Source organism: Nomascus leucogenys, chromosome 7b, assembly GCF_006542625.1.
Source record: "Nomascus leucogenys isolate Asia chromosome 7b, Asia_NLE_v1, whole genome shotgun sequence".
NCBI lineage: Eukaryota > Metazoa > Chordata > Mammalia > Primates > Hylobatidae > Nomascus > Nomascus leucogenys.
Window position 1 is genome coordinate 41,128,305 of NC_044387.1, and position 72,089 is coordinate 41,200,393.

General features: G+C 34.3%; 1 long non-coding RNA gene across 1 annotated transcript; it reads left to right on the plus strand.

Annotated features, from left to right (window-relative positions):
• Window positions 1-15,183: 15,183 nt before the first annotated feature.
• Window positions 15,184-49,915, plus strand: LOC115835894. The gene is made up of 4 exons (XR_004030856.1): window positions 15,184-15,230; window positions 16,952-16,986; window positions 18,720-18,751; window positions 49,624-49,915. It is a non-coding gene; the product is annotated as an uncharacterized LOC115835894 (long non-coding RNA).
• Window positions 49,916-72,089: the final 22,174 nt, after the last annotated feature.

Below are 72,089 nucleotides of genomic sequence, written 5' to 3' on the forward strand. Positions count from 1 at the left end.
CAGAAATGACTCAGAGAAACAGCTTCCCTGAGCCAAGAACTTCCCCCTGACCAGAAGAAAATGTCTCCTGGTCTCTATCATGGATACCAAACAAAACGAAGTCTGTATCTTTTTAAAAGTATAAAAAGAGGAATTTTATCCTTTACTCCAGAAATGTTATTAGATGTCAATTACAATTCTTCTTGAGGTTTTGCTAATAATTTTAACAAAGCCTTTAAATTTTTTTTTTAACAGGAAAACAAACTAATGAACAGTGAAGAAGTTTAGTCTTACTGAGAGTTAGGAATTTAGTTAAATTTTTAAAGGAACTAGAAGCTACAATAAATCTGAGAGTAGGCTGGGCGCGGTGGCTCATGCCTGTAATCCCAGCACTTTGGGAGGCCGAGGCGGGTGGATCACAAGGTCGGGAGATCAAGACCATCCTGGCTAACACGGTGAAACCCCATCTCTGCTAAAAATACAAAAATTGGCCAGGTGTGGTGGCGCGTGTCTGTAGTCCCAGCTACTCAGGCAGCTGAGGCAAGAGAATCACTTGAACACAGATGGAGGTTACAGTGAGCTGAGATCATGCCACTGCACTCCAGCCTGGGTGATGCAGCAAGACTCTGTCTCAAAAAAAAAAAAAAAAAAAAAAAAAAAATCTGAGAGTAAGTGGAAAGCATCCATGGACAGGACTATTTCAATTCATGTGCTGGGTGGGCAATTTCCCCTTAATGATGAAAGGAAGTAAGTTCATTTTATCTGTGGAAGACTTTAGAGGATATAGACAGAGCACAACCAAAGATAACTGATCATAGGGCACGATTGTCTCTAGCTGGGATCAATGGCCAGCTGGCACAGCAAATTGTCCTCTGATATCCAAGGTTGTCTACTACATATTGCAGAATTTCGCTGGTCCTGAATATATTATTATTTGTAAGAATTTGCATATAGAACAACGGACAATTAAATTATAAATTTTTTGCACATATATTTCAGAAAAGAAAAAAGACAAGGAATGGAGCATTTCCTGAGAATGTTTGCCCAGGAAAGCTAAGTTTGCATTAAAATATAGATAGGCAAATAGAAACAAAGTATTTTTGGTAAGTAGATTCCATGACAGGCAGAAGAATGCAATGACTATATTTTAGCAGAAAAATGTTATAGAAAAAAATAAGTTTAAAAATATCTGACACATCAAGGAAAGAACTCAGTGTGTTATTGGATGAACAGGAATAGTGAGGAACCTGCCTAAGTACCAGTGAAATTCCAGCATCTGCAGCAGATGATTTGATATGGCAGAACATTGAGTGATTCCAGCAAGAGGCAATAACGCCCTTTTATCAACTCAGGGGCAGTAAAAATGGAGAGAAAAGTTGAATTTAAGTGGAAGTTTGAGGAAATCATTAAATGTGGCTGATTCAGAAGTGTGGACAGCCTTGGATGTCAGAAAGAATATTTAAGATGATAAAGAGAGACAGCAAAGATGTGGGCCACGAAGAAAATGTTCGCCCACAGAACAACTGCACGATTCTCTGCTGGGCTGACTAATAATATGGTGGCAATATTAACAAAGAAAGAAAACTTTAGAAAGGAGACACTGATATCATGTATCCATTGATTCATCAAACACTTTCAGATATTCTTCTTTACCTTGTGCAGTTGGCCAAGCATCAAGAGTACAGTGATGGAAACAATATAATCTCCACTGTTCAGGTGCTCGGGATCTCTGAGAGATTATCTGTCCTTGTAAACAATTGCAAATACAATATTATAAGCACAAAGCTGTGAGTAAGCCAAAGTTGGTGAAGTATAAATCAGAGAAATTGTCACTGAAAAGAATCTATTCGAGATGGGATTTAAAAATTAATAAGAGGCTGGGCGCAGTGGCTCACGCCTGTAATCCAAGAACTTTGGTGGGCTGAGGCAGATGGATCATAAGGTCAGGAGATCAAGACCATCCTGGCTAACACGGTGAAACCCCATCTCTACTAAAGAATACAAAAAATTAGCCGGGCGTGGTGGTGGGCGCCTGTAGTCCCAGCTACTCGGAGAGGCTGAGGCAGGAGAATGGCGTGAACCCGGGAGGCGGAGTTTGCAGTGAGCCGAGATTGTGCCACTGCACTCCAGCCTGGGCGACAGAGCGAGACTCCGTCTCAAAAAAAAAAAAAAAAAAAAAAATAGGAGCTCACCATGCCAGAAATTCCAAAAAAAAAAAAAAAACAAAAAAACATTTGAAAGGCAACATAGCAGCGTTTGCAGCCATGAGGAAGCCAAAATTAGGGAGTATTCTGAGTCATGATGAAAAATTTGGTGACATTAGATCCAAGGATCCCAGTACCAAGGAACTACTGGAGAGGAGGAAGATGAGGAAAGATGCTGAAGATAATGTGAACTTCAGATTTCCTTCCATAGGCAATGAGGGGCCAGTGAAGGCTGTAGAGCTGGGGAATAACGGGATTATATTTACGTTCTAGAAAGGTTAATTCTGTGGTAGGATCTGAGAGTGAAGGGGTGAGAAGGCTGCCTAGAATCTCGCTCTCTTTCGATGAGAGACTGAGATGATGAGGACCTCCTCAGGCTGGCTGAGGACATGGAGAAACAGAAACAGATTTTGGAGCTGTTTAAGAGGTTAAATCACCAGAAAGAAGTGATGTGATAGAGGGAGAAAGTGAGAGGGAATGGAAGCTATCAAGGAAGACTGGAAGGTTTCTGGTTTGTGTGACATGAAATGGATGTGTCGTTTGGGAAGATATGAAAGACTGGAAGAGAAGCAGGTCTCAGGTGGAAGAGGGGCAGACAAATTCATGTTGGTGTATGTTAAAAATGAGTTGCAAACAGCACTCTACTTTGAGCTCTATAGGACATTTCCAGAGACATGGCTGCTCTGCATCTTCAACTTGATGAAGGAAAGGCAATTAGTCTATACTTTTCTCTGCATCCAAAGATGCAGCATGGGAATATGATTCCTTTAGTTTTTACCAGGGTCAGTAGTGCAATTTAATTGCTTTAGGGCCCTTCATCTTTTTTATTTACATAAGGAATATTTGGATTCCTGAACTAGTCGTGTACTTTTTTGTACCACTGATTGTTCTTTCGGTGGTGTTGTTAGAATTGAGCTAGTTATTTACAGTTCTCTGTTGAAAGAGCCCACAGGGAGGAGAGGTGAGCTGAGTATTTGAAATTCAGGATCTGGTTAATGTTGTCAGCTCAGTGGATTTGAGAATATTCACAGATAAGCAACTCAGAAGGATCATACTTGTATTGTAGGCCCTCAGGTATTCAGGAAATAGATCTTCTCTTGTGATTCAATAGCCATAATCCAAATTAAACATCTGGCTTTTCCAATGTGTATTTTTGAATATATGTGTCATTTCTTCATAGACATATCAAGTCATTACTATGTGGTAAGATTTTATCCAGAAGATTCTCTTCCTAAAACCTTTATATATGACCCTTTTAAAGCATAAAATTGTTTTAGGTGTGAACTTTTATTATGCAACACAAGGATACAGTCTTTAATTTTCTACCTTGAAGATATTGATTTAAATTTACATTACGACGTAATTGATTGAAAAGGTGGAGGGACAAAGTCCTTAGGCCATGGATACCTGAGGGGACAATGAATCAGGCGAGATAACTGGAGTAAGAATAAGACTATAATCTCCCAAATATAAACTTTGTTTCTGTCTCAGTATTTCTATTATCTCTCAGTCTAAGTCTCCAGACTTTGTGTGTGTGTGTGTGTTTGTGCATAGAGTTTAGGAAATATAAAAATGCAGCAAGGTTAATGGGAAAAGGTCAAGAACAGGAGTTTGAAAATCCTGTTTCTGAAACTATAAACCCCTAAAACTGTCACAACCTGAATGTCCACTCTTTGATGATTCTCTTACTGGACAGGATAGTGAACGGGTACATCAGAGGGAAACTGAAAGTGATGATTATGGGGATGATGATAAGTATCAGTTGGATAGATGTATAAAATATAAGTCTGTAGGTATACTTTGTAATATCCATACATGTCTTTTGAGAAATCTAAAAGTAGAAAGAACAGGGTGGCTCTTTTGGTATTAGATTTTTAAAAATAGATATTTAATTGGATTTTAAAATTAAGTATAAACATTGCAGACCCAAATACCTTACAAATAATCTTTGGACCAAAAAGAAAGAAAAAGCAAGAAAGGAGGGAGGGAGGAAGGGAGGGAGGGAGGGAAGGTAGGAAGGGAGGAAGGAAGGAAGGAAGGAAGGAGAAAAGCATAATAATTTATTATTTTATAAATAATGAATTACTAAATAATTTATAAATATAATATAAATATTTTATAAAATAATAAAAATGAAAAACTCTGCAATCTAAAAAATAATAAAAAATAAAAAGCTTGCAATAAAAAAATAAAAATTAAAAAGCCTGCAATCAGCCTACTCATTAGAGTATAGCAAATAGTAATTGAATTAAAATTACTGATTTGTATTAAGAATCTGTTTAGTGAGGCTATCTACCTATATTTATTTCTGTCTTGTCTCCACTAACCTGTTGTTACTGAAATAAGTGTGAAATAAGCAAATACATGCACATTTACTACAGCAAACAGGCTGCCCACAATCTAATTAGACAAAACTCTGCCCATCTGCTCTGCATTATCATGGGGCCTGCTCAAATGGATGCTGTTTCATTACTAAAAGGCAGAGAGATGCAAATTGAATTGAGCTGGACTTCCTCTCAGACAGAGACCAGGGCATGAAGTCAAACCCTTGCTGTGATCTAACAAAGCACCACTGGGAAAAAGTGGGATGAGAGGGGATTTCTTTTTCTAAAGCCACATGTCTGGTACTTACTAGAGGCCATAAGGGAGTGTTCATCCTATTGTTTGGTACAAGGCTACATGAGTCACCACAATATAAACCTTGTTCACTATGCAAATTGTTGATTTTGGTACTTAGTCCCTTGTCACAGATGCCCTTTTATTAGCTATATGTCACGGCATGTTGAATCGGATTCAACATGAGTGAGACTATAACTAGCAGGACAGACATGAGAGTTTGTTTCATAGAGTTTGCAATTTGCATTTAGTACTAAGGTATATACAGAGATTAATTAAAATATATTGATGAAACTGTTGTTCAAAGTAGGGTCCATGATATGCAACAATGTTCAAGAACCCAGTTTTGGTGACATTCCTGACCAGTTTTAGACTGGTTTTGACAAATCTCTATTAATAGGGATAATTAATTGCTGATATTTCCAAAAGATTTTAAAAACTCTTTGGCTTTAATAATTTGTAAATTTAGAATGAGAAAAAAGCTAATATAGTATATTAAAAGTTCTGCATTTTGATCTTGGAAATAGGCTTTGAAATGACATTTTTCTCCATATGATGAATTTGTGCCATTTTCTTCAGTAAAAGCTATTTTCCTGCACAAATGGATGCATTTTATCCTGGATTCCATTCATGCTTATTTTTTAAAATGTTTATCTCTTTGTAGAAATGCACTCTAATAAGGATCCAGTCTTCCAAGCTTCAATAGGAGCAAAAAAATTAGATTTTATGTTAAATTTAAAGGTTTTTCCTGTAAGTATTTTTCCTGATAAAAGGTTACACTGTATCAAAAGAGAACTACATACAATTGGTAAAATCTTAAAAACTGGAGACATATGGTGACAGACTCAATGTTTCTTTTTGTACTTTCAGTGACAGGTGAGCCTGAAGTAGGGGGAGCAAAAGTTCCATGTCCCAAGTCTTCCCTGTTGTACCCTATTCTCCACTCAAAGAGTTCATTCCCAGGTTGCCTCCAGATACTCAGACTTTCTCAGCCAATAAAGCCCATCCCTAGGCTCCTAGGGAAGAATCAGATGAACAGTTCTATCTTGCAGGAATAATTTTTGAGATTCAAAGTGTTCTGTTACACTTCTCTTCCATTTGGCACAGATTGGAGTCGTCATTTCCAAATGGGGAAGAAATACCCTTTAGTGTTGAAACAGCAGACATTTGTGTCTCATGAAACTGTCCCAAACTCATAGTAGACATCAATGAGTAATCATAAAAGCCCTGTTAACCTAGTACTCAGTGTACCTGCTGCTATCATTACCCTGTGATACAATGAAGACTCTTTGCTTTCCTTGCTCTGGCATCTGGAATGCCTACCATGAATCTCAAATGCAAGTGGCTATTTGACCTCCACAGGAGTAAATCCATTGTACTGGCCTAGAAGTTATGAAAAGGAACATAGGCAGATGTTGTGGTAACTTTGCTATTTAATTGGATTGAATAAAACACATACCAAATAGTATTCAAATCCAACAATCCCTTTTGCTTACACAGCTTCCTTGGACTCAACTCCACCTTTTGTGAATCTCTATATTGTGGTATCTGTGACCTGAATACCTGTAGTTCCTATTGCTTTTTGAGTATCCCATTTGGCTGTTACTTCCATTTATTAAAAAATGATCAGCCGGGCGCGGTGGCTCACGCCTGTAATCCCAGCACTTTGGGAGGCCGAGGCAGGCGGATCGCGAGGTCAGGAGATTGAGATCATCCTGGCTAACACGGTGAAACCCCGTCTCTACAAAAAATACAAAAAATTAGCCAGGCGTGGTGGCGGGCACCTGTAGTCCCAGCTGCTCGGGAGAATGGCATGAACCCCGGAGGCGGAGCTTGCAGTGAGCCGAGATCGCACCACTGCACTCCAGCCTGGGCGACAGAGCCAGACTCCGCCCCCCCAAAAAAAATGATCAGCCTGGACTGTATGACTAATTTTCCCTTCAGTTGTTAATCTCACTGTTCTTTGTTGTCACAGATGCGCAACACCTTCTTCACTTGTTCTATCTAACACTCAGTTTTTTGTTTTTTTTTTGTTGGTCATTGATCATTGTCATTTGCTGTTTTTTTCTTTCTTTCTTTTTCTCTTCTTTTCTTATTTTTAGAGACAAGGTCTCACTGTGTCACCCAAGCTGGAGTGCAGTAGCACGATCATGGCTCACTGCAGCCTTGACCTCCTGGGCTCAAGTGATCCTTCTACCTCAGCTTCCCAAGTAGCAGGGATTACAGGTGTGTGTCACCATGCCCAGCTAATTTCTGTATCGACCTCCAGGACTCAAGTGATCAGCCCATCTTGGCCTCCCAAAGTGCTGGGATTATAGGCATAAGCGACCGCAACCTGGCTACGTTTTTCCCTTTTTGTTGAGCAAGTAAATCTGTATTCCATTACTTTGCTTATACATAGCTCTACCTACTCATCTGACTAGACTTGTCTGTATAATGACAAATATATATGTTTTTTAAAGTTTCTCCACTAACTTTGTTTCCAGAACAAAGTTCACTGTCTGAGTCTTTCTTGCTGTGTGTATCTACTGTTGATCACTAGTCACTCTAACAACTTATGAAGCATTTAACTTTTGGCATGAAAAAAAGCTGTGCTTTCAGTAAATTTTACACATGAAGTTATGTTTGTATAGGTTTAGATGTCAAATAAGTTTGGGGATGGACATTTCAGGAGAAACTGCAACCTTGCCACTGCCCCTGATATTGTAGGATTTAAGTTGCAGCCTCTGCTTCTGGGATCAGCTCTGGGCAGTGATAAATTTTTAGACAGTACAGCAAACAATTTAACCTGATCCAACTCTTAACTAACTGTTAAATTTTTACACCAAAATACTTATGGAGAGAAAAATAATTAATAAAAAGTGATAAATCGGCTGGGCGAGGTGGCTCACGCTTGTAATCCCAGCACTTTGGGAGACCGAGGCGGGCGGATCACGAGGTCAAGAGATCGAGACCACGGTGAAACCCCATCTCTACTAAAAATACAAAAAATTAGCCGGGCGTGGTGGCGGGTGCCTGTAGTCCCAGCTACTCGGAGAGGCTGAGGCAGGAGAATGGCGTGAACCCGGGAGGTGGAGCTTGCAGTGAGCCAAGATTGCGCCACTGCACTCCAGCCTGGGTGACAGAGCGAGACTCCATCTCAAAAAAAAAAAAAAAAAAAAAAAGTGATAAATCAGTTTGAATTCTTGAAACTTTTAGATTACATTATTTTGATTTTGTTTCTAGCATATATTCAACTAATTTGTAGATAATACCTTTAATTCATTTTAATTATAAAGTAGCACATGAAGACTTTTGAATATATTGTTAACAGACATATTGCTTCTAATCTAGGGAATATTTGAACGAGAATTGGGATAGGAGGAGAGATAGAAAAAATTCCTTCAGAGGTAGATGCCTGAGAGGAAGACACACATATTTGGTGCATAACATATTTTATCTTTTGTGAAAGAATCTATGTAAGACAAGGAACTAAAACTCAAGTGTGTCGGGGGGCCAGGCCTGTGATATAAAGGAGTGAAATCAGCTGGTTGTTGGCAAGAAGTAGAGACTGGAAAACTGGAAAACATGTGGCCTGCTATTCAGATCCACCTATTTGTGGTCATCTTATGGTATTTCAAAAGAAGCCAGAAACCCAGATTAGCATGTGAAATCATTCATTATTCAAATTTCATTATTCAAATGTTTGAAAACCTTATAGGCCCCTCCTCCCCACCAAATATCTGTAGTCTCCATTGTAGCCTGTGGGCTGCCAGTTTATAATCTCAAATATAAGCTTTATCAAACTTATTTCATATATATTTGAACTATAATTCTCTGTTTCCAGTGAGGACTAGTCCATGTTAGTTTAGGTCCCATTGAGGCTAGTATTTAATAAGGACTCAAAATACATTTGTTGAACATACACTGAGAATTGCCTATTACAGTATAATCACACCTTCCTCTTTATACTCTTATAGTACGTTGGGCTAATGTAGCTGATTACTAAAATGGGGTTTTAGACATACCCATTCTATAAACCCTAGTGAAACTAGTATATTTTTGATTATTAAAAATAAGTAGAAATTAAATTTGCTATTGCAGCATATTGGTGGTTAGAAATTCTTAATTTAATGCCATTGATAATTTTTATTTTTAGCAATGTAAATGGTGATTAAATGTTCTAAGATCAGCAATTTTTACTTTATGTTTTCCTTCTTATACAAATAAATCAGTTTATGCATTTATTTTCCACCAAAGTTTGTTACTTGGTTTTGCAGAGTTGAGTCACACAGAGGAATGCATAGTGTAGCACATGAGCAATATTATGAAATCTGTTTTAGGGCCTGCAGTGCCCCCCAAGGCCATAGATTCTTGTGTTCGATCATTTCCTTGAATTGTTTTCAATTTGTTTGAATGAAGTGTTCAAATTTGTACTTATTATCAATAACTTATTTAGATATTTGAGTGTGATGTGTTATAAAATTATTTTTTGGTTGCTGTTTATTTTTTGGTTTGAAGGGAGAGAGTTTGTGTAATCATTATCTGTGTTAAATTTGCTGTGAAAGAATAAATCAGAGGGAATTATTTAATTATCAGGTTTTTAATTTGTATTTTTAATGCATGATTTTAATGTCTGTATGAATCTCCTTTGTTCTCTTTTCATAGGTCTGCCCATGAAGTGGGCTGGCATCATTCTCCAGGGATTTATCAGGTACCACAAACACCTGTGTATCACCTGTAAAAACATTTATTGGTGCAAGCAAAACCTTCCAGCAATCTCAAACAGATCTTTAAGGGCTGTTTTTCTTTTTTTTTTTTTTTTTTTTCAACTTTAAGGGTTTTAAGTACCTGTTCCTGATGTGGAATATCTTGTTGCATCTTCTCTGAAGCTAGATAGAGGCTGAATCTGGACTCCAGGAACTCATTGACTGTTTAGGGAGTTCACTGTCATAGAGGCAGCACTTGAGAAATAGTTACTTCTTCCCACGTGAGCTATGCTGCTTTGGCAGTGTATGGATTATGTATGAAGGGTGCTACTCCAACTGAACTATTGAATTCTATTATCATCTTTGCTATAAAGCCATATTTTATGGTGGAGGCAGTCAATAGCCATAACCACCACTTGATACTACTTCTTCTGTAGGCTGTTCTATCAGCCAATGGTATTACTTTATATTTATACATATCATGAGATTTTGTGCAGTGTGTGCAAGCTGTGATAAGACAGCTTTAGTGATGCATTAACCAAAGGTAAGACATTTCAGTGCAACAAGGATTGATACCCATGGCCAAAGTTTGCGTGACTATGAGGAATGTGTTGCCTATAGGAGGTTTCGTGCTTCAGGTTGGAATTGGAGTCAGTGGATGAGAGTAGAAGAAAATGAGAATAAGACATGGAGGAGAAGTTATCAATCTACCAATGTTAAAGTCTAAAAGCCTGATAACTTAAAAGTCTTAGTCTGATATCAGAAAGGTTTATATCTATGTGTTTCTGTAAAACTTGAACAGAAGTTTGGGGGTAGATATTTATTAGGGAACCATTTTTACATTGGATCAAATCACGTAAGATAGGTAACAGTAATTTCTTCTGCTTCAATGACTGTGATAACAAGACATATTAGCCAGAAAAAAAATGGAATGTATTAAAAAATAGAGTTGAGTGATTTTTATGAAAAAACGTATCTTGGATTAAGGAGTATGTCTACGAAGGTGGTGGGGCTCAGAACATGATACCCCAAAGTATGTTGTCTTGGCATGCTGAGTACTTTGAACTAAAGGAGAATTAGAAGGCCTCAGAAGCAAGTTCTCTTGACCTTCTCCTGCCTTCTTGTCTCCTGTCTCTCTTTTCCATCAGAAGAGAGTCATGGAAACCAGAATTCCTCTTTCCTTAGGGGGATCATAGAAACTAGAAGTCTTTTTCCCCAAAGCAATCCATAAAACCTAGAAAGGTCACTTCCTCCCTTCTTTCTTCTCCCTTGAAGATCCTTGTTCCAGAGGGACCCTGCTCCATACCATATGTGGCGGGGGAAGGAATGCTACACAGAGAGGCCAAGAAGAACATGAATAGCCAGGCTTTGCCTGGTTCCCCCCTCAGTCTATTACCATTCGATTATTTCCTATTGTCCAATCACATTTCTACATGACTACCCATTTGTCATTGAAGCTAAACATAACAAAGGGCAGTTTTTCTTTGGGTCTTTGGGTCTTTCTTTTCTGAAGGCTCCCATGTCATGTAAAACTTTGAATAGATACATTTGTTACACTCTTCTCTTATTAATCTTTTGTCATAGGAGTATCAGTTGTGACCCATATGATAGGTGATGAAAAGTATCACACCCTTCCACTTCTAAAAACGTAACTGCTATTTCTGCGCTTAAGAGTTTGTTTAGGCTAATTTAAGGCCAGAAGAATTTCTTAGATATGGTGAACTAAATGAAACATAAATATGAGATACATATATTTTCATCATTTCTATGAAAATATATAGTGCTAACTTTTTTCATTGAAATTGTTCAATACCCTAGTTACATTTACTTATGATTATCACTGTGTAAGAATCATAAGTAAAAAAGATTACTTAACTAATATAAAATTTATGAAAAAGGACTTTATTCTTAGTTTAAAGAAAATAATTTTTTTTTTCATTTTTATGTCCAAGAGCTTTTAAGAGTGTTCACGAAGTAGGGATTGTAATGCCTACGTGACTGGCTGGCTGTGAATAAGATATGTGATGATATGTGAAAACTACCACCAAAATGTCTAGAAAATTTAGGTGATCAATAGATACTTATTTCTCCACCTCATCTCCACTCTAGCCCCTTTCCTTCCACCTTACTTTTCTAATCTGCCTGTTATTTGGACCATTTGAGGTCATTATTTTACAAGACATATTACTTGGTGAGTTTCAAATATCCTTATTTTCTACCTTTAATTGCTTAAAGTGTTTCATCTTAAGCAAGCTATATATTTGACTATTTTACATAAATAAATATTGTTTTTTAAGTCCTGTATTCCAAATGCCCCTGGGTCATTTGAACTATACCACATCACGCATAGTTCTCCAAATAGGACATAAACTTTGACAATGTGCTTCTGATCATTCTGCTTATATTTCCTGGTATGTCATTAATTGCTCTATTGCTTTGGTATTCAAAGTATTTGAAAATATCTTCTTTTTGACATTTATAGTACATTCAAATAACTTTTATTCCCTGATAAATAATGACCATTTTCAGAACGGGGATCATGTTACTTTCAACTTTTTATCTCGGGTGCATAACACAGAACCTGGTCTTTATTAGGAATGCAATAGCGGATTGTTGAGTAAATGAGTAAATTAGACCACCAACTATTAACCAAATATAGAAATCAATGAGCGCTGTGAAGCCATGCACCAACAAAGTAGGTTTAAACCTTTGATTAATGTCCTGATGAATGAAGGATAGGATTTAGATACTCAACAGACAGCAAGAGTGTACCCAGGATGGCGTGGTACTAACCCCAACTCCTCTCTTTTACCCCTTCTGATCAGGAAACATACCACAATGCAGGTGAGTAAGAGTTACAATCTTTCGAAATAACCATGAAAATGTATTTTAAAAATAAGAAAATCATTTCTAAATTTTTTGTAATTCCTACAGAGGTATGCTTCTAAAAGGAAATGATTATGAAGGAAATTGTCTCTATAATGGTTAAATGCACTACTGTTTTTTACATAAGGAAATATTTTTGTTTAAGCACAAGACAGAGTGGCATTATGTTTCCTGGAATTTACTAGGCCTTTGACTTTGCTAGTAATGTTATCTTTCATTCTTGGAAATTCACAATGAATGTTCAAGTATCTGAAAAGTCTTGCAGTTGAGATACAGCTTGGTAGGGATCTGAAAAGCATATGTATTAGTTACATACCAATTATAATCATTTTTTACCTAAGAAAGTCCTGAAGTTTAACTTGTGTACACTTTCAGTTAAACCTTTGATTTTCTAATATTGATCTAGAAAATGATTTACTAGAAGATTCTCAATTATAGAGGAGTCCAGCTTTCACCCAGAGGAGGAGAATATAGAAGCTGTCTCCATATTAGGAAAGCATTTTATTAGTTTGAGATAATTTTAGTGCCCAGGTATATACTTCCATAGTATATTTTGTCTATACATGTGTTACATTTATTTACTGTCCTAACAGAGGAGAGTTGAGCAGAATATATGACTTAATAGTACTTATCATCTATTTTGTAGCACTAAGTTTAATTCCTTTTTATAGTGTTAGGATTGATTAAGTTATATTAAGCTATCAAACAAGTCCCAAATCTCAGTGGCCTAAAACAATAAAGATCTATTTTTGGACCATGCCTCATATCTGTTCTGGTAAACTAGGGATTTTCTTCCATTTTGACTTCACCAAATGATTGAGGCTGATGAAGAAGCCACAGTATGGAAACTATCGTTTTGACAATTCCGTGTTTCTGCTTGGAAGTGACGTAGATCACTCCCACACAAGTTTCTTTGCTAAAGTAAGTCACACACACATATGACATCAAGGGAATAGGGAAACACACATTTCTCTTTTACTCAGAAGTTAAGAAGAACCTAATATTACCTAACAGTAGTAATGCTACCATATTAGTCCATATTTATGAGACTATATGCCAAATTAGAAAATAATTACTTAAAATAAAATAATAAATTTATTTAAAAACAAAACAAACAAAAAAAACATGAGAAGACCAAAGATTGCACCTAGCCTATGCTGTGGTTGTTTGGAAGAATGGCATTAAAATCCCAGAATGACAGCAGTAACCATTATATTACACATCACTTAGAAGATTTTTTTTTTTTTTTTTTTTTTTTTTTTTTTTTTTTTTTTTTTTTTTTTTGAGACGGAGTCTCGCTCTGTCGCCCAGGCTGGAGTGCAGTGGCACAATCTCGGCTCACTGCAAGCTCCGCCTCCCGGGTTCACGCCATTCTCCTGCCTCAGCCTCTCCGAGTAGCTGGGACTACAGGCGCCCGCCACCACGCCCGGCTAATTTTTTTGTATTTTTAGTAGAGACGGGGTTTCACCGTGGTCTCGATCTCCTGACCTCGTGATCCACCCGCCTCGGCCTCCCAAAGTGCTGGGATTACAAGCGTGAGCCACCGCGCCCGGCCTCACTTAGAAGATTTTACAACAAAAAATCTAGTATCACAGCATAGCAAATATTCCTATAAACTTTCTCTCCACAGATAAGGCATTCTGATTGTTTTGCATTTCCCCATAAAATCTATTTTTCAAACTTCGCACTGAGAAACACTTGTTATTTTGCAAAAGCCTTTACAAAACCTTCAACTTACAATTCCTTAATTGATGGGATAGATATAGCGGAGAGTCACATGTAGTCCACAGAATCATTTAAATTTTCTGCCTTAAACATATTGCAAGGGTGATAACATTTTACAGGTTCTCATTAACTGTCTTGATAGTCTTATAAATTGATGTTTGGCAAAGAGCAGTTTCTAATATACACGAATAATTTGAGAAAGATGGTGGAGATGGTATACTTACATGGCTGTACATATATAACTCACGAAAAGGAAAGATAAGGCCCAAAGAATGCCTGATTTAGTTTGGTGATGCAAGGTAAGTCCACTAAGATTTGGTGTACTGAGAGCGTGGAAAGTGTTCTAATATACAAAGAGGTTTGTTCTTTTGTTGAAGTTTTGAACTTTTAGAGACAGAATCCTTGCTGTTAATTTAGGTAAGACGCACATCCCAAATCTGCACTAGGACCTTGGTTAGCTGCATATTCTGGGGGAAGATTGCCACCTGCTGGAATACCAGCACCATTCCCTCAGTTTTTATGGTCGATGTAAATATGGCTCCTTTAAAATAACATACCTTCCCGCATTTATTTCAACACAAACTCCTAGATATGAAATTAGTGTATTTTTCCTCCGAAGTAAACTCCATATGACCTGCTCCAACCGTCAGCTGCTACTCCTCCCTGTTTCAGGTATCAATCCTACAGTTCTTTGGGGGTATGATAGACGAAGTTCTGGTTTTCTTAATTGTCAGGTAGGCGTCAGTTGATATCCTGCCGCAATCAAACCTAGCTATTACGTAATAGATAACCATTCTAAAAGAAAAAAAAAGTAGCATGATATTTAAAACATTTGAACGCTTGGAGCAGTTCTACTGTCTAAAAAGTGTTCACCTTTGAAATATATTTTTGACCACATATTACAAGTTTGTGAACAAGAAAAATAATACTACAATTTAAAATGTATTCATATAAGCAGCAAAAGTGTTGGTGGTTCGTCTAGGCAAATGGCATAGAGCCAAAATTATACTTTTCCATTCCGTTGTCACGGTGCGGACTTTTGTAACATAGCAAGGGATTTCAATGCCATCTTTTGAGTATTGAACGAATGGTGGATTTGAGACCACTTACAACTCCATCATCAATTTTAAAGGTAAAATTGTTATAAACGTTATTGGGTTGATAAAACTTAATGGTTTGAGCAGATGAGCATAAGGAAAGATGAGGAGAGGATTTAAAGACACAGAACAGCAAGCATGAGGAAGAGTGCCAACTGGAGGAGTAGGTCCATAATAAGAGAGGTGCCTGATAAGAGAAAATGGGATAGGAGTGAGGGATTAAGGATAGCTATTAGAAATGAAGGTGAAAAGCTGAGATAGTGTCTATGGAGGAGGCAATGTGACATAGAATGAAAAAAAGAGCAGAATCAAAACTTTGGAATTGCACAGACCAGGGTCATCAGCAGGTCTGCTTCAACTGCTACAAGCTGGGAATAACAATTTCCCCAAAGTTTTTACTTCTATTAAGTTAGACAGAATCTATGACACACTGAAGCTCTTGAAACATAGAGTAAACATTTCTCATTTCAATAAAGAGTTTAAAAGAAAAATACAAAATTAATAAAGATGAAAAGAAAGGTCAATACAAAAGAACTTCGGAAAGAAGAGCTGAGATGAAAAGAATTAAAATAGCAATAGCGATAAGAAAAATCAGATCTTGATGAGAAAATTGGTGGGGTAATAACAACAGTAATTGTTCAACATGATGCCCATATTATCAAAAGAAAGTAAAATATGCAGGCAGACAACATTTGCATTGGCCAAACCACACCAAATAAACAATTTAGCTATTCGCATGACTTTCTATCCACGTGAAAGAAATTTCCATTTATCAGCTGTAAATTTTTAACTCACCTCTCGAGCTACACTTTCACTTTTCAACAACTTTCTGGACGTTTCGGTTTAAATACCTCATCAAAATCTTCGACTCCAAATGTCAGTAATGAAATTTTGTTATCTTCATTATTAAATTTGACCCTCTCTCCCTGATTCTTTTACTTGATAATTAGCATCACCATTCTCCCAGGACAGTGGCCACTTAATTTAGTACTTCTTCTTTTCCTCTTTCTCTCCCTTCACCTTTCCCATGTGGAAAACCACCTACCATATTTATGGTAGTGATAATGATGAAAACTAGAATGTATATATTATTTTAGAATTTATCCAACATTATTTAAACTTTTTCTAAAGATTGTTCTGCTGAATCCATTTCTCTGTATCTGTTTGAATTTTTTTCCTTAAATTCTTAACATGTCAAGACCTTCCATGATCTTACACAACTTGGTTTTTAGATTAATTTTCTTTATGTCTTCCCAATATCCTGTTCCAGCCTGTTTTTTCTCCAAGATAACTGGTTATGTCTTTCTCCCTGTGTATCGAAAGCCCATTCATATTTCAAGACCCTGATTTGATGCTATTTTCTCTATGATCATTTCCCAGTAGCAGGCCAGCCACCCAGGAGTTGCCAGATGCCAGTTTCTTCACCACTCAGAACATTACTAGAATTAACTGGAGTTGTTTCTGACCAAACGGATACATACACACACACCTATATATTCTCAATTACTCATAGTGATTTAAATTTAATGTTATTAAGAAATTCATTACATTGCTACTTTGAGGCCAAATAATACATAGTGTAACTCTGCTTATTTGAAATTAGTGATCTATTTTATAATCAAAATGTTAAGTCTTCCCAAGTTAGTTATCTGTTTAGAGCAGGAATTAAAAAAAAAAAAAAAGAAAAGAAATAAAGAGGTAATAGGGACCACATAGAATTGGTTAACTGTTTTTTTTCTTTTTAAATTTCTTTCAGAACAGTGACACTTCATTGGCCAGTGGAAGAAATTAGTAAGTGAATTTATTTCTGTACATAATATTTATGAATAGAAAAAACACTTTCTGCCCGTATCCACTAAGTAAATACTGAACAAATAATTAATATGTTTTGAAAGACCTTGACTGTATTAGGCTTTCTAATGTTTAGAGTCCTCTGAGTTTATGTTTCTTATATTTACTGTTTTTTTTTTTTTTTTTTTTAAGAGTTTAGCATAGGTTTGCCTTTTTCCCTAAGTCCCAGGAGGGCAGATTTTCTGTCTTAGACAACACTGTGGTAGAACAAAAACATGAACAATTGAGACATGGAAGTCAAGAACAATACTCTCCATGTTAGTTTCTGGGCACAGAGCCTAGTAAAAATTGGCATTTTGTCTTACGGTTATCATTGGTGATACAGATGAAATGAGTTATGAAGACTTAACAATTAACCTGAATTTTAGGTTATTACAATATCACTACTAACATAAAATACTCAGGACTTCATGCACACACACACACAAACACACAGAAAATCATATTTAAAGGTAGAAACAAACTCAGTCTGTTTACTCAGTAAAGACTATTGTGTTCATAAATGCAAGTGTTTAAAAACGAATATACCCTCAATGCAGCTGTATGAGTTTTTTAGTATTTTTTTCTGAATTTTAGATTTATAAAAACCATGTCTCAGCTGCTACCTTTCAACAATTTTACTCTGAGGCAATAAATAATTCAATGTGCTAATTTGACAGATGACTCTCCAGGAGCCTCCTACCATTACTAGCATCATTAGGCCATAATATGCATGACGAGGACGGGCCATTCAGCAAATGTCCTTCACTTGTTTACCCCTAAAGAGCTGTACTCTGCACAATTAACTAATGAAGCATTATGGGCCTTTTTTTTTTCTTCCCTGCTATTTCAATATATCAATGCAGAGAGTCGAGGGAAAATACAGTCTGTTTCCTTTGGCTAGATCAGTATTTATGGGATGGTTAAGACTGCACGGTAGCTCCCAGATGAATAAGGTGAAAATAATAAGTTGGTCAAAATGGATCACTGCCATCATTATTATTATTTCCTTTTCCTTCCATGATTTGTGAAAAAAATGTTAAAGGAATTTGGTGTTGAAATGCAAGAACAAGACAAAAGATACCCAAAACAGTGCTCAAATTTTCTGCATAATATTTGCTGATTATGAAGAATTTGTACACTGTCTTCATCAAGTTAGGTAATTTTATGTTCACCTAAAATCTTGACCACATGTTAATTTTCTCAGATTTCTATTCAAGTTTAAAATTAAATTCCAGTTAAAAAATATTGAAATAAGAGTGTTAATATGGGCTTTGGTGCATATGAATCTCCTCTTACCATCCAATACAACAAAGCATGTACCTACAAAGGTTCAAATGAAGTCACTAAGTCCATGTCTAAACAGTTTCATCCTGCAAAATTGGGTTAAACAAAGAAACATCATCTGACTAGACTGCTGTTACTGTTTCAATGAATTATTTGATTGCCAAGACATTTTGTTGCTCAGAAAAAGTGGCTTAAGGTAGAAGTGAGTTTAGGGACCTGTTTGTTGCATTTAGAGTGTATTATAGGTTCTTAGTTTAAAAATTATCACATCCTTTACCATTCCTAGTATTGTTTTGTGCTTTAGAGTGAAAAAAATAAACTCTGCTCGAATCATGTCAATTGACATAATAGTTGATAGGTCCTAGGAAAAGGACAGTTACGTTTTTCTCTTTCCAACCTTCATCCAGACCCACAATGATGTTGATGCTATTTCTAAGAGGTAAGAGTCACAACTATTCTTCTTAGATGTAAAACAATTTTATCCAGTTGAAAATATAGTTTCAATGATAATTATAATGCTTCTTTTTCCCCAAAGAAACTAATATTACATAATAACAATCATTGTGAGATTAATAATAATAAAATAGCTATAATTTATTAAGTGCCAGTTTAGTCTGGGCCCTTTGTTACATGCATGAGAAACATGAAAAAATGGTGCGAAGGGCTTGCTGGTTCTTTTACAAACTTTGAGGTTAGAAAAATTTTCACATTAAAAGAGGAAGAGAACCATTATATTTTAAGAGTTCTGTAGACAAATTCTGGTAGATTATCAACATCCTGTCACCTTTATGGGAACGCTCAAAATCACTACTACTATATACTTCCTCATACTATGCCACTTAAAAAATCAATCTATTCATTTCTTCTTTCAGTAAAATCAATTTTAAACATGCTAACCCAGCAATAAGCAAATTTAGTGGAAAAATAATTTAAACCCTTTTTAAATATAAATGTGCCCAGTGGTCTTACTATAACCTGGTAAATTACAGAATCAGTGAAAATCTGATATTTCTGATATTTTGTATTTAAAAAATTGAGTGCCGTTAAAGTTTTTTAAATATTTGTTTTTCAATCCACATATAAAAGTAGAATAAAATTACTAGAGCATGTAAAATGTATTTTTTCAAAATGTACTTACAAATGGAAAAGACTACTTGAATGCCAAGGAAAGCAGTAGTTTCTTTGCTTTTATATTGGAGAGAAGGCCATGCATCATCTCTGTGGAACATCCTATCCATAAAAATCTGAGGAACATTTGTAAAAAGTGGGAACACTTCCAAAAAACTATGCTGGAGGAATTTCACAAGACTGAATACATTTAATGCAAAATTTCTTTAGAAAACATAAAAATCACCTTTTTATACCCGTTCTTTTCTTTTCCTTACTTTCCATGCCCATCGTTTCCATATGAAACCTTCCATATGGTTTGCTTAAATTCTTCAAATGTAATGAAAATTATTATCATAAAGGTCCAATACATACTTCAAATTACTATTGCTATTTGAACTATGTATTGGACCTTTTAATCTGGTATTTGTAACTCAGACATTTTATTAAGCAGAAAAGAGACCAAAATGTGGAATACGTTGTAGAATAATTAAATGCTTTGTAAATACAGAATAGGCAAACTTCATTTTAAATATTCAATCATTTTATCCAAAAGAGCTATCTAGCAAAAATAATATGGGTCAGAATATTATATAATTAATACAATTACATCAACAATTTTAGGATTTTGGCATTTAAAATGTGCCAAGTATCACTAACAAGCACTGAAAATTGCTTACAAATACTGCATATTCAAGTTTATTTAAAAATACAGTTTCCATAACACAAAAGCTATAAATCAGTACTCAATGAGATTCAAAAATTATAAGTACTAAAATAAATGTATATAATTTCCATATACATTTATCTATAATCAACAGCATTTAACCAAAATTATCTCAAATTTTATATTACTTCTAATGAAATGTGTTCTTGCTTTGTGTAAGAAAAAATTAATATCTACGTGTTGTATTTTTCTAGAGCTTTGCTCATTCTTATGTAGTAATTTCTTTTTTTAGTGTGATTTTGCTAAAAATTCAATAATGTACCATTAAAAAAATAATACTTGTACTAAATACATCCAAGAGAGGCACTCTCCCATACATATGCCACTTAACTGCAGGCTCACAGTTCATCGGAGACATTTCTGTTTATTTTGATATCTTTTGTTAAGGAAATCCACAGTAACAATGATGACCAGACAAAGAGAGGGGAAAAAAAAAGCCATTCATCCATTCATGGGTAATTGAATTCCCTCATATTTCATAAACAGACTGCCTATCTGTAGGGTTGTGTTTTATTTCAATAACTTTCTTTAAAATGCTTTTCCTTATAAGATGGGGAATTACAATAATGTTTAAGAACTCAAGGTCAAAACAGTTTTTAAGTTAGTTTATTTGATGGATGCATTGCTCTGAGAGGAGGCACCCCCTCCCTTTCCTCTCCCCTCTCTCCTACAAATTGCCTTCAGACTGGATGTTTATTGCCCAATGTAAAGAACAAAACAGGGAAGTAATTAAACCTAGAATTGCCTGCTGGTGCTTGTGACATTCAGGCCATGGGCCCGAGCCTAAGAGTCCACCCAAATCTGCAAAGAAGGAGCCTTGGTTCTGAAACAAAGCCAAGCAGCAAGACATCATTACTGTTAATTACCTGATAAACAGAAAGGACTTGGTGTCGTGGCAAAACACCAAACTCAGTGTGGCAGCTGATGCTGTAAAAGACAGTTGGCCTTACTTTGTCCTGTTGAGCATTGTGCTGTGAGATGATCCACCTCCATAAAGAGCTCAAGTAATTATCCTCCAACAACTGTGTTTATACGCTCTGTACTCACTATTGTGCTCTACTAACAACAAACAACCTGTCCTCTGGAAACAGGTGGCATCTGCTAAACATCAAATAGAAAAGAAAAAGACATGCTCTCAAATGGTAATTTATTAATTGATAAGCCAGAGGACAAAGTACATGAAAGCAGGTGAAAAATATGGAAGTACATTGTTTAGGTCCCTTATTAAATAAATATGAATTAAATAAAATATGAGATCTATTTCTCAAAATAATCACTGGCTTTTGTGACCTACCTTGAAATATAATAGCACAAAAGAAATATTTTAATAAGAATGTTATTTATTTGTGACCTACCTTGAAATATAATAGCACAAAAGAAATTTTAATAAGAATGTTATTTATATATTGATATTTATATTTCATATATGATATGTATATATGTATATATGTATTTTCATTTTGTTTTTATCTTTTTTATTCTGATTTTCATTGATTATGCATGAAAATCAACCAAAAAAATAGTTAAATGGAGTGGAGTGGCAGACACGATTATGTCAAGCTCAGATGAGATTGTGTCATAGAATCCTATGTCCGTACAATTGCAGGACATGGAGTTAATCAAGTGGATTTGGGTGTCTTTGGGAGAGCGACATAGCATTAATGGCATCATCAGATAGATCTGGTTAGCTTCTTGTCACCTGGGACATGGCCTTAGGTGAATTAGACTTATAGAATCAATTTCTTCATATGTAAAATAAAGTTAATCATACGTTTCTCTCAGCGTTGGTGTGAGGAGTCACAGATGTAATGTATATGTTCATTTAACAAAGTGGCCAATGCATACTAGGCTTTCAGTAAATAGTGGTTTTGGTAGCCAATTGGAATAAATTACTCATGTTTGAGGCAACCGGCTATTTAAGACAACTAAGAAACACAGAGTGGGCTGAATCATAGCTGATTTGGTAAGTATGGGAAGGTAAGCAAGTCATACTCTCCACCAGTAGATACCCTATCAGCTAAGGCAGGGACACTCAAAAGCTCTGAGGCCCAGAATCTTCAGTGCTTCAGGCATTCCTCACACGCTTTACAGGATAATGGGATGGTTAAAAGTAGTGAATTTAGATTTCAGAATGACCTACATTCAAGTCCATGCTTTGTGGGTTGCTATTTCTGTGTGCCTTGAAAGATGACTTAAATTTCTTAACTCATATTCTTCACCTAAAAAGTGAGATGTACAGGTCTAACCTCTTTAGAACATGAACTACCTAAATTTGAATCACAGTTTCACGATTTACCTAGTTACTTATCATATCTCTGATTTAGTATCCTCATCTTATACTGGGAACAAATTTTATTACTACTTTATAGGATTGTTAGGAAAACTGAGTCACTCACTAGCCCTTAAATTGATGCTTGGAACATAAGAAATCTGTACTATAATGTGCTTTTATTACCAGCTATTTAGGAATTTTTGAGCTCCATTTGAGACCTTACCTACTTGTGATAGTAAATATTATTAGTAGTAATCCCCACCTGTGCATGGATGCCACCACGTGGCATGCTGTCAATCCTCCATGTGCTTTTCTGAGAGGCTTTGCAGTTTACCTTCACATTTACTTACAAGGCAAGGTCACCAGTATGCCCACGACTATTACCACATGACACTCTCCATGTACTTTCCCTCCTACTTTGGCTCACCCTATTTTATAGAAAGTCTTGGCAAAGTAACTTGAAAAGGCTTCTCTGTTGCCACTGCTGTTATAGGATCTCAAGTGTCTGTCATTCAAGCCCATTCAAGCATCCTGTTCTGGTAGTGGGTTTCTAGCAGACTTGGAGAAAAGGATACCTCCTTAATTCTCTGGCACACTTTGTCATCTGTAACTCCTTATGTCCGTAAGAGCTCTTGTGAAATCAGCTCCCAACTCCAACTTCCCTAGGCCTCCAGCCCAGCCCACTCTCAGAAGGGAATAAAGCCCAAGGTCATCCTGTTCACTGCCACAGGCTCCCCACCACATGCTTCAGGCTTGTAATGACGTCATGCTTAGTGGGTAAAAAATGAAAAATTTATTATTGTTACTTATGTGTCCTCTCATGTAGACCAGCGTAATTATTTTTTTAATTTTGGAATTCATGGAAGTTAATCAAACTGAATTTGCATATTTGAAGCCTCAGAGACTGATTATTTCTGAAGAACCATATGCCAGTGACTGCAAAATTCTGCTCCTTTGTTATACAGTCCAATTTCTTGCTTACCTTTCATGATAAAAGAATTAGTCTGACACAGCACTCTATTCACTACTGTACTGTCGAATAGTAAACTTTTCTGATCTTTTTATGACTGCCAATAATTTACATAAATAACAAGAGCATTGAAGTGCACACACTGCAGTTCTAGGGAATGAAAGAACCATTACATTTAGCTTGGTAAGTAAGCATCCTGAATAAAATCCACCAAGAAATCATAAAAATAACAACACACAGATTGTTCTTTATATTTTTGTGTCCCTTAGCTCATGTAATTCTAAATTCAGAAGTAATCATTCAAATTCAAATTCTAAAAGGTATGTATTCTGAAGTTGCCATCATCACTTGCTTAAGAACAATCATAAGCTTTAAGTAAGTTGTTTAAAATGTCTACATTTCTTAGCAGGAACTTCCATCCACTGTTCAAAAAGGGGCTTTTCTATGTACTTTCTATCATCCTTTTTTGTTGTCTTGCTGATTAAAACCTTTACTGTAGAAACTTTTTGCTACAGTTTGTATGCACACATGATATTACAATAAATCATGTGCCAAACAATACTGATAATACACTGTAAATTTATATTAAAGTGGTCATTATATTAGCATTTATATACATTTATATGTTATACAGAGGACCTAAATAACTTGTCTCAAAATGGTAAAAGTAAAGGTGTTATTCAGATAATGTAAGTGATTTTTCAAGTGTTAATGAAAAGTTGAAAATGTTGCTAAGATGGTAATAAGATGTTACTAAGAAAATGTTACTTAGGAAAGATGCTTAAGATGTATGTTTGGAATAGAACAATGGAACCTTGTAGGTCTTGCAAAGCCAGTCTGTAAAATGGATGTAGATGACTCTGAGTGATTACAGCCAGCACACCAACCTTGAGCAATACTTCACCAAGACATAGATTATGAAGGCATATTCCTTGCTTCCTAACATCACCTCCACAATATTTTCATCAGTGAATGCAAAGCTATTGCCATTTTCGTCTTTGTTTCTCTCACCATACGGTATACTCATGTTCTCCAAAATACGCTGTCTCCTTAAGGAAGTTTTATAGTATTTATAATAATAAAGCACTTGGAAATTGTAGAATAGAAGCTAGTTTCTTTATAAGTATTGATGTCATTTAAATCCTAAATAGGAACTCGGGATCGATGTATTCAAGAATCAAACCAAAATTGTGATTTAACATAAACTGTTTTTAAAGATTATCATCTAAAATATAGTTGTTCTAAATTTCAACAATTTTAAATATTTTTATTAGCTTAATACATATATTGAAGAGGGCAGGCATTTTTTACACTAACCAAGTTATTTATGCTGACTTATCAAATATTTACTGCTGTTTTTGTTATGTGCTTCATTCTATTTGTGTTAAATGACCTTTAGTCTCTAGTCTAAAGCAATAAAGTGAATGCTTCCTGTCCTATCGATTAGGAAAGGCCTATTTTCACACTAATAAAATGGGAAGGCTCGTTTAATAAAATACCTTTTTCTACCAGTGGCCATAGGTGAACTGGAGACTTGACAATGCTGGCAAAGGTCAACTGAGAGGACAGAGGTCAACTCTGTGGTAAATCAACTTCCAGGAACAAATCACTGGACACTATAAAAATCAAAAGTGGTTCTTTAAGAGCCCAACTTGACCCTCCTTAACCAGAAAATAACATCTGACCTGGCAGTGAAATGTATCACAACATTTCAATTAAAACTTGGCAGGCACACTAGCAGCTTACTGTTCTTCTGCAGTTGACCTTGTTACAGAAAAAAAACAGAGACAGGAGGGGAAAAATGGATATTCTGGATTCATATTGCATAACAAATATAATCTGTACAGTAAGATTTTATCAGTTACATGAAGTTTTCTAGAAACTAGATTAATATGTTAAGAGTGAATAAAATACAATTTTGCATAAATTATTTGCTGTTCAACTCTTTCAGATATCTGGTTTTTTTTACGATATTAAAAAACAGCCTGTCAATGTTATCAGCTAAGCAATAACCTGAAGGTGTTATATTTTACATACAAGTACATATCTGGAGTTTGGCAGGGCAAACAAACATTCTTAAGTATCCTCCTTTTAAATTTATTTTTGCAATCATCTATATATTTATATTCCAGATTTGAAGTAACTTAATCATATGATTTTCCTCTCATGTCTACCAAACAGAAGTATGATAAAAATCGAGAAAAAAATGTATCTTATACATGCCAGTCCTTTTGGGTATGGTAATTATGATCTTAAAACCCAGTATAAAGTACAATATTTAAAAATGAGTTTTGAATCTAAATGGCATGTATGGTCTCAGCAGTTCTCATCACAATGGAAGCACTAAGAAAATGTGAATAGATTAACTCAAATGGCATCACATTTTTGAACACAAAGGGTCTTTATAAAAATTTTAAAATCTGAAGTTATCTGGGCGTAGCAGCTCATGCCTATAACCCCAGCACTTTGGGAAGCTGTGGCAGGAGGATTGCTTGAGCCCAGGAGACTGAGGCTGCAGTGAGCAGTGATGATACCACTGCGCTCCAAACGGACAACAGAGTGAAAACTTGTTTCAAAAAAAATCTGAAATCATACAAAAAGTTTGTTACTTCCCTTGAATTATTTCACTGCACATTGTGGCTCACGTGTATAATAAAAGAGTCATAGGAGACAGGAACATTGGCCTCTCCTTTTCCAAAGGTTAACTTTGTGACTCTTCAAAGGCTTATCATTGTACCTGTCTCAGTGGCAGAACAAGATTGCAGAAATAGATAATTTTAAAGATCGTTATTTTATCATTAAATGGGTATAATCTCTAAACTTTTCAAATAATAATGATGCAATCCAAACAAGTTACGGAATCAGGATAAAGTTTAGGATTTTATGACTTTCAGGAATTAGAAACATTTAAATGTACAGGTTTTGGTAATATTTTGGAAAAAAAGATACCATGCACGTGTTGCCTACACTATGCAGGCAACACATTCTAAAATCAAAGAGATGATGGGGCTACTGCTGTTGAGATAACAGAGGCAAAAATGAGGGAAGTAGGTAAGGTAATGGTATTATTATGTTTAGATAGCTATAGATTTTTATTTATATATTTATAATCATTGTATCTATTTAATATTAATGATAATACTAAAATATGTAAACATATTCTAGATCATTCAGCTAGTGACCTTATAACAGATGTCAGTGTTTGTATTAACAATTTCATTTTTAATCAAATTGGAATTTATCAGTACTCTTTAATAACCACAGGCTCTAAAGTAAAGACCTGAGGTGAGTGGTATACATGAGGGATTAAGCAACAACCCAACACTGCAAATGAAAGTTTCACAAAAAATCAAGTAGAGCAAAGTCAGGGGTGGGAGGAATCAAAGCAGCATAGGACTCACTATAAAATAGTGATGAAAGGAAACTGCAGTGACAATATTCCCTTGCAAAGTGCTTACGTAATTGGTTTCAGCAAAGCATTTTCCATTATTGCATTCATATTTATGTTGGAATTGTATTAGAATTTGACTTTGTTTTTCATTTGTAGTAACTTTTTGTAGAATGAAAGCTAACTCAAAGGAGGAGAGAGTGATACACACTGGGGGGTCACGTCAGTGTGGAAGGGTTGGGAAAGTGTGTTTTCAAGGTAAATGGAGTAGCTAGATGAAGACTCGAGGAAAGATAGAACTTAGAATAGTCTCTAAAGAAGAACTGGTATCTGGGCAGAGAGAAAAAAGTGCTCTCTGGCTGAGATGAAATTGGAGATTGTTGGCAATGTTTAAATGTTCTTTGCAACTTTTGTGTCATGACTTTATTATGGTTTTAAATTACTGAAATACTTAAAATAGAATTTTAAAGGAACTGTTTACAACTTACATGTTAATGTTAGTAAATATGTTTATATTCTCAATCCAGAATGTTGCCAGTCAATATATTTCTGAAAAGGATTCTCCTAGGATGAAGCAACCACAAACGTTCCATGCTCAGAATTCCCCTCAAAAAAACCTTCTGCAGAAAGCAAATTTAGCTGACAGCTTTCAGCTGCCATCATTTTTGATGCATCAAGGTAGTCATCCAGGGCCACATTTACTTTACATTGCTCTCATCCACTGATTGAATATACTTTGCATATATCATACTTGCAGTAATCTCGAAAAATTAAAGATAGTTATTTAAATGTTTAATATTATAGTCTATGCACATTTATGAAGAAAGAAATTTGGTGACAGAGAGCTTACCAAAAAATGTATAATTTACCATAAAATATTTACCACAAAACACAAGAAATCATAAATCTTTAAGCTAGATGATCTATAGCTTTTTAAAAAGTTCCAAATTGCTAGGAAAAAATTGTCTTTTGAATTTTCTTATAGTCTTTTTCTCTGAGAATGTCATCTAAAGAGATTGTTCACGAAGGCTGTAACAGAAACTATAATTAATAATATTTATCTCTAAAAAGTAAAGATGGAGAATGAGAAATATTTTCACATTTTATATTCAGTTAATATTTTTGTAACAAACTGCATTACCTTTGCCTTTAGAAAAAAATTATAAAAGTCAGGCCCTAAAATTTCTGAGTTCTCAATATGTTTACCTTTATACTATTGGTTTTATGAAGTAAGTGCCATAGTTATATATTAAAATTATAATCATATAATTACATGATCAACATATCATATTTATACATAAAATATAAGTAAGAATTAATATGTTCAACATTTCAAATCCCTGTAATTTTCTTGACCAGAAAACTGGCTTAGAAAATCAATTGTATTTCCAAAGTTCATGTATGTATGTTTTGATAGAGCCAGCACTACAAACCCTGTCTTTTGACTCAGTCAATCTATTAGACAAAAGTCTTTTAATGAGTGTATTCTATATGCCATTCTACAATAGATGCTGGGGATACAACTGTAAGTGAGGCAAATGCTATCTCTGCCTCCATGGGACTTACATTCTATCACAGAAGATAAATGTAATCATATGATTAGAAGTTTTGATAAATATGCTTAATAGGTACCAAATGATTTAGAAATATGTAACAGGGATTCCTAATCTAGTTGGAGGGATTGGGAAAGGCTTTCCTATTGAAGTGTCATTTGGGTTAAAACATGGATGGTTTATTTTTATATTTACTTTTTTTTAAAAACTTGACTATCTTATCCTATGCCATGTAGCAGGTTGTACTAAAGTGGCAATTGCATGCATGTTTCAAGTCATTATTCTCGGTGCCTACTTACCAGGCACTGAAAATTCCCTTTACATCTAGTATTTACTGTTGCATTATGCAGGGATTCATGTCTATCAATATGATCAGCAATATTTCAGCCACAGCACTTATCAACCAAGGAAATACTTTCTCCTGAATACCCTGTGTTTTTACCTGAATTATTTCTGAACCAAACTGGGTCCTTTATATGTAGAATCTCTTTTATCCTTATATAGAAAATTAGTGTTGAAAGGAGATTAAAATATTAGTATTAAAATATTTTAATATGTGGTAATATTAGAGATACAAATTGAGCAATTATTAAATAAATGCGATAAACTTTCTATTGATAGTGATGTATTTAGTTTTCATTGCTGCTATAACAAATTACCCCAAACTTACTGGCTTAAGCACTACAAGTTTATTTTTTTATAGTTTTCCAGGTCAGAAGTTCAACATAGGTCTCACTAAGCTAAGTTCAAGTTGTGCACAGGACTGTCTTTCTTTCTGGAAATCCTGGAGGAGAATCCATTTCCTTTCCATTGCAAATTTATAGAAGCTCCCCACATTCTTTGGCTCGTGTCCTACTTCCTCTTTCTGCAAAGCCAGCAACATTACTGTATCTCTCCAACCACTCTTCCATAGCCACATCTTCCTCTTACCACAGCTGGGAAAGGTTCCTTCCTTTTAAAGACTTAAAATCATTATACTGATAATCGAGGATAATCCTCCCTTTTTAAGTCTTCAATTTAATTACATTAGCCATATCCTTTCTGACATGTAAGGTAACATATTGTCAGGTTCCATGGATTAGGATGTGGATGTCTTTTGTGGCGAGAGGGCAGGCATTATTTTGTCTACTTCAGGTTGAATATTATGCTTAATCTTTCATGTTCAGCTACTTGGTAAAAATAAATGAAAATGTAATTTGTAGAGAAGAGAAAAAATAGATTAAATATTAGTATACCAGAAGTATTTTAAATCCTCCCTTTAGAAATATCTTCATTCAAAATTTGTAAAACTTGTCATGAACCTCAAACAGTAAACCTTCAGTAGGCTCCATAAAACATGGTTTGCAAATGGCCAGCCTATTATATTTGAAATTACAGAGTTGCGATACAAAACTGACGGCAATAACTTCTCTTTGTGGTAGCAGAAATAAAACTAACACCAATCATGTCACATAGTTTTGTACATATCAGAAATCTATAAACATTGCAAATATAAAATAATAATATTCTAAATCACATTTTAAAATGCTGTAATGTAGGACTAACAATAATAGGCTGGTCCTACATTGAAAATTGTTAAAATTCACAAGGTTTCTCATTAAGATATTTTTCCTTTGGTTTGTTATCAAGTCCTGTCAAAGTGGTGCACGTAAAATACACCAGACATGGAGACTGGGGAGAAGGAGCAGTTTTCTGTTTCTTCCTTTGTTCCTCATGAAGCCAAGCCTGAAGTTAAATGGGAAAGCAACCTGAATGGAGAGAAAAACTCTCCAAGTCAGAAAGAAAAGATCAAAGCGATCTTTGTCCTTTGTACCTTTAGGTTGGAAAATGAACAATGTCATCACTCAAAGGGGGTTCCTAATATCTTTACTTTCCACTTATATCATTGTTAGTTTGTTTCATGTTTGATTTTTCTTTGGGCCCATTAGGGGCCTATTATTGTCTACCATATATATTTTTAAAAATTGGTCCTTAATACAGCCTTTTGGTACCAAGAGGGCATAAATTATTTTTGGAGTGTTTTACTATATTCTAACAAGATCGTTCTTCCTGGGAATAGTAAATGTGACTTCCAAACATAATATACTCCTTTATTCAAAAGCAACAAGTCCCCAGTTGTGGAGACCCAACAAAATTAATTATTTAGCATATTATTTATCTCTGCTGGTTGTATTAGAATTATCTAGAGAGAGAGAACCAATAGGATATATATAGAGAGAAATAGATCTATGAGAAAGCATTTATTAGGGGAATTGGCTCATGTTATTATGGAGGCTGAGGAGTTCCATCATAGGCTGTCTGCAAGCTGGAGAACCAGGGAAGCCAGAAGCATGACTCAGTCCAAGTTCAAAGGCCTCAGAGTCAGGGACGCTGATGGGGTTACTTTCAGTCTGAGTTGAAAGTCTGAGAAACTGGGGCTGCTCGTGCGAGTTCCGGAGTCCAAAGGCCAGAGAACCTGGAGTTCTAATGTCCGAGGGCGGGGGAAGAAGAGTGTCAATTCCAGAAGACAGAGAGAGAATGTGAATTTGTCTTTCCTCTGTCCTTTTGTTCTATTTGAGTCCTCAGCCAGTTTCACGATGGCCACCCACACTGAGTGAGAGGACATCTTTTTTATTCAGTCCACTGATTCAAATGCCAGTCTCTTCTGGAGACACTCTTACAGACATAGCCAGAAGTACTGCTTTACTAATTAACCAGGTATCACTGAATCTAGTCAAGTTGACACAAAATTAATCAACACAGTGGTGCATGTCAAGGCCAATATCCTTAATGAACATAGAAAAGAAACCCTCAATAAAATACTAGTAAACCAAATCCAGCAGCACATGAAAAAGCTAACCTACCACAATCAAGTGGGCTTTATCCCTGGGATGCAAGACTGGTTTATATATGCAAATTAATAAATGTGATTCAACACATAAACAGAACTTAAACCAAAATTCACATGGCCATCTCAATAGATGCAGAAAAGGCTTTCACTAAAATTCAACATCCCTTCATGTTAAAAACCCCCAACAAACTGGACATTGAAGAAACATCTCAAAATAACAAGAGCCATCTATGAAAAACTCACAGCCAACATCATACTGAGTGGGCAAAAACTGAAAGCATTCCTGTTGAGAAACGGAACAAGAAAAGGATGCCCACTCTCACCGCTCCTATTCAGCAAAGTACTGAAAGTCCTAGCCAGAACAATTAGGCAAGAGAAAGAAATAAGAATTATCCAAATAGGAAGACAGGAGGTCAAAATATCTCTGTTTTCATACACTATGACTCTGTACCTAGGAAACCTCATAGTTTCTGCTCAAAATCTCCTAGATCTGCTAAACAACTTCAGCAAAGTGTTAGCATACAAAAACCACTGTACAAAAATCAGCAGCATTTCTAAACACCAAAAACATCTAAGCGGAGAGCCAAATCAAGAATACACCCCATTCACAATAGCCACAAAAATAATAAAATCCCTAGGAATACAGTTAAATAGGGAGATGAAAGATCTGTACAATGAGAATCACAAAACATTGCTCAAAGAAACCAGAGATGACACAAACAAATGGAAAAAACATTTCATGCCCACGGATATGAAGAATCAATATTGTTAAAATGGTCATACTGCCCAACGCAACTTACAGATTCAATGTTATTCCTATCAAATCATCAATGACATTCTTCACAGAATTAGAAAAATATCTGAAAATTCATATGGAACAACAAAATGCTCAAAAAGCCAAGGCAATCTTAAGCAAAAAAAGAAAAGCTGGAAGCATCACATTACCCAACCTCAAAATATACTACAAGACTATAGTAAGCCAAACAACATGGTACTGGTACAGAAACAGACACACAGACTAGTGGAACAGAATAGAGAGCCCATATATAAAGCCACACACCTGTGACCATTTGATCTTCAAAAAGTGGACAAAAACAAACAACGGGGAAAGAACTCCCTGTTGAATAATTGGTCCTGGGATAACCGGCTAGCCAAATACAGAAGATTAAAGCTGGAAATTTTCCTTACACCATATACAAAAATCAACCCAATATGGGTTAATTAGACTAAAATCTAAAACCAAAAACTATAAACACCCTGGAAGATAACTTAGGAAATACTATTCTGGACATAGGCCCTGGCAAAGATTTCATGACAAAGATGCCAAAAGCAATTGCAACAATAATAAAAAATTGACAAATGGGACCTAAGTAAACTAAAGAGTTTCTGGACAGCCAAAGAAACTGTCAACAGAGTCACAGATAACCTACAGAATAGGAAAAGAAAAATTGCAAACTGTGAAGCTGACAAAGATCTAATATCTATAAGGAATTTGAACAAAATAACTAGCAAAAACCAAAGAATCTCATAAAAATTGTACAAAGAACATGAAAAGATACTTTTTAAAAGAAGACCTACACATGGCCAACAAGCATAAAGACATTCTCAACATCACCAATCATTAGAGAAATGCAAATCAAAACCACAGTGAGATCCCATCTCACACCTGTCAGAATGGCTATCATTAAAAAGTCAAAAAAATGACAGATGCTGGTGAGATTGCAGAGAAAAGGGAATGCTTATGCATTGCTGATGAAAATGTAAACTAGTTCAGCCATTGTGGAAAGCAATTTGGCAACTTCTCAAAGAACTTAAAACAGAACTACCATTTACCCCAGCAATCCCATTACTGGTTATATAACCAAAGAAGTATAATTTTTCTACCATAAAAACACATGCATGCTTATGTTAATTAACCACAGCACTTCTCATAATTGCAAAGTCCTGAAATCAATCAAGATGCCCACAGATGATAGACCGGATAAGGAAAATGTGGTACATATACACTATGGAATACTACACAGCAATAAAAAAAAAGCTCTTGTTCTTTGCGGCAACATGGATGGAACTGGAGGCCGTAACCCTAAGCAAGCTAATACAGGAACAGAAAAACAAATACAACATGTTCTTACTTATAAGTGGGAGCTAGACATTGAGTACACATGGACACAAGGAAGGGAACAACAGACACAGGGGCCTAGTTGAGGGTGGAGGTTAGTAGGAGGCTCAGGATCAAAAAACTACATATCAGATACTAGGCTTATTACTTGCAAGATGAAATAATCTGTACACCAAATCCCTGTGAACACAATTTACCCATATAACAAACGTGCACAGGTACCCCTGAACCTAAAAGTTAAATAACCATCAAACAAAAAAAGAAAAGAAAAAACACTAAATTTCTTCTTCTTTGTACTCATTGATGTGTTGCATAGCTAACAGTGAGATCGACTTTGACTTAGATGGATTGGCCACATTAGGAATTCCATGCAGTTGTGATCAGCTCTGAGTACAGCAACAAATACAGGGCTTTCCTGCAGGGTCACAGGTGAAGAGCAGTTTGAGGTCTATATGGTTGAGGAGGGAGGTGAAATTAGAAATATGGTTACAATACTCACAGAAATATTAAAATGTCTCCATGCTGTGAAAAACACATTAAAATACAAGAGTAATCTATCATCCTAATGTATAAATCAGTTACTACTTAAAACAGCAAAGATCAGAAGACTACAAATTTTGATCATGTGCAAACTGGAAATCTGTAATCTGATGAGCTTACTCTAAGACAAATAATCATTTCCACGTGAAGATAACATTTCGTACTATTCAAGTACAGAAAGCTATACTACCCACACAGTCTTCCTAAATAATCTAGCAGCAAAGTATAGAAAGCAAAAGAAAAAATTAATGAAGAAAATAATGGAAATGCAGTAATACTTCAATACTTTATTAGAGCTCTCTTAGTTATTGACAGATCAACTAGTAAAACAATAAAATTATAATAGATTTAATTAACTTAATTAACATGCTGAAATTTTAGGTATGTGACTTGAATGAAGTGTCCCTCAAGCAGAAAGTATAATTTTGCTGCTAATGATCATCGCACATTTATAGAAATTGAGCATGTAATAAGCCACAAAAATCAAATAGCAAAATTTACAAAATACTTATGTGGGCACTAGTGACATAAAATTAAGAATTAAGAAGATGAACAAAAATGGCAAGTTATGTGAATTTTAAGAGAAAACTTCTCATATTTAGGTCTACTTTCAAGCATTTTTCATCAAATAAAAAATACACATGAAAACTAATAAGGCCACATAAAATCTATGAGCTAGATATAAAGTTACTGTAAGACACAAATGTGATTTTTTATCAAGTAAAAATACATGAAAATAAAATAATAATTAAACATCCATCTAAAGAATTTTGAAAGGGAGCAACAAAATAAACCTAAATTAAGCAGAAGTAAAAGATGTATAAATTAAAAAGCAAGTTAAGGACAATACTACAAATTGATAAATGCACTTTGATATAATTTTTGGTAAAAGGTAAAACATTGTGAAAGACAAAACATATAATAAAAAACACATTAACAAAGAAAATATAAACGACAAAGAGTAAAAGAATATACTTACAACATAGAGTGATATACTTAAAATATGAAGGGGACTTTTTCAATAGGTAATTTAATTTATAATATTTCATTATATTACACTCATTAGTTTAATAAAAATAAAATTATTTTATTTTTGTTTAAAAATTTTGGATATTTTAAGCTTTAATGTTTACATTGGGAATGCCCAACATATGTTTTAATAAAATTAACCACACCGTAAAATAGAAGATGTCAATCTATGAGACCACCCAAATAGATGCTAAAATGAATTTGAGTAAATTTCGTGTATCATTATGATAGAAACTAGATATAGAAGAATATATATATAATGATACATGAAATTTACTCAAATTCATTTTATATAGATATAAATATATATATTTATATATATTCTTAATATATATATTCTTTATATATTTATATATATTATATGTATATTCTTCTATATCTAGTTTCTCTCTCTCTCTCTATATATATATATATACACACACTTTTTTTTATTATACTTCAAGTTCTGCCATTTTGTTACATAGGTATACATGTGCCATGGTGGTTTCCTGCACCCATCAACCTGTCACCTACATTAGGTATTTCTCCTAATGCTATCCCTCCCCTAACCCCCCACCCCCGACAGGCCTTGCTGTGTGATGCTTTCCTCCCTGTGTCCATGTGTTCTTATTGTTCAGCTCCCAATTATGAGTGAGAACATGCGGTGTTTGGTTTTCTGTTCTTGTGTTAGTTTGCTGAGAATGATGCTTCCAGCTTCTTCCTTGTCCCTGCAAAGGACATGAACTCATCCTTTTTAATGGCTGCATAGTATTCCATGGTGTATATGTGCCACATTTTCTTTATCCAGTCTATCATTGTGGACATTTGGGTTGGTTCCAGGTCTTTGCTATTGTGAATAGTGCTGCAATAAACATACCTGTGCATGTGTCTTTACAATAGAATGATTTATAATCCTTTGGGTGTATACTTTTAACATGGTAAATACTATGTTTTAAACTACCAGCCAACATTATCTTTATAAATATGACTTTAGCAACATGCTTACTAAAATCAAATACAGTCATGCATCACTTCATGACAAGGATACAGTCTGAGAAATGTGTCATCATGGGATTTGGCTATTGTGTGACTATCATACAGTGTATTACACAAGCCTAGATGGTAGAACCTACTACATGCCCAAACTATATGGTACAGCTTATTGATTCTAGGTTACAAACCTGTACAACATGTTACTGTACTGAATACTGTAGGCAGTTGTAATACAATGGTAAGTATTTTAAACATAGAAACGGTACAGTAATAATATGACTCAAAAGATTTTTCAAGGCCAGGCGTGGTGGCTCAGGTCTATAATGCCAGCACTTTGGGAGGCCGAGGCAGGTGGATCACCTGAGGTCAGAAGTTCAAGGCCAGCTTGGCCAACATGGTTAAACCCCATCTGTACTAAAAAAATACAAAAAATTAGCCAGGTGTGGTGGCATGGGCCTGTAGTCCCAGCTACTTGGGAGGCTGAGGCAGGAGAATCACCTGAACCTGGGAGGTAGAGTGAGCTGAGATCGTGCCACTGCACTCCAGCCTGGGCAACAGAGTGAGACTCCTTCTCAAAAAAAAAAAAAAAAAGATTTTAAAAAATGGTATGTCTATGTAGGGCATTTACCATGAATGAAGCTTACAGGACTGTGAGTTTCTCTGGGTGAGTAAGTAAGTGGTGAGTGAATGCGAAGGCCTAGGGCATTACTGTATAGTATTGTAGACTTCATAAATGCTACATACTTAGGCTACACTAAATTTATAAAAATAGTTTTCTTTCTTCAATATTAAATTAATCTTAGCTTACTGTAACTTTTTATATTATAAAATTTTTAATTTTTTAACTTTTTAATAATAATACTTAGCTTAAAAAACAAACACATTGGTCAGCTGTACAAATATTTTTCCTTATATCCTAATTATAAAAGTTTTTAACTGCTTCAAAATTTTTTTTTTGTTTTATTTTTTAAATGTAAAACAAATGAAGACTTAAACACACGAATTAGCCTAGGCCTACACAGAGTTAATCATGAAGATATAACTAGACAATAGGAATGTTTGGCTTCGTTATAATCTTAAGGGATCATCATTGTATATGGGGTCTGTCCTTGACCAAAATGTTGTTATGTGACACATGACTGTATTAGACAATCATGCCTTCTACCACAACTGTAATTAAACATGTTTCTAAGTTTTAGCCACTGCACATTTGTAAGAAAAATAAAGTATCTGCTAAAAATACATTTATAAATGTAATCTGTTTCATTTAGGAATATTATATATTTTATAATATTCAAGACAATCAACTTAAAATTTAAAAGAAAAATTGAGTCCTCAGTAAATTGACTAGCTATATCACTAAAATCCTAAATGAAATAACTTTTCAGCACGCTATTAGTTATCTGTAAAAAGTGAAAATGAAGAAAATCACATTCATTTTAGCTATCAAAAATATAAACTAGGGAATAACCTTAATAAAAAATGGCAGATGTGTATAAATAAAATTTAAAACATATTGAATACTGTATATGAAGAAATGCATGTTTTCTCCTCTGAGAAATTAAAAGGCTAATTCTTTAACAAGAAATGTAAACATGAAACACAATATAATGAAATGCCCAGACATATATACAGATACTTTGACAAACTTATCCTCAGATTCAAATGAAATGTGGAAAAGACAAAAATAATCAAAGATTTGACAAAAATTACTGAAAAGGGACATTTACTTTCAGATATTAAGATGTATTAATACAAAAATCAAAAAATGTGCTACTATATACTAAAGACTTAACATAGCCATATCAATCACACAAAATAGAAAGCTTAGAAACATACCTACAAATATTTAAATGGTTTATAAATGCAATTGTTATCACATTAAATCAACTAAAAATTGGGGGTGGGGGGGAGTGGAGAAAGATTAAAAATTAAATCAATCAAACAAAAATACCCTATAAATATGCTGGTGACTATTAATGTAATTTCACAATATGATCATTTTTTTCCCCAAAGAAGAGGTAGTATACAAGCAAATAAGAAATGATTGGTAGGTGAATATTTTACACATAAAGAACTCACAGAAACAAATAAAATATGAACATCCCAGGGAACATTGAGCAAATGAGATAAACATCTAAGTCATAAAATTTGAAACACTTAGGGCCAGTTAAAGTATAAAAACTTTTAAACATTAATAAATTATTAATTAAATGTGAGAGATTATTTTATCTACCAAAATGATTGTGGAGCTTAATAGTTGAACATATAAGAGTTAAATCGCATATTATAATTGAGCTTAAATGTTAGCTTCACTTTACTAGTTTGATGATTTTGAGTAAATTATTTTAATTCTCCATGCTTTTGTTTTCTCATCTGGAATGTTAAGAATGCTATTATACTTCTACTTCACAGGTTTGTTGTGATGATTACATGCTTTTGTGTCTGTAAAACACTTGTTTCAATGCATGGCACTTAGAAAACACTCAAAATTACTAGATTTAACCTACATGCCCAAACATAGAGGAAATATATAAATGAGTTCACTTTTGCAATAGAATAGTATGCAAACTTTAAAAAATCATGTTGCCATGGATAAAATAGTCATTATCTCTTGACAAGTAGAAAATGTTCAAATAGTAAATATAGACTTTTGTTTTGAGCTATGACAGTAACTATTGTGGGACTAGCTCTCCTATTGAAAAGTATAACGTTGATTAACTACATGAGGTATCTGCTTCAATATATTGGACAAAAAAGAACAAGACTATGATCCTCAAGACTCCTCCAGGGAACCATTTCTTGGCCATGTCACAACAAAGTAGGGTCTAAACACACCTCAGGAGTTTGAAGTAGCTTAAGAGGCTGGCCAAGGCTCTAGATGGTAGAGATCTGTGCAGAGAAAAGCATCAGAAAATTTCTGTGAGTCATTGGCCAAAAGCAGAGCAAAACTACATAAGACTTAACAGAAAGTGGCTCCTATGGGCTTGGGAACAGAATGGCACAGAGGTATTACAGATTAAATAATGCTAGGACACTTTGCAGTTCAGGCACATGCAGTGTGCAGACATTGTTAGGTTAACACACTGTGAAAAATCTGGGCATTCAGCTTCGGAACCAGAAAGGCTATGAATTAAAGAGTAAAGACAATATGTTCAAGTAAGGCCTAGTCTACCTCTTCTCTAACTAAGTCTAAAATCAGATCGTGGAAAAATCTTTGGGGAAACAGATACTGGACATCTAGTTCCTCAAGTGAGAGGGACTTGAGAAAACTTAGATGTCTACAGAATTGCCCTAAAAAAATAATTAGGCTGCAGTCAGTTCAAGATGATCAGTCAGTTGTAGATATGGCGACAATTGCAAAAAAATTCCTTCAGATGAACAAAATAGAACTAGAATTTCTAAACACATCATTAACAAAGTATAATGCGAAGTAAGTAACACATGGAAAGAAACAGGAAAATGTGACCTAGAATCAAAAAAAATATATTCATAGCAATATTCAGTAGCAGTCAACATTGAGATAGCCCAGACGTTGGATTTAGCAACAAAAGTCTTTACAGAGGTTATTATAAATATGTTTAAAGAAATAAGGGATAAAATGTTCAGAAAATTAAAGGAATATATGGTCTTAGTGTGGAACAGGGAATATCAGCAAGATATTGTGTAAAATGACTCAAAAGGAAATTTCAGAACTGAAAATTATAAGACAGAAATGAAAAAACAAATCCCTGAAAGTGCTTAACAGGAGATTGAAGAAAGCAGATGGAAGAGTCACTAAACTTTACAAAAATCAGTAGAAATACTCCAATCTGAAAAACAGATAAAAGAGATTGAAGAAAAATGAACAGACAGTTAAGATACAAGAAGAGTCAAAACATGTTTTTAAAAGTCTCAACAGTGAAAAGAATAAAAACAAACTGAGCTAAACATTTTGAATAAATAATGGCCCAAATTCTTCCCAAATTTGACGAAAATATTTACTGATTGACTCAAGATTTCAGCAAAACCCTAAAACGTAAAGTACAAAGGAAACCATACTTGAGCAATTCTTAGTCTAACTGCTAAAAACCATGCTAAAATTGTCACCTAAAATCTTGTAAGTAGAGAAAATATCTTTCAAAATGAGAAAGAAAAAAACATTTTTTGACGAACAAATGTTGAGAAAAAAATTGTTGTCATTAGACCGGCACTAAATTTGTTACATTTGGACAATGGGCAATGTCAAGTCGGCATTGAGAACTGTGAAGCATGAAGCAGGCAGGTAGACGGGCCAGAAGTGAAGTGTGAAGGAAGATAAGATTTACTCTATATAAATTCTAGGAAGTTAGGGATGCATATGATTAGCTCTGGAGAAACAACTGAAAATTATTTTAAAAAAGAGGGGAAGGAAGAACAGTCCAAAAAGGAAAATTAAAATTAAACCCAATGTAAGTAGAAGGAAAGAAATATTTACAAGGCAGGAAGCAATGAAATAGAAAACAGATAATAAATAAAATTAACAAAGCAAAAGCTGATAAAGACCCTAGAAAGACCAATGAAGGGAAAAACAAGAGAAAATATAAATTACCTATATCAAAAATAAATGAGAAAATATCATTAGAAATCTGACAGGCACAAAAAGAGTAATGAGAAAACGTTATGAACAATTTTTGCAAACAAAGATGAAAAGGCCAAAATCCCTGAGAAGTATAATTTTCCGAAGCTGATTAGAGAAAAACTAGGTAATTTAACCAAACCTTTGATATTTATTAAAACAATACAATTAATAATACAAAATCTTCCCATAAAAACTCTAGACTAAGCTAACTTCACCAGAGAATTCTACTTAAGAAGAAAATCAAAATCAAAAGTAATTTTATGATTCTGCCATATCCTTGATACCAAAATCTGGCGAAGCCAAAACAGGAAAAAAAAAAATAGAGACAAATATTTCTAATAATCCTAGAAACAAAGTCCTTAAGAAAACATTAGCAAATGGAATCCAGCATAGATAGAAAAGTATCATGGATCATAAGCAAGTAAGACTTATTATACAAAAGTTTGTTTAGCATTTAAGATCAATCAATATACTCCATCACATTTATTGAAGAATGTGTTCATGAAGACGCATGAAAATTATTTGACAAATTTGAACACTTATTTATAACTCAGCAAATCAAAAAAAGAAGGTTTTTTTTTTTCAAACTGATAAAAAGAATCTATGAAAACTACATAATTAACATTGAAATGATAAATCTTGCCCCAGTAGTTGGGAACAAGGCAAGGATGTTTGTTCACGTTTCCATTACATATTGTTCTGAAGGTTTAAACTATTTCAATAAAGAAAAATAAAAAAGTAAATATAGAACTGCCATATATTCCTGCAATCTCCTTCCTGAGTACATATCCAGGGAAAGGAGATCGGTATATCGAAGCAGTGTCTACACTATTCGCGATAGCCACGCTATGGAATCAACCCAAGTGTCTATCCACAGATGAATGGATAAATAAAACATGTTATATTTACACAATGGAATACTATTATGCCATACAAGAATAAAATTACATCCTTTTTGGCAACATGGATGAGCTTGGTAGGCAGTATGCTAAGTGAAATAAACCAGGCACAGAAAGGTAAATACCACATGCTCTCATTCACACGTGGAAGCTAAAAAGTTGATCTCATGGAAGTAGAGAGTAGACTAGTGGTTACTAGAGGCAGGGAAAGCGATGGAGGAGGGAAAGATGAAGTGTGGTTAACAGGTAATAAAGTACAGTAGATAGGAGGAATAAGTTCTAATCTTCTGTAGCACTAAAGAGTGACTATAATTAACAATTTATTGTATATTTTCAAATAGAAGAGCAGATTTTGAATGTTCCCAACACAAATAAATGATAGAAGTTTGAGGTGATGTATATGCTAATCAGCCTGATTTGATCATTGCATATTATATGTATGTTTCTAACTCTCACACTGTACCCTATAAATGTGTATAAATATTGTGTGTCATTGAAAAATAATGATAAAAGCAAACAATTAAAGTTTGAAAACCTAGCGTTCTAATTTGTCCCTATTTGTAGATAACATGATTGTCTATGTTGAAAATCTTAAGGAATCTATTTAAAAAACTACTAAATTTAATAAGGGTATTTGGCAGTGTCAAATGATATAAGCTCAATATACAAAAATCAATTGCATTTCTATATCTTGAAAAGAAAACTTTGAAGATAAATTTTAAAATTTACAGTAGTTTTAAGAATATTAAGTAGGAATTAATATAAAAATTTATGTGCAAACATCTACACTAAAAAATAGAAAATATTGGTAGGAGAAATAAAGATCTAAATAAATGGAGGAATACATTGTGTTCATGGATTAGAAAAACCCCATATTATTAAAATACAAATTTCCTGGAAATTGATATGCAAAATAAAATAAATCTCAACCAAGTTCCCACGTTGCTTTAAAAAATTTTCTAAATTGTGGGGCGAGGGGAAGGGGAGGGATAGCATTAGGAGAAATACATAATGTAAATGACGAGTTAATTGGGTGCAGCACACCAACATGGCACATGTATACATATATAACAAACCTTCACGTTGTGCACATGTACTCTAGAACTTAAAGTATAATAAAAAAATAAAAATTTTCTAAATTGACATGTGGATTCTAAAACATATATAGACATTCAAAAGACAGCAAATAACCAACTATTAAAAAAAATACAAACAGATCGGTGGGACAGAGTAGAGAATTCAAGGGATATGACATGTTGTCGATCAATTTTTGTTGAAGGGACATGTCAAAATCAATGAGGAAAGTCTTCACAAATTGTACTGGAACAACTAGATATTAGTATGGAATACAATGATGAACCTTAGCCCCTCCCTCACATCATATGCAAAAGTAAATAGTTTTGAAATAAATCATATAACTAAATATAAAGCAGAAAGTACGAAGTTTCTAGAGGAAAACATAGGAGAAAATCTGCACAACCACGAGGTAGAAGAACATTTCTTAGAAACAAAAAGAACGAATAATCAAAAAAATGGAAATTTTTGTATATCATCAAAATTAAAACCTTTGCTCTTCAATAGACACCACTAAGAAGATGAAATGATAAGCCACAAGTTGAAAAAAAGTATATATTCTGAAAGAATAACTTCCTTCTAGAATATATGTATAGTACTTAAAATTAATCAGATGATGCAATAAAAATTGGCAGAAGACTTTAAAAAGTGCTTTACAAAAGAATTAATGTCCAATAAACACAAAAAATACTCTGCTGGTTCCCAGCAAAATGCATATTAACAACATACACGTGCTAGAATAGCTAAAACTTAGAAGATAAAATATACCAAGTCTTGGCTCAATGCAAATGTTTTTCAACAGGTGAATGGATAAACAACTGTGTTCTATTCATATAATAGAATACTAATTAACAATAAAAAGAACAAGCGATTGATAAACACATCAATATGAATAAGTCTCAAAATATTATGATAAGCTAAAATAGCCAGGCATAGAAGAGTGTATATTGTATGATTTCATTTATATAAACTCTAGAAAAAGCAAACATACTTTCTAGTGACGGAAATCAGTGGTTGTCTTGGGTAGAACCTGGGAGTGGGTGTTAACTTAAAAATGACAGAGGGGGGCTTCCTGAAATTATATAAATGTTCTAGATATTGATTGGAATGATGGTTATATAAGGGTATAGAATTTTCAATATTCATCAATCTACTTACTTAAATGGGTGCATTTTAAACATTTCATATATATGTCATAATCCCCGTTTTTGTAAGTGTAAAATTAAGCTGAGAATTCATTCACTAAAAATGAACATTTATTATAATTCACAGTACTCTTATAGATAATTTTGATTCTGCTAGATTTCAGGGGATTCTTTTCCCAGTTTCCTCTACTGAATCTGTATATCCATTAGATAAAAATAACTGTTATCAATAAATTCAAAACAGAATATATTCATTTATTTAAAGAGGACATGTTACAAAAAATTTAGGTAATTAGGCAAATCTCAATTGGTTGGTAGATTTTGCTTAGTAGGAAAGAAAATTTGTTGAAAAATCATTTGAAATTTCTAAAGACGCTAATTCGAGGCTTTTGAAGAAGTTACTCATGATGTTTGAAAAGGATGTTTGCCATAAAAATGGAATACAAAAATAACTTTACAGAAATAAACAATTATTGATCATTGATGGACTTCTGGATATTGAAAATGGAAAGCAATTTCAAATAATTTGAGATTTGCAAGTATGATTACCGAAGAATACTATACCATAACAACAACCTGAAAAGTGGTCTGACTTATGGCAAAGTGGTGGATTATGGGATTGACTACCAGACAGAGTTATATTAATATATCAGAGATACTTAATGCATACTTATTTAAATAATATGTGCTGAAGTAGAGTAGAAAAATAGTTCACATATCATAGAGTCTAAAACTGAGACTAAGAGACATACTGACTTGCTCATGGTCGTTGAACAGTGAGTATTTGTTAATAATGACAATATGCTTTTTCACAATAATCTTCTATAATGTAAGATTTATGAGGGTGGAGACTGTGATCTTTACCTAGCATGTGGAAGAGTATCTGGGGTTTAGGCATGCTATAAGTATATATTAAATGAACGAATACATAATGCTAGTGAACTCCCGTCAAATATTTCACCAAATCATCACACATATTAAACATTATAATTATATTAAAACAATAATAAGATATAATAATAATACACTGGAAAATATCAGTTGTTGAGGTTTTTAAGGCAAAATGATTGCCCTTCAGAAGTAAGAGAACATTGAGAATTTCACTTTACCCTAGTATCATACCGCCCTACTCTGACCCCCAGCACTATTCCTGCACTTCCCACTTCTTTTCACTTTGTCCTAATCCCTAGAGATCCAAGGAACAATAGATCTGGTGGGGATTTAAGCCTACATAGCAGTCACTTTCCCTGTTGGAAGCAGAGTTGGCTTTTCTTTTTCATTTCTATAAAGAATTTATTTTTATTTCATATTTAAAGAGAAATTCTGTCTTTACATGTCACACCAACCTTCTAGTGTACATGGAAGCAAATCCCTAAAACAATAAATGATTTTTCATGAAAGTTGGGATGGATTTTCGTCTTCAGTTATTCTCATACATCTGTCAATGTCAGTTCTCTGGGAGGTGTCAACATATACACGACATCAACATAGTGTCAAAAAGTGTCTTTGTCACAGCTTGTATCCCAATGGAGCTATTAATTTCATTCGAAATCATGTTCCCTTTGTGATATAAGCAGATTATAAATAAATTTATTGGAAAAATTATTTTTATTATTTTAATATCTTGCCTATGTTCATTCAAGGGCCATGATCCAACATGTTCTCTTTTGATACACCAGCTAGACAAATGATTTATAATTCTTTTGGATGCAAAAATCTAAGAAATATTTAAAAATCATGAACACCCACTTCGGATTGATACTGCATAAGGTTACTCTAATTTTCATGTGAAGTCCAAGTGTTGTAACAATTATGGCTCATTATGTTGTCAAAGAGAGACCTGTATTCAGTAACTATTTCCAACTCAAGACAGACTGTGTTATTGCCAACAGGCTTTTCAATAACCTGTGACAATCCAGCTTGCAGAGGTTAGAATTTAGCCACGACACTGTCATCATTTTGTCTCAGTTCCTAAATTATCCAGCTTTTTTTTTTTCAGAGGTCTCAGATAAATCCTTTATTCTTGTTTATTCTTTAAGGGTTCTCCTCTTAGTTCTCAGCATAATAAACATGTTTTTCTAATGATTATATTCTTCAAATTGCCTATGGATTTCATCTAGCAAAGAATATGAAGGGAGGAAACAGAAGAAGAGGAAAGAATCCAAATGGAATACACTGTTTTTAACTTAGCTTCTATGAAGGAGCAATAAGGTCTTTCATTTAAGGCATCTCATTCATTTCCTTGGCTGTGCACCTTGTCCATTTACAGCCACCTCCTATGACCTTGTTTACTCTGGAGCCTGCTCTTTTATATGGTAAAGCAGGCACTAGTGAATAACTGCGTGACAGTCACCAATTCATATGCTTCTGGTGAAAGCATAATAAGCATACTGTTTTAGAAATACAAATAAAATGGCTGAGTGATAAATAGTGTTTCTGATCTGACACACAAGACCTGAAATATAAGACCTCAATTTAAGCTTACAGGTAAAATTGCTTAGTTTAAAACTATTCCTCTTCTCCGATGTGAAAATGCAATTCCATCAAAGTTTAAGGGTGATGATCCATTTTTGTATGTAGAGAAGTTTTAAAAAAGCAACTAAAATTGCGTCAATTATTTGGATTACAATGCAGTTTACTTGTTTCCAATCCCAAAAAGGGCACTCAAAGAGGAAAAAAAGAACAAGGATGAGTGTTTCCCTTCATTTATGCCTGCTCTCTGACACAAATATTTTATGTTTTGGGATCTAAAGAGGCCTCTTGAGTTGGGTTAATTGAGATGTGAGAAAATGTATAAAAAGATAACTACAGTCCTTCAAATGAAATAAGCCATGAAATCACCATCCTTATCATTAAAACTTTAATCACATTGAATTTGTAACAATAATTATGAGAGTAATGGTGTTAATGGAGTGGGGGTAGGAGATAGAGAAGTAGTGGCTGTAGTGTGAACATTATTTTATAACTTGATAATATCATTTTTGTATTTGCTATTAACTTTTCAGTATAAATGTAGGGGGAATAAACTTTTCCTTAAAATTAGTCTTGTCTAAATAGTCATAGTAACTACTATATGAATACATGCATGTACATGTGCATACAACGAGTTAGTGAAATATTTGCCTGTATACATAACCTAAATACACATATATGTATACATACATACAACACATCCCCATGTATGTTTAATCCATTTCGATTGAGGCTTAAAAATAGTGTTTTTGTTTGAAAAGGGCTCCCATCAATCTGGGGATAAAAGAAGAATGAGTTTGATTTATTGAATAGTGCATGCATAAATGAAAGAAAGAGAGAAGGTCCAGCCAAAATCTTCTAATGGCAAAGACTGATGATAGGATCTGGCAGAATTTGCTTTTTCTTTGCTTCAGGAATCCACATTGTTGTTTACTGATCAAAATGAGGAGGAATGTTGGGGTAATTAAAGTTAATTTACTGGCTCATAAACTTTAACACATTTGATGATGTGTAAGGCCCTGACTAGCACAAAAACCAAGTCAGAAATTATTTTAGGCAAAAAGCACTTCACACATTTGTAAGCAGCTTTGATCAATAAAACAACAACCTCATATATATATATATACATAAAAAAACCATTAAAAACTGACATATTTTAGTTTCCTGTATACTTATTTCTATTATGTTTGGTTGTAACCTTCTGAATACAGTTATACTGTGTTCTTACTTCAAAAATGCCATGAAAACTTAATAGTTTGTATATAAAATGAGCCTGAAAAATACCAAGCCCTCTATGAAAGATCTAAACTTTCAGTATTAACGATTCAACTTTTGGCATTAGGTTTTGATCTTTATTAAATCTTACTGTGCTTAGGAGAGATGACATTTATCAGTCATTCATACTTACCATGAATTAGTTTATCATGCTCTGTCCCAAGAATCTACAAAAAAGGAGACAGGAGAGCAAAAGCACACCGTAATGCATAATGTCAGGGGTATTAAAAACTGCTGTAGGGCAGGGGAAAGGAAATTGGAAATTAACTTTTTTTTTTCACAATTTTTGCTGTTATTTAGTCCACGCTGCAATGCAAGGAAGGACCCTGATTTACTCTTTAAACTAGAAAAACCAGCTTTATTTTCTGAGGCAGTTAGAAGATATTGACAATGTCTGGTTGACACTTTGGTGCTTTTCTTTGACATTTGTCTCTGTTAAGCTTGAGAAAGTTATCATTATTGTCAATGCTCTCCCCCACCCTCAACACCTATCCCCCTTTCTATAAATCCTGATAAAATAAAGAGATTTTTCCTTGGTATTTTCTTGATTCTGGATTCTTTCAGAATAGTATGTATGAGTGAAAGTCCTATTCTTGTATGAGTGTTTGTTTATGGTGCTATTTGTTTAATTAATTATTCATATGCCAGATAATGGAGGATCAACTGGTAGAGCTGAGGTCAAATCGAAATATACCATAAATGTGTGATTTTAGATCAGGAGACAGCTCCACAGATATGGGTTGACTGTCACTGACTATGGAACTGTCATCCCCATCATGGTTAGGCCTATTAAATGGCATGACTCTTTAGCAGGGCATGTCAAGTCAGTGAAGAATGATAAAGACTAAGCTACATGCATGCTAATCTGGAAAGTATTATGAAACTGCTTTGCAGCTAAGGATTCCAGTTTGAGATATGACAATGTCTAGTTTGTTATTATGACAAAAGAAAAAGGAGAATTGTTTACAAAATTGCAGGCCTTATATAGAAATGTCTGCCTTTTTACTCTTTGGTTTATTATTAAATATGAACAAAAAACAGTAGGATTTAAGAATAGACATGAAAATTTTATCCAGAGTGGGAATAAAAATGAATACTAAGAATATATCTGAAAGATATATCCAGCCTAGTTCAAGATGTCAAGAAAAATGAGATTCCAAAATCACGGTTGTATAAAACTGAGAAAGAAACAATAGAAGTCAACAATTGCAAAGCAAACGTGCAGGAAAAAATATAACAAGTTAGCAATTCTCCTTGCCTGTTAGGAGTAGAGATCATTAATTCTCTCCAGAGGGAAATTGAACATTTTTAAAGCCATCATTAATATTTATGTGTTTTAATTTGTGAAGTTTTTTTTTTTAATAGAAACAGTTGTGTTCTTAGGAACTTTGCAGTCTGATTATAACACAGACTGATTCATAACACTGTCTTACTTATACAGGTAAGTGTTCCAAATAGATTCAGAGGCAAAAATCTAATAATATTCAGAGAAGGAATGCAAATTCCACCCAGATTCTGTAATGTCAGACCAGTTGGAAAACACCTGTGTTTCGCCCATATTGGGGCAGTGTTGCTTACTGAGATCATATAAATGTGAAGAATTTGGCAAGTCAACCAAATCTTTTTTCTTAAAGTTATACATTTTATTGTTAATTCTCAGGAATTAATCTAGTTAACTGTATTGTGGACAATGACTTTTGATAGGTCACATTTTCCCTAGAAAATTTATCATTTACCCTTAATAATTTTGACTTATCTCACTTTGTAAGGAAACAGTCCGTTAAAAACTTGTATGTTATTTTTTAAATTAGCATCTTTTGATTCTTAGATTTTGCGCCAGGTCTTGGACAACTAATCAAGTGACTTTGATCAAAATCTTTGGAAAATGTAATGTTTTAAGGACAAGTTTAATTGAATCACAGTTTGAAGTGGTAGCAAAGTGAGTTTGCCCTTTGTCATAGTGTACCTAGGAATCCTGATCTATATTCCTGATTGCTATTGATTTTTCTAGATTTCATTATAAAATCAATAACTGTTGCACAGGGTAAAATAGTTTACTAGGGTTGCAACATACTGTGGACTTCTGAAAACATACTGAGCTCGGTGAAACCACCCAGGCAGCCAATTAGGAGAAAACATCTATTAGGTAAAAACAGGGCAGTCCCATTGACTGCTATTGATTTTCTTAGCCCTGTGAAAAGACAATCAATTAGATAAAGAAGGCTAATGTTACAGCTGCAATTTAATAACCCCTAAAAAAAGAAGGAGGGCTATTGATTCCTGACATGGAATGTTGGGGCTTATTGAAATATACTGAACTTCACCTGTCTTTTAATCAGGCCTGTGGAGAAGAGAGGAAGCCTGCCATTGTAGCCTTGTGGTATAGAATCCCAGTTGTTAAAGAGCTTCGGTGATGCCAGACCTAAGAGATGCAAATGAAACAGAACTTTAGAAGAAACACAGGCCCAGATTGAATAAGAAATCATGGAAGCTATTGACAGAAACTCTCTTGGTGAAGGTTGTTTCTTTCTCCATACAGAGCTCACCAGAGTACCACCTGTCATTTTCAAAAGCAAAGTCAGTTTTGCCAACCAGCCGTGAATGACAAACAAAGCTTTATATGAAACACAAGGATATATTATGTGCTATTGTGAGTTCTGCTAAGTGCTAATTTATCTGGCTTGTTCTCTTCAGCAAACACAGGCACAGACACATGAAATAATCTACCTAATTATGTAGCTATTTAGGAGAAAAACAAAGCAAGGTGTTTTTGTGTGTTGCAGAAGGTACATGATACAAGAAAGGTTTTCACAAGCCCTAACATAGCTAATGAAAATAAATGAAATGCTGTAAGCTGCAACAATTTTAGAACAAATAAACTTTTGCTAGTTTTGGATTTAGGGAGTCCCAGCTGCTTTTCATAAATAGATGAGTACTTTCATTCTTTTTTTTATAGTCCCTAATTGGAAATGGCTAATAGGCCTTGTCCCTTTCAAATATAAAATCTGGACTAAAATACCTCATATAGATATGTTCTTTATGCTTTTCTTTTCTATTGCATGTATTTGATCCTTTCTCCCTCATTATATATATGCCTTTTTACCAGCAGACAGCTGCTATTCACAATAATTGCTAGGGCAGTCAATTATACTTTAAATAGACCTACTTGAGGACAAATGGTGGTCTAAATTGTACTAAAGACACACCATACACAAAGACTATGCCATTTCTACTATCTGAAATATTCTAAATATTCCTGACCAGCAGTATAGTTTATACACCTTACTGCAGCATGTCAAAGCTTTTCTCCAAAATATTTCCAGAATACAAGTGAACTATTCTGTGAGCCATTATATAATTACTTAAATTTCTATTTATACCCAGAAGACTATATTGTGCTAATTCCCCCACATGTATTTAGGTAGCATAAATCAGCATTGTACAAAATCTATTTTTGTTGAGTGCTTTCCTTTTTATTTAAAACCATGCATATTCAATATGCATATGTTTCTACTTATTAACATGGATGTCTAAAATGTGTTCTTTAAAGAGTACACTTTAAGAATTACACATTTGTAAAAATAATTTGTGATTTGGACAAATAATTAGATTTTAGAACTTAAGATCCAAGTCAAAAGTGGGTAAATATGCCCCTTATTACAATATACAGTGCCTTGTTTACATATGCAATATGCATTTTACAAACAATATTAGATACAGTGATATAAGTGAGTGTAGCACATTTCTGTTTATAACAGTATTACATTGTCAGAATAGTCAACACATTATTGATTGGCAAGGGAAGTACACTCCATACAAATCTGAAATGCCATCTTTATAAGCAAATCACAATAATATTGTTAAAATCAAAATTTGGGGATGTAAAAATGTTTATTTAATTTAAATATTAGAAATTACAATTCATTCCGGCTCTTGGAACATTATACCAACATGTCAAGTATTCTCTTTATTTTTCAATGTGTTACACATAGGTCATTTTTTCTCAAACTTGTGCTTTGCCATTAAATATATAAAAACATATCCGTATCTGGGGTAAAATACCATGTCTCTTAGGCAGCTTGGATATAGGTGTTTGGAATTGTATTTTGACCTTAAAGATTTAAGAGAGCCCTCCCACTGTTAGATTAGCATAAGTGAAAGTACATATAGCAGAAATAAAATCTAGCTTTAAAGATAAGAATCTGTCAAAAGAAGAGTAATGGAAGTGCATATTTAAACATCAAGGAATGAGCTTTTCGACACTTACACCTCTATTAGAGATATTGAAGTAGCATTTAGCTGTACAACATGCAGTAGAAGAGTCCTTCACTAAGACATCTTCCCTCAATTTTCCAAGATGGCAAAAATAAAAACTTCACTTTAAAGCATATGACGAGTGTAGAAACAAGGTCAAGTTCCATTTTCAAAACCTTACAAATAATTTGTGAATAAACGAGGACAAGTGAATCAACTAAAAAGATTTTTACTGAGAGTTTTGTGGAACTCTTCTTAATAATATCATCTCTAAAGCCAGATCGCTTGGTTCAAACACTACCTTCCCCACTTTGTAAGTGTGCAATTCCTGGTAAATATTGTCTTGGGGATGCTGTAATTCCTTTTGGGGATGGAATCTCTCCTTAGTTGTCAGTAGGCCTTGTGTGAGAATACAGATGTTTTCAGGAAATCATTGTGTGTCTTGATTTTTCTTTTTCTTTATCACATTAGTTAAAGAGCATGAGAGAAGATGCTGGCAAGGGAAATTGTCAACAAGTGGCCGATAATTATTCTTTAAGAGTTTTGTTGTGGAAATATAAATTCTATTAAAATATCTTTACTTTGGTATTCATAGAAGTTACATCATGTCCAAAATTTAAAATCAAGCCCAAAGCATTACCTTTTCCTTCACACAACAAATGACACATTGTATAACAAAGAACCACAAAATTAGGTTTATGGATCTAAGTCTAAAACCATTTTACAGTTACTAAAACGAAAACACACTTTGTAAAAAAAGTCTTATTTTCCTCATTCTCAGAATGTTAAACATCCTCTTCTTTTGTTGTTAATTTGATAAGTACTGTGCTTCGAGACCAAAAGGCTGACAGGTTACATAGTAAGTCCTATGAAATTTCTCAGCTAAGCTCCAAAGCATGTCACTTGAGACATGGAACTTTATCAGTCACTTCACTGGTAAAGTTTTAAGCAACTAAAATGTTAGTAAGAGTATTTTTAAAAAATTCCATCCTAAAAATTAGCATTACTTGTCCTCAAAAATTTTATTTTTTAATGCTTTGAATTGTGGAGTAATATCAGAATTATATAACTTAAGAAAAATGAAAATATAAGCATCTATTTGCCTGAGTCTATGTAACTGGAAGAATAAAATATCATTGCAAAAACTATTTCTATTAAAAAATAAATTAAAATGTTGAGGGTAGAGAACAAAGAGAATGTAAAAATCACAAATATTGGGGGATCTTTTCAAATGTTTTTAGAGGGGTTTGGTTTTTATTTTGTTTATTTTTATTATTTTCTCATATATTAAAAAAAAGCAGTGACAAATGAGAATTATTTTGATCCAAACAGTAGAAACAGCAAAGATTTGGTGCATTGTTTTCTGAAATTACTTTTCTTTAATTTATTATTGGTTTTTGAGCACTCATTTTTATAGTTCTCTCAAAAGGCCTTTCACAAAGAACAATAAACTTTAAGATATGTAAAAAGGTGCTATATCACTTGAGCCCAGAAGTTTGAAACCAGCCTGGGAAGGATAGTGAAATCCCATCTCTACAAAAAATACAAAAATTAGCCGGAGCTGGTGGTGCATGCCTGTAGTCCCAGCTACTTGGGAGGCTGAGGTGGAAGAATGGCTTCAGCCCAGGAAGCAGAAGTTCCTGTGAGCCATGATCTCGCCACTGCAATCTAGCCTGGGTGAGAGAGCAGACCCTCTCTCAATAAGTACATACATATATATATAAAATATACATATATATATATATATATATATATAAATTCTACCTACAAATAATATGGAATCTATTTGGGACTCATCTAATAAATGTAACACAAGATAAATCAATCTAAAATTATGCTATCAATTTATTTCTTAGACTTTTTTTCACTGACTTTCTTTTGGCTCATTTACCAATACGTTCAGTTTGTTTTATGTAAACTCATGACCTTTCACAATTCAATAACATTTAAAGTTGTTCAATGAATGCATTACTATTAGATTTGTTGATAATACAGTAAATTAATACAATAAATCAATAAATCAGTTAACAGTATTTTGGAAAGCTTGTCATTGGGGAAATATAAAATTGTGAGACAGTGCTATGGTTTGACTGGTTAAGTGGGAGGATTTTACTTAGTGGATACCAAACATTTATTCAAAAGAATTAATGTTATTTAAAATATTTTTCCTTTATGTGACCTCAGAATTCCTTGACTATGTAATAGTGTCACTATTCTGCCACATTTACTTTTCTCTCTAGTATTAGAGTTAATTGCATTCTTGTTTTAATAGGAATGATTAGACTTTAAGCTTCTTGAAAAGAAGAGTGCATTTCTGGTTTATCTTTGCACCTTTCTCTAGGTGCTTAATATATAACTGGCATTCAATTAATACTTGTTGAATAAAAAAAAAACTCTCAATGATTGAATGTATGGCCTACTCATAGTTCCTTGATGTTTATACATCTTTCAGACTATTGTTCACATCCTTCCTGAAACTCTCTCTTTTTTGCTTTACGGAAAGTACACCATCTCATTCACTTACCTTACCAGTTCCCTTTTCTTGTCTTAAATGTGGATTATCCCTAAAGTTTTCTCTTTATCCTTCTTCCTCTCTGTTCTTTCGCTTCCCTTGCCTTCCCTGAGTTATCACGTCAACAATCATGTGGTCTATCATGTGTATCTTGCCTTTATTTTGGGAGCTTTAGCGTATATGTTTCATGCTCTTTTGGCCACATCTACTTAGCTCACAATAACTGCAATATTGTTAAAACAAAATTAATCGTAATTTATTAATTTGAATAATGTACATAAAATTTGACTGTACACTTGTCTTTTTGTGAAATTGCCCTGTGACCACAAGTAAAGATGTCATAAAATGTAGATACAACTAGGCTTTTTTACATATATTTTTAATATCTAGAAAACAATGACCAAAATGCTTTAAAACAGATATGGAACACGTTTACTCCGTTACTTCTAGGCATAGTATAGCCATACAATAATGATATTCTGAAAGTCCATTAATTAAATTAAAATTACATTCAAAATATATTATTAAATGAGAAAGAAAAAGATGAGAATGCCAGTTATGGTCTTATTTTTAATCAACTATGTAAATCCAGTCATGCACCTTACAAAGGCCAGTCAATGACAGACTGCCTTTATGGTGGTAGTCCTATAAGATTATAATGAAGCCAAATAATTCTTATTGCTTGGTGATATAGTAACTATGATAACATCATAACATAATGCATTGCTCACATGTCTCTGGTGATGCTGGTGTAAACGAACCTATGGTGCTGCCAGCCATATAAAAGTATAGCACACAAAATTATGTACGGTACATAATACTTGATAATAAATTACTATGTCACTGTTTTATGTATTTATTATACTATGCTTTTTATTGTTATTTTAGAGTGCACTCCTTCTATTTATTAAAAAAAAAAAACAGTTAACTATAAAGCAGCCCCAGGTAGGTTCTTCAAGAGATATTCCAGAAGAAGACATTGTTATCAGAGAAGACAATAGCTTCGTGGGTGTTATTGCCCTGAAGACCTTCCAGTGGGACAAGATGTGGATGTGGAAGACAGTCGTATGGATGATCCTGACTTTGTAAAGACCTAGGTTAGTGATTGTGTTTATGTCAGTTCTTAACAAAAAAGTTTAAAAACTATAAAAAATTTACAATAGATAAAAGCTTATGGGATAAGAATGTAAAGAAAGAAAATATTTTTGTACAGCTATAGAATGTGTTTGTGTTTTAAGCTGTGTTCAACCATTTAAGGTTAATTTACTACTGAAGAGAGAAAAATGGTTTTTTAGCAAGATAGTGCAGCATAAGTATTCGGTGTTTATAATCTAAAGCAGTGTACAGTTATGTCCTTGGCCAGAGCAACTTGCCCTTCTCCAAGGTTCGTTCATAGTAAATTCTCTACACAGGTGTGCCATTTTAAATCTTTTACACTGTGTCTCTACTGCACCTTTTCTCTCTTTAGACATGTTTAAATACACGAATACATACCATTATGTTATAATTGCCCATAGTATTCAATATAGTGACATGTCATGGCCAGGCACGGTGGCTCACGCCTGTAATCCCAGCATTTTGGGAGGCCGAGGCGGGTGGATCGCAAGGTCAGGAGATCGAGACCATCTTCGCTAACACGGTGAAACCCCGTCTCTACTAAAAATACAAAAACAAAATTAGCCGGGCGTGGTGGCGGGCGCCTGTAGTCCCAGCTACTCGGGAGGCTGAGGCAGGAGAATGGTGTGAACCCGGGAGGTGGAGCTTGCAGTGAGCCAAGATCGCGCCACTGCACTCCAGCCTGGGTGACAGAGCGAGACTCCGTCTCAAATAAATAAATAAATAAATAATAAAATAAAATAAACAAACACCTAACTAGAGAGTGAGAGAGAGTTGAGAGTAACAGCGCTTGTGAAGAATACCACATTTCTGAGGCATTCCCTACCTCTAAGCCAGGATAGGTCAGGGAGACTGACAAAAAAAAAAAAAATCATGCAAAGAAGCTATCATGACTACAAGAATGGTTAACTGGATTCCTGTTTCCCAGCTGGGTTCTTTCTGAACTGCTCAATCTACAGTCCTGTCAGGTGGTTTTATCCTAGTCAAATATGTTGACAAACCGTTGAGAAACTTTTGCATAATCTTTGTAATTTGGGGTAACAAGTGAATATATATTATGTAATATATAAATTATATATAATATATGTATGTATGTGTGTGTGTATATATATACACACACACGCAAATCCTATTGGATAAACAGTTATGCATCACTTAACTATGGAGATATATTCTGAGAAATATGATATTAGGTGATTTAGTCATTGTGTGACCATCATAGCCTGTACTTACCCAAACCTGGATGGTATAGCCCACTGTACACCTAGGATATATGTTATGGATATTGCCCTTAGACCACAAATCCGTACAGTAGGTTAGTTTACTAAATACCATAGGCAATTGTAACATAATGGTAAGAATTTGTGAACTTGAACATATCTAAACATAGAAAAGATACTGTAAACATACTGTATTATAATCTTATGGGACCACAGTCATATATACGGTCCACCACTGGCTGAAACGTTGTTATGAGGCACATGACTGTATATATGATTTTGGCAGACGCAATCGTGGAGGCTGACAAGTCAAATCTACAGAGCAAATTAGCAGGCTAGAGATTCCACTAGGAGTTGATGTTGTAGTCTTGAGTTTGAAGACAATCTGGAGGCAAATTCTTTTTATTTTGGGATACCTCAGGCTTTCTGCTGATTGAATGAGGTTCATCACATTATAGAAGGTAAACTGCTTTACTCAAAGTCTGCTATTTAAAGGTTAATCTCGTTTGAAAAATACCTTCACATCAACACCAGACTTACACTTGACTAAACAACTAGGCACCATAATCCAGCAAAGTGAGGATGCAAAATCTTTGAGTGATGTTCACTCTTTTCTTTGACATCCAATAACTTAATTACTATGATGTAAAGTTAATGCATCTTATGTTACATGGTAAGACAATAAAAGAAGACAAATTTTTCTTATACATACATATACAAACATACTCATAACAAAATTGGAAGAAAAACTGGTGACAATTATAGTCTTCATTTCTGGAACTGGTTATGTGGTCATAGCTGATATTTATTAATCATCATCTTCTACTGCCCATGTTGTATTCCCTTTGTACTTGGTATGCACCTCCATTGGTCATGTTTTGTTTCTTGGCAAGATGACCCAAACCCTCGTTTGTGAAGTGGTATCAATCTGTATATATGTGTATGTGTGTGTGTGTGTGTGTGTGTGTGTTTATATATATGTATATATGTTGTGTATATACGCATATATATGTAGTATATATATATTGATATATATCAATCTGGATATATACATATATGTTGTATATAGATATATATTACTATATATACAGATCATCTATATATATACAGATTGATATATATATGATTTTCCTTCTTTATATATATATATGTTTCTCTTTTTCCTCAGTAATATTCCATACATATATGGAATATATATATATATCACATGCCTGTAGTCCCAGCTGCATGGGAGGCTAAGGCAGGAGGATCACTTGAGTTCAGGAGGTTAAGAATGCAGTGAGCCATGTTCACACACCACTGCACTCCAGCCTGAGCAACAGAGTGAGATTCTGTCTCAAAAAAAAAATATTAAAAAAAGAGTAAAGTCATCAACATGATATGGTGTTCCTTAATAGGTATGAACTTAGTAACAGATGTCTAAAATACCTGAAGCAAAAATGGACTAAATTAATAAGAGAAATAGTCAGCAAATATGTTTGAAATTGAAATATGAGTTGAAATTTATGTTTCAACTCTTATCTCGGTAATTGATAGAATCAATAGACATAAAATCAGTAGGTGCTTAGAGAACTTGAACAACATAACCATCTTAATCAGGTTGGCGTTTATAAAACACTATACCCTAAAATAGCAGAGTAGGCATTCGTTCAAAGTGCACAGGAATATTCACCAAAATGGACAAGATTTTGGTACGTAAAACAAGTCGTGATATATTTACTAAGTTAAAAATCATAAAAGGATATTTTCTTAGCAACATGGCTAAAATGAAATTATATTAGACATCGAAAATCAAATAATTTCCAGAAAAATCCCCAAATATTTGGAGTCTAAACGATATTCTCCTAAATACTTAATAGTGAAAGATGAAATTATAATCAAAATTTGAAAATATTTCTACTAAAATAAAATTTACCACAGAAAACATTAAATTTTGTGAGATGTAACTAACCTAGCACTTGGAATGAAATAGACTAAAATCAGAATCTGAGTCTATGTTATGACACTAGAAATACAAGCGAAAAATCCTAAATTCAATAGAAAAATACTGAAAATAAGATTAGAAATTGTTTTAGTCTGTTTTGTGTTCCTATAACAGAATACCTGGAACTGGATAATTTACACAAAACATAAACTTATTTTCCCACAATTCTGAAGGCTGTGAAGTCCGAGATCTGATGAGGGATTTTGTCTGTTCGTTTGTTTTTGCTGTGTTCTCACATGGAAGGAGGTCAAGAGATAACCAACCCACACCCACAGCCCCCTTTTTATAATGGCATAAATCCATTCGTGAGGATGGATTGCTCATGACCTAAACATCTTCTAACACTTTTGTATTGGGAATTAAGTTTATAACACATGAATCTGGGGGGACATATTCAGATCATAGCATTAATAAAATAGGAAATGAGCAAACATTATAGAATGCACAGTAAACCAAAAGCTGTTTATTTGAAATGATCAATACAATAATCAAACATTAGCCAGACTGATCAAGAAAAAAATCACATTATCAGTGTTCAGAGGTAAAGAATATCACTATAGTTCCTGTAACGAAAATCTTCCAACAAAATAAACTTTTGTTCCAGATGTTGGACTATATTCAGTGGTGGATTTTATCACACTGTTTAGCAATAAATGAAATTAGTCCAATCTGAACTCTTTCAGAAAATAGAAGGTATTGAAGACTTCTTAAATAATGTCATAAGGCAGCATTACCCTCATACCATACCAGATAAAAGCACTATAAAAATCAGGAAACAGCAGATATAGGTCTTATGAAAATATATACCAACATCCACAAGTCCAGCAAAATAAGACAATAATTTACATCATGACCACCTAGGGTTTGTTGCAGGAATGAATATTCATTTAACATAGAAAAATAATCAACAAAATTTACCATATTGATTAATAAAGAGAAAAATACAACACAATCATGTTAAAAAGGAGACAAAAAATGTTAACTGTCATTGCCCATATACAGTAACATCTCTTAAAAACTAAGAATAGAAGATATTTCCTCAGTTTGATGAAACACACCTACAAAAGCCTACAGCTTACCTGATATCTGGTGGTAAGAGACCAAATGCTTTCCTTCTAAGATCATGAACAAAGAAATGATGTCCAATCTTGCCATTCTTATTTAACATAGTACTGGATGTTTCAGCCAGTGCAAAAAGGCAAGGAAAAGAAAAAGCATAAAGATAATAAAAAGGAATAAAACATTCATATTTACAGATGTCATGATTATCTACATAGGGAATTCAAAGGAATCTGCTAAATATACATCTAGAGCTAAAAGGTGACTTTATCAAGGTCACAGGATGCAGGATCAACACAAAAAAATCAATCACGCTTCTATATATTAACAAACGTGGAAATCAAATAAACACTTGAATGCCATTTACAGTGTCTCCACAGAATATGAAATGATAGGTGAACATCTAACAAAACATGTACATGTGCATCCTGAAAATCACAAAATGATGTTGAAGAAAATTTTTTAAAAATAAAAAAAAATGGAGAAACATATCACGTTTATGGATTGGAAGACTCAACATAGAAAAATAATAATTACTACTCATTTCTTTTTCTAGTTTTAATGCAATGTCTATCAAAATGTCAGGTTTTTTTGTAGACTATACAAACCTATAATAGTTTGGAAAGCCATACAGCATAAAATAAAATAAATCTTAAAAGCAGAACAAAATGGGAGAAGTTGCTTTCCCTGATGTTAACATTTGCTACGTAGTTACAGTAGTTAAGACAGTGTAGTATTGGAGAAGGGATAGACACATAGGTCCATAGAACATAACAGAGATCTTAAAAATAGAACCACAAAAATATGTTCAATTATTTTTTTACAATGGTACAAAAACAATTCAGTGGAGGAGAAAATAGCATTTCCTGAAAACGGTGCTGGGACAGATTGGCATACCTAGGCCAAAAACAGAAGCATTTATCTAAACCTCACACCTTATACAAAATTAATTCCCATGGATCAGTGACTTAATGTATAATTATAAAATGTTTAAGAAATACAGAAGGCAATATTCATAATCTGGGGCTAGGTGTAATGTTTAGGCTTAACACTGAAGCACAATTTATAAAAGTGAAACTTGATAAGCTGGACCTCAGACAAATTAAAAACTTTTGCTTTGTGAAATAGTCTGTTTACAGATTGAAAAGACAAGTTTAGTCTGGGAGCAAATATTTACGAAAACCTATATGCAACAAACGACTTGTATCTAGAGTATAAAAAATAAAAACAAATGTTTATTTGTTTGACAAAATTTTTTATTTATTTGACAATATTTGTCAAAAGATATAAGCAGAAATTTCATTGAGAATATACAGATGAGAAACAAATACATTAAAAGACTTCAACATCATTAGTCATTAGATAAATGCAAATTAAAACCACAATGATATACCAATGCGCTTCTATATAGGTAACTTTAAAAATAATGACAAAACCAAATGCTAGCAATAATGAAGAAAAAACAGATCACTTGAACAATTCTGGTGGGAATGTAAAATAATTCAGCCACTCTGGAAAGTAATATGTGACTTCTTACAATCCAAACACCTCCTTATCATACTATCCAGCAACTGCGCTCTTGAAAATTTATCCCAGAGATAAGAAAACACGATAATCTGTACATGCATTTTCATGGCGGTGTCCTGGAGATAAGAACACGATAATCTTTACATGCGTTTTCATTCATAATAGCCAAAACTATGCACAACTAATGCTCTTCAACTTGTGAATGGTTAAACAAAAGGTGATACTTGGCGATGTAAAAAAATGAACACAACAATTTGAATGCATTGTAAGGGAATTATGCTGAATGAAACAGAAAGCCAATACAAAAGTACGGACTGTATGGTTTTACTTATATAAATCTTGAAGTGAGAAAATAATACAGATAAAGAACAGCTTAATGGCTGCCAATGGTTGGTTAAAAAGCGGTAGAGCAATAGAGGAGTCTGTACTTGTGATGAAACTGCTCTGTATCTTGACTGTAGTGGTGGTCTAAAAAAACTTTGCAAGTCTTATTAAGATGTTGAAAAGGAATAATAAAGGCATTTAAATGATACCTATTTCAATGTATGAAAGAATATTATGTGCAACATTACACCAGTGAATCTCCATTATTAGGTTTATGTTTCTCATAGGTGCAATTTTGAGGATTTTTTTGTTTGTTTGTGTAAAGGATGTCCAATATATTGGATCATGTTTACTGGGCCTTCTATACATTACTGGTATCTAGTGAGTCTACCTAGTTATTGTAAAAGTCAAAAATACCCTCATACACTCTCAGACATCCTCTTGGGTTGCCCAAGTTGACAACCATCAACCTGGAGTAGTCATCTATTTTTCAAAAAATTAAATGATCAATGTTCCCTCAAAAAATGAAAAAAAAAGTGAATGGCTTAAATTTTTTGAAGATATTGAAAGAAAAGTCTAGTATATGCCTCTTAAAAAGGTGCCAGGACAAGGATATTTTACAGGTGAGTTTTAGCCAACTTTGAAGAAAGAGATAATTCCTTTGTTGTTGAAGTAGTACCTATCTGTCTTTGTCTACACAGGCTGCTAAGACAAAATGCCTTAACCAGTGTAATTTATAAACAACAGAAATTTATTGCTCACAGTTCTAGAATCTGGCAAGTTTAAGATCGAGGTGCCAGCTGATATGGTGTCTGATGAGGACTCATTCTTCCTAGATGGCATCTTTTTTGTATCCTGAGATATCAGAAGGAGAAAGGAGGCTCTTCAAATCTCCTTTATGAGAATACTAATTCCATTCATGAGGGTTCCCTGCTGAAGACTTAATCACTCCTAAAGGCCACATCTCTTAATACTATCATACTGAGAATTAAGTTCCAACATGTGAATTTTAGCGAAATACAAACATTCAGACCATATTACTATCCTAGGAAAAAGATGGAAATATGTTTTGACTGGTTACCAATCAAAATATGTAAGTATGAAAATTTAAAAAGTAATGCAAATTATGAATATTAATGCAAGTAAAATATTAATATCTAATAATAGATATAATAACCAAATGCAGCTTATCTCAGAAATACAGGCATACTTAAATGTTCAAAAACATATGAATGAATTTTGTTATTAAAATTTGAATAAAATAAAATTTGTTATCATTGTTATAATTATTATTATGTGAGACAGGATCTTGCTCTGTCACCCGGGCTGGAGTGCAGTGGTGGGATCATACCTTACTGTAGCCTCCAAATTTTGGGCTCAAGCAATCTTCCCAACTCAGCCTCCAGAGTAGCTGGGAACACAGGTGTGCGTCACCACACCATGCTTTTTTTTTTTTTTCATAGAGACATGTTCTCATTTTGCCCTGGATGATCTGGAACTTCCGGGGCCAAGTTATGCTCCCTCATTGATCTTCCAAAGTGCTGGGATTATAGGCATGAGCCACTGTGCCCAGCTTAATATTATTTTAATTGATGTTGAAATGTAATTGAAATAAAATGAAATATTCCTTATTGAAAATTATAAATGAAGAAAAATAACAAGCAGAATAAAACAAACTTGGTTAATTTTTATTTTAATTTTATTTTAGGTTCAGGGGTACATGTGCAGGTTTTCTGTATAGGTAAATTGCATGTCACAGGGTTTTGGTGTACAAATTGTTTTGTCACCTAGGTAATAAGCATAGTATCTGATAGGTAATTTTTCGATCCTGTCCCTCATCCCAAAGTCCACCCTTAACTAGGCCCTGGTATCTGTTGTTCCCTTCTTTGTGTCCGTATGTACTCAATATTTAGCTTCCACTTCTAAGTGAGAATATGTGGTATTTGTTTTTCTGCTTCTGCAGTAGTTTGGTTAGGATAATGGCCTTCAGCTCCATCCATTTTGCTGCAAAAGGCATGATCTCATTCTATTTTATGGCTGCATAGTATTGTATGGTGTATATGTATCATATTTTCTTTATCCAGTCTACCATTGATGGATAATTTAGGTTGATTCCTTGTCTTTGCTATTGTGAATAGTGCTGCGATAAATATAAGCATGCCTATGTCTTTATGGTAGAATAATTTACAGTCCTTTGAGTATATACCCAATAATGGGATTGCTGGGGTGAATGGTAGTTCTGTTTTAAGTTCTTTGAGAAATTGTCAAACTACTTTCTACAATGGCTAAACTAGTTTACATTCCCACCAGCAGTGCATTACCATTCCCTTCTCTCCATAACTTCTCCAGCATCTGTTATTTTTTGACTTTTTAATAACAGCCATTCTGACTGGTGTGAGATGGTACCTCATTGTCATTTTAAATTGCATTTCTCTAATGATTAGTGGTGTTGAGCATTTTTGCATATGCTTGTTGGCCTCGTGTATGTCTTCTTTTGAAAAGGATCTGTTCATGTCCTTTGCCCACTTTTCAGTGGGGTTGTTTGTTCTTTGCTCGCAAATTTTTTTAAGTTATTTATAGATTCTGGATAAAATACCTTTGTGAGATGCATAGTTTGCAAATATTTTCTCACATTCTGTGGGTTGTCTCTTTGTCTCTGTTGATAATTTCTTTCACTGTGCAGAACCTCTTTAGTTTAACTACGTCTCATTTGTCAATTTTTGTTTTTGTTGAAATTGCTTTTGGCATCTTTGTCATGAAGTCTTTGCTGGGTCCTATGTCCAGAATGGTCCTATGTCCAGAATTTCCTATGCTATCTTCCAGAGTTTGTATAGTATTTGGTTTTAGATTTAAGTCTAATTGGCTCATGTTGAATTGATTTTTATATATGGTATAAGGAATGGGTCCAGCTTCCCTCTTCCACATATGGCTAGCCAGTTATCCCAGGACCACCTGTTGAATACGGAGTCCAATCCCCATTGCTTGTTTTTGTTAACTTTGTCAAAGATCAGGTGGTTGTAGGTATATGGCATTATTTCTGGGCGTTCTATTCTGTTCCATTGGTTTATGTGTATGTTTTTGTACCAGTAACATCCTGTTTTGGTTGCTGTATCCTTGCAGTATAGTTTGAACTTGGGTGACGTGATGCCTCTAGCTTTGTTCTTTCTGCTTATGGTTGCCTTGGCTATTTGAGCTCTTTTTTGGTTCCCTATGAATTATAAAATAGTTTTTTCTAATTCTGTGAAAAATGTCATTAGCAGTTTGATAGGAACAGCATTGAATCTGTAAATTGCTTTGGGCAATATGGCCATTTTGATAATATAAAAAATTATTTGTTAACATTGAGTATAATAAGATAGTTTTATGATTCTGTTTTATACAAAATATTCTAATTACAAGGATTTCAAAAATTTAAACAATGAGTAGAAAAATTAACCTAAACTTTCACTACCTAAAAATAAATTTTAAAGAACATATTGGTAAAATCCACATATCTGTCTCTATATATATCCAAAAATACACTTAACAAGTAGACTCTTAATAAATACATATGTTTTTTATTTAAAGATTAATACATTTTATAGCCTTTATTTATTTTCTGGATTTTTAAATTTTCTTTATTTTATTATACTTTAAGTTCTAGGGTACATGTGCACAACGTGCAGGTTTGTTACATATGTATACATGTGCCATGTTGGTGTGCTGCACCGGTCAACTCATCGTTTACATTAGATATATCTCCTAATGTTATCCCTCTCCCCTACCCCCACCCTACAACAGGCCCTGGTGTGTGATGTTACCCACCCTGTGTCCAAGTGTTCTCATTGTTCAATTCCCACCTATGAGTGAGAACATGCGGTGTTTGGTTTTCTGTCCTTGTGATAGTTTTCTGAGAATGATGGTTTCCAGCTTCATCCATGTCCCTACAAAGGACATGAACTCATCCTTTTTTTTTTTTTGTAATTATACTTTAAGTTTGAGGGTACCTGTGCACAATGTGCAGGTTAGTTACAAATGTATCCATGTGCCATGTTGGTGTGCTGCACCCATTAACTCGTCATTTAACATTAGGTATATCTCCTAATGCTATCCCTTCCCCCTCTCCCCACCCCACAACAGGTCCTGGTATGTGATGTCCCCCGCCCTGTGTCCATGTGTTCTCATTGTTCAATTCCCACCTATGAGTGAGAACATACGGTGTTTGGTTTTTTGTCCTTGCGATAGTTTACTGAGAATGATGGTTTCTAGCTTCATCCATGTCCCTACAAAGGACATGAACTCATTTTTTGTGGCTACATAGTATTCCATGGTGTATATGTGCCACATTTTCTTAATCCAGTCTATAATTGTTGGACATTTGGGTTGGTTCCAAGTCTTTGCTATTGTGAATAGTGCCGCAATAAACATACGTGTGCATGTGTCTTTATAGCAGCATGATTTATAATCCTTTGGGTATATACCCAGTAATGGGATTGCTGGGTCAAATGGTATTTCTAGTTCTAGATGCCTGAGGAATCACCACACTGACTTCCACAATGGTTGAACTAGCTTACAGTCCCACCAACAGTGTAAAAGTGTTCCTATTTCTACACATCCTCTACAGCACCTGTTGTTTCCTGACTTTTTAATGATCGCCATTCTAACTGGTGTGAGATGGTATCTCATTGTGGTTTTGATTTGCATTTCTCTGATGGCCAGTGATGATGAGCATTTTTTCATGTGTCTGTTGGCTGAATAAATGTCTTCTTTCTAGAAGTGTCTGTTCATGTCCTTTGCCCACTTTTTGATGGGGTTGTTTGTTTTTTTCTTGTAAATTTGTTTGAGTTCATTGTAGATTCTGGATATTAGCCCTTTGTCAGATGGGTAGATTGTAAAAATTTTCTCCCATTTTGTTGGTTGCCTGTTCACTCTGATGGTAGTTTCTTTTGCTGTGCAGAAGCTCTTTAGTTTAATTAGATCCCATTTGTCAATTTTGGCTTTTGTTGCTGATTTTTTTAATTTCCACATCTTTCACTCAATACTGAAACTGATAGTATTGATAACTTTCTTTCTCTCAAGCCTCACTCTAAATACATAAGTAGAATTGCATAAAGATAATATGAATTTGTTACTAGATGGGAAGATTCAACTTTAAAAATCTATTTTTCCTAAATTTATCTATAATGCAATACAATCTGAATCCAAATCATGACAAGATTTTCTTAAAATTTAAGAAGCTTTTCACAGAAGAGTAAAAGAAAAAAATTGAAGAAACAATTTTTTAAATAAGTATAACAGTTATCAGTTCTCAAGCTATTTTATAAAGTATAGATATTATAAAAAGTGGCATTAGCCTGCGAATAGACAAACCCAGTAGGGAAATTGGTCAATAAATTATACTAGTAATATTATGGAATGCTGAGTAGCATTAAAATTTTAAAATATAAAATCTTATACCATCAATAAAATTTTTCTAAGCCTCTTAAAACTACAAAGTTGCAAGATAAAGTAGTGTAAAAATCATATAATGTCATATTTATAATTAATGCCACATTCTCCTCAAAGACCACTGGAAAATATGTAGGGGTCAAACATCAAATTGAATTCATTAGAAACCTGTCACTGATCAGATGAATGTATTCACATGAAATTCTGAAGGAACTTTAGTACTTGGGTTTTAGAAAGTTTTATCATATAGGATCAGTCCACGGGGTACTTAATTTCTGGCAAGGATTATTATGGACGATTCTGCCCAGACAGGGCTTATATAGAGTTGGCAACCAGGAGAATTTCATTGGTCCAGTAGGGAGGTGAGACTGGGCAAAATTGTCCATGTTTACACATTTTATACAGTTTGTCAAGGATCTTGTTTTTCTGCAGTACATGGAACAAACACAGAAGATTCACCTGGTTATATGGACATATATATATTGTTCTCCTGAAAACTAATAATCCCGTTTGATACACAGAAAGAGAAGTAATCTTAAATTAAACCTCAAACTGAGATAATTTTTAATATATTTCAAACATGGTTACTGGTATCAAGGAAAACAACTCACATCTGACCTGTTTTCCTTGTCAATGTAACAATATCCTGGACATGTTTACCAATAAATGACATCATTCACAAGCAGAGCTGACATGAAATAGAATTCTAATCCAACCCACAAAAACATTATGAACATTGCCTTTTTTAAAAATTATTTATCACATATTTGAAATAGAAAGTTTATGCCTGTGTAAGAGTAAAATGATTCTCAACCTTCATGAACTCTTTTATTTTCTTTTATTAGGGATATTGCTGATGGTCTCTAGTGGTTTTGTTGTTGTTGTTGTTGTTGTTCTTGTTATTTATTTGTTTTTTGGGTTAAGTCTGTGAATCTCAAAGAGGATACTCATAAAATGTTTCTCCATTAGTTAATTTTATGGCACGCTGCAGAATGGTGAATATTACCAAGCTTGCAGAAGTGTACTCAGAATGTAAATAACAACCCACACACAGGTGCCAGAGACCTTTCACTCTCAAGCTTACCCTTTCACACTTCCTCCCTTCCTCCTTTTCTCATTCACTGTAGCAAAGACTGCTAATGTGAGGAACAAGTGAATCCATCAGTCTGTCAAGAAAACTATGAATGTGAAGAATTTTAACACAATCAATGACCTGATGAATCTCGAAATGCAGTCAAGTGAAGGGTTCAGAGGAAGTATGATCTTGGGACTAGAGAGTATAGTAGAAAGGGTTAGTGCAATCAGCTCTCTCCCTGTTATGTCACTGATACATGTAAGAATTAAATAAAAATAAAAATTCAGTCTATATCCTAGTCATGGAACCAGAAGCCTGGGCTAAATTTAGAATGTCCAGGGTGACACATTCCTGCACTTAGCATGAATAATACATAGCTCACAAAGTAAGGAGCTGCAAAAGTATTTTTGAAAACCTACTTTAAAATCAAAGAAGATTTATTATAAATAAATAGACAATATTTTATGTTTAAAAATAGGAGAATGCCAAATATTGTTAAAATGTCAGTTCTTCTAAACTTCATCTGTAGGTTCAACACAATCCCAATTAAAATTCCAGCAATTTATTTTGTGAATATCAACAAACTGATTTGAAAGTCTATATGAAAAAACGGAAGACCCAAAATAGCCAACATGGTATTGAAAGGGAAAATTAAAGTTAGAGAACTGGCACTCCCTAACTTCAAGACTCCTAGAAGACAACATGGGAGAAAATCTAGGTGGCCTTGGGTTTGGCAATGAGTATTTAGAGAAAACACTAAAATCACTGTAGTGTGATGGGCCCCTGACTAGCTTACTTACAGACGTGTGTCCTCTGCCTGAACCCTGAAGGGAATACAGCGAACCAAGGCAATGGTGCCCAGGTGTGGACAGGTGTCCCTGAGAACCTAAACAACCTGGAGAGTATCTGAGAACCTACCAAGGAAAACTGTTTCATTGTTCAAGCACAATGAACAAAGAGCCAGAAAATTAGCTCAAAAAGAGTTTAGAGAACTCCTACCATTATCCAGGAGTGCCCTAGATGTAAGTCCTAATAAACTCATCTACTCATCCAACTGCACTTACCCAAGTCATTCTTTGATCTCTCAGCACCTTCCCAGTTTGGGGAAGGAGGGGACATTACAATTCTAAGTTATTCTCATAACAAACATGATCCATGAAAGAAAAAACATGATGAGTTAGAATTTATTAAAATTAAAATCTGTTCCATAAAAGGAGACTGAGAGAAAGTTTTTGCAAAATGTACATCTGCTAAAGGACTTATACACAAAGAACTATTAAAATTCAACAATAAGAAAGTGAACAACCAAATTAAAATATTAAATATAAGAACAGACACCTCATATATAAGACACTTTATACATTTTCTATGTTATATATATAGATATACAAAATAAATATATGAAAAGATATTCATCTTATGTCACCAGGAAAGAGCAAGTTAAAAGAATGAGATACCACTACATTCCTATTTGAAGGACTAAAACCCAAAACACTGACAATATTAAATGTTGGTGAGAATGTTATGCAACAGGTACTCTCATTCATTGCTGGTGGGAATGCAAAATTGTACAATCACATTGTAAGACAGTTTGAAAGTTTCTTACAAAACTAAACATACCTTTACCATACAGTCTAGCAATCGTGTTCCTTGATATTTACCCAAATGAGCTGAAAACTTATATTCACACAAAAACCTTCATGTCAATGTTTATAGCAGCTTTATTCATAGCTGCCAAACGTGGAAGCAACCAACATGCCAATCAATAAGTGAATGGATAAACTGCATTACATCTGTACAATGGAATGTTATTCAATAATAAAAAGAAATGAGTCATCAAGCCACACAAAAGACATAAAGGAACCTTAAATTCATATTACTAAGCTTGAAAAACAATGTACTATATAATTCCAATTATGTGACATTCTGGGAAAGGCAAGACTGTGGAGACACCGGAAACATCAGTGGTTGCAAGGGGCTCAGGAAAGGAAAGTGAAGGCGTGACGAACAGGTGGAACACAGGAGATTTTTCAGTCCCTGAAATCATTCTGGGTGATCCTGTAATGGTGGATATATGCCATACATTTGTCAAAACACATAGAATGTATAAAACAATGAGTGAGCCTTAGTGTAAATATGCAGGAGAGGAGAAAAGAAGAGTATATGGGAATTCTCTGTACTCTCCGCTCAATTTTTCTGTAGACCTAAAAGTAGTCTAAAAAATAAAGTCTCTTAATTAAAAATTTTAAACAATCCCACTCAAAGAAATAGCAAAAGGGGAATCCTTAACTTATATCCAGGGCTCAAGAGCAGGATATTTCCCTATAAGCTTCCTGGCTGATGTGCTCTTACCTTCTACTGGTACAATTTGTGTCAAATACCAAATTATATACCTGGCGAGGTGATATGGTTTGGCTCTGTTTCCCCACCCAAATCTCATCTCAAATTGTAATCCCCAAGTGTCGGAGGAGGGGCCTGGTGGAAGTTGATTGGATCATGGGGGCAGATTTCCCCCTTGCCATTCTCATGACACTGAGTGAGTTCTCACGAGATCTGATGGTTTAAAAGTATGTGGCACCTCCCCATTCTCTCTCCCTCTCCTGCTTCACCATGGCAAGACGTGCTTACTTCCCCTTTGCCTTCTGCCATAATCTTAAGTCTCCTGAGGCCTTCCAGTCATGATTCCTTTTGAACTTGTAGAGTTGTGAGTCAATTAAACCTGTTTTCTTCATAAATTACCCAGTCTTAGGTAGTTCTTTATGGCAGTGTGAGAACAGACTAATAGACAAAGGTAATGAAAATGCCATTGTTGATTTAGGCTAAGCAGAATTTCCCCTCTGGATCTCAGAAGGGGCCCTGGGGTATGTCTGTTTTGTGGGTAACCAACAGTGTCTGCTAAAAATTGGGGTGTTTGAAATACAGTTAAACCCTATAGGGTTCCAACATACTGGCAAATTAGGATATAAAAATAGAGAAGTTACAATAGAACATATAAATGGTATATTTTTTTACTCTTTAGATAATCATGTAAAGACATATCAACACAGAACCTAAAAGGCTGCTTTTATAAAATAGCATATAAACTTTTAAACTCAGTTTGGTTGATCAGGGAACAATTAACAACATGCATTTTTCTATACTCACATGCATACACACTGATGCAAAAAATTCTTCAAATAAAGCTATGTGTTCAGGAATATTTAGTATACTAAAATAGAAAAATGAAATGCTATCAGGAAGTCTGTAATGTAATTTATTTTGTTCAAATCTTGTGGGTACAAAAAATATGAGCTGACAGATATTTAGCAGCTTCTAATACTAAATACTCAAATACTCAAATACTATGATTGAAATATAAAAAATAAAGGCCGTTCCAAAATGTCAAGGAATATAATAAAGTGAGATTATTCTGGATTCCCAAAAGAAAGAAACCAGTGCCTAAAGGAGGCATGGAAAGGAGTCACTGCTCATTTCCCACTGCCTTAGCTGAAATTAGACTCTGAAAGTAGGGGGTTCCTAAAGGTTGATGATTTTGGTCAATGGTTCCAGAGATCTAGACTAGGTAACTGATAATGAATCAATAAAAGGATACGTTGTTGAGTGGTCACAAATCTGTGCAACTAAGACCATCCTCTAGGGACCTTTTAATAAGCCACATAGCATGTCATAGATTAATCACTAGATAATAAAAGCTGAAGAACATTTTACTTCTGCCTCCTGCCCCAATAATCGAGGGTACTTTATAAGTCCTTTTTACCCCCAGGTTGCACATGAATGACTACTAAACCTATTCCCATAAGCATTCAACACCAGTTTCAGAGGCAGCCTGATTCTGAAAGTGTGAGGCAAGTAGTTGAGAAAAGGAGCTGTGAGGTTATGCCTATGCAAATCTGATTGCCACAACAATGATAGGACTAAACATTGATTAAGAACAGGGCATAGGAGATAGCTAACATACGCACCAAGAGGATGCATTGTGCATTTGTTATTTCTTATTGTTGTATAACACATGACTACAAATGCAGTGAATTTAAACATCATCTATTTATTAGTTCATAGTTCTGTAGGTAAGAAGTACACGTGGACTTAACCGTGTTCTTTGCTTAGGGTCTTACAGTGCCACAATCGAGCTGGGCTTTTATCTGCAGCTTCTGGGGAAGTATTTGCTTCTAAGATTATTCAAGTTTTTGGTAGAATTAAGTTCATTATCCTTGTAGGATTGAAGTCCACTCTTGGTTGGGGATTGATTTAGCTCCTGGCATCCACTCTCAGGTATTTGCCACATGGTCACCTCTAGTGCAGCAATA